This window comes from Vipera berus (genome assembly GCF_964194415.1).
Source record: "Vipera berus genome assembly, contig: HAP1_SCAFFOLD_148, whole genome shotgun sequence".
Lineage (NCBI taxonomy): Eukaryota > Metazoa > Chordata > Lepidosauria > Squamata > Viperidae > Vipera > Vipera berus.
In genome coordinates this window covers 5,288-76,843 of record NW_027673564.1, presented here as the reverse complement: position 1 = coordinate 76,843, position 71,556 = coordinate 5,288, and the positions used below count along the sequence as shown (strand labels likewise).

The window sequence follows — 71,556 nt, the reverse complement described above, 5'->3', positions numbered from 1 at the left end:
TACTTCGCATGATTTTGATTCTATGCCTCTGTTTATACAACCCAGGATTGTAGTAGCTTTTTTTTTTTTTTTTTGCTTTTTTGGGTTCCACAGAGAGTGGCTTCAACCGATCGAGGTTGAAACCAGTAAAAAGAGTGGGAGATTTCCGTTTGATGCTGGGAGAATGCACGGGACCCTGGATTCTTTTAACGTTGCTGATGTCCTTTCCATTCTGTGGGAAAACCTCTCTCCATGGAACCCGTCCCTGGTGCCCAAAGGTTGGGGGGCTACTGCATTAGAAGCCATGTACCACGTTTTCCCCAAAATAAGATTGGGTCTTATATTAATTTTTGCTCCAAAAGACGCATTTAAAAGGTAAAGGTTCCCCCGCACATGCGTGCTAGTCGTTTCCGACTCTAGGGGCCAGTGTTCATCTCCGTTTCAAAGCCGAAGAGCCAGCGCTTGTCCAAGGACGTCTCCGTGGTCATGTGGCCGGCATGACTAGACGCCAAAGGCGCACGGAACGCTATCACCTTCCCACCGGAGCAGTCCCTATTTTTCTACTTGCATTTTTTACGTGCTTTCGAACTGCTAGGTTGGCAGAAGCTGGGACGAGTAACAGGCGCTCACTCTGCTACGCGGCACTCGGGATTCGACCCGCCAAACTGCTGACCTTCTGATCGACAAGCTCAGTGTCCTAACCCACTGAGCCACCGCGTCCCTTTCAAACACACATTAGGTAGGACTTATTTTCCGGTTAGGGCTTCTATTCAGGGAAATACGGTATTAAATGCATCCGCCTGGCTGACAATCTTCACTGGGGCTTATTTTTGTGGTGGGGCTTATATTACAAGCATCCTGAAAAATCATGCTAGGGCTTATTTTTTTATTTTTTTATTTTTTTAATCCCATTTATATCCCGCCCTTCTCCAAAGACTCAGGGCGGCTTACAATTTAAAGCACAAATCAATGTGCTTAGCAAATTTTCCGGTTAGGTCTTATTTTTGAGAAAATACAGTACTTAAATTCGTCCATCTGGCTGAGGATTTTAACTGGGGCTTATTTTTGGGGGGTGGTAGGGCTTATATTACGAGCGTCCTGAAAAATCACGGTAGGGTCTCTTTTCCAGTTAAGTCTTATTCTGGGGAAAACACGGTAATATCGCCGGAGTCCTGACTTAAATGCACAAATGACACTTGTGTCTTTTGTGCGATGGGATGGGATGAAAACCGATTCCCACCTGCTTATACACCATAACACCCCAGGTGGAGGTGGTGCCCTTTGGTTTTTCCCCCCCCCACATCCTGTTGTGGTGCCTTGTCAGCAGAAAAGCCAGAAGGTTTTCTGAAAACCTAGGAGCCTTCTAGATTATTCCAGCCTTGCTCAACATCCTATGTAGAGAGAGTTTCCTCCTTTAGATTTCTGGGAGTCTACTACCTCTGTGAAGATCTGACCTGGAAAGTTAACACAAATCAGGTGGCTAGAAAGGCCCAACAGAGGCTTCACTTTCTTAGGGTCTTGCGGAAGAACAGGGTAGAACAGACATGTCAAACACAAGGCCCGGGGGCCAGATCCGGCCCGCAAAGTGGTTTCATGTGGCCCCCGAAGCCATCCTGGAAACAGAACAGTCCCCGCTGCCTTGGCCCTGGCCTAGAGACCCTCCTTCTGCAAGAGACCCCCAGATCTGCCCCACTCCTGCCCAGGCCCCCATAGGCACCCTTGATGCCAATGATGTAGAGCTGGCCATGCCCACCCAGTAGGCCATACACACCCCAGCTGCGCCCACCCAGTAGGCCGCGCCCACCCTGGCCATACCCACCCGGCCCTCCGAGGGCAACCACAATGCTGATGTGGCCCTCAATGAAATTGAGGTTGACACCCCGGGGGTAGAACAACGGCTTGTGACCCTCTTTTACCGGTCTACTCTAGAGAGCGTCCTCTCGTATGGTATTGTGGTTTGGTATGCTGGTCTGACAGCCGCGGATAGGAAGGCATTACAGAGGGTGGTGAGCACAACACAAGACATTGTGGGCTGTCCCCTGACACCGCTGGATGACCTCGCCAGGGCTCGTTGCCTTGGAAGAGCGAGGAAGATTCTCAGGGATGATTCACACCCTGGACGGTATCTCTTTACTCTCCTACCATCCGGTAGGAGATATAGGAATATAGCCAGCTGTACCAACAGGCTGAAAAATAGCTTTTATCCGTGGGCTGTTAGGCTTTTAAATGGGATATAATCTCTGTGAACTTATGCAGAATTGACTTGGGAGGCCGGTGTGTGGTGTAGTTGGTTCACATGGTGTGGTGGGATGGAGGGTTTGTTGTCACTGTGTGTTGGGGGGAGAGAGCAGGGGGGGAGGCTCAGCTAATCTCAATGTACACATGTTGTACTTTGACAATAAAGGTTTATTATTATTATTATTATTATTATTATTATTATTATTATTATTATTATTATTATTATTATTATTATTATTATTATTATGAAGCATCTGGGCCGTTGGGTGCCAGTTGCCCACGTGCGGTGCCAAGGCTTCATCCACAAGCTCTTTTGAAATTATATCATGTTTAATAACATTCCCCAAACTTCTTCCCTCTGAAAAAGTAGGAATTTCCCATCCTAAAACCCGGTTCTGAAAATAATGAAAACAGCCAAAGTTAATTCTCACTTTACTCTGATGGTGACAGATGTTAGCATCCCCGGTTGTGAAACGACATATCAAAACTTCTAGCGGGCAAAACATAATCAAAGATGGAAAACTGCCTCTTTGGACCAACTGTGAACAGGAAATTTTGGGAAGGGAAGAATCAGGCAGACTGAACGTCTTCCAATGCCATCAACTGGATTCACACAGCCCACGATGTAAGCTTTGGTTTAACCCTAGTTTTTTTGAAGAAGCCTTAATGGGCTGGTTCCACACAACCCACTGTGCAGCAAGTCAAATCCACACAACACCAGACCGTGTCTTAAACCATGGGTTGGATTTACAATGTAAGCATAAACATGCCTCACGAAAGAGGTGTCTTGATGGGTCCCGTAGACCAACTCCTTGGATGTGAGTCAACAGGTCATCTAGAATGTGGTTTTTATTGCTAATATGAAAGCTGTCTTGTGTTTCTATTTACCCCAGCACTCAAGGTGACTTACAACAGGCAAAAGAACACAGGTTAAGCTGGGGAATTAACCACGTTAAGCCTGTTGGGCAAATGAAAACTGTCTGAAGGAATTTCAAATGCCACCTCCAACTCCTAAATAAAACTTAAAGGTAAATCCAAAGGCACATCCAAAAGTTTTTGTCTTACTGTGAATAAAGTTAATAAAGAGTGCAGAGAAGAGCAACAAAGATGATCAGGGGACTGGAGGCTAAAACATAAAAAACAGTTGCTGGAATTGGGTATGTCTAGTTTAGTGAAGAGAAGGACGAGGGGTGACATGATAGCTGCGTTCCAATATGTCAGGGGCTGCCCCAAAGAAGAGGGAGTCAAGCTATTCTCCAAAGCGCCCGAAGGCAGGACAAGAAGCAACGGATGGAAACTAATCCAGGAGAGAAGCAACCTAGAACTAAGGAGAAACTTCCTGACAGTGAGAACAATTAACCAGTGGAACAACCTGCCTCCAGAGGTGGTGAATGCTCCAACACTGGAGGTTTTTAAGAAGAGACTGGACAGCCATTTGTCTAAAATGGTACAGGGTTTCCTGCCTGAGCAGGGGGTTGGACTAGATGACCTCCACGGTCCCTTCCGACTTTGTTATTCTATTCTAAAGTTCTGCAGCTCAGTCTTAATACGAGCTCAAAGCTGGTGCGTTTGTCCATCCATCCAAAAGTACTCAAAGGAGTAGAGAATTAAGTCCTTGGCCAAATTCAACCTCTAACTCTCCTCTAGGCACTTGGTCTCTCTTTCAGACACAACTCACAAACCCACTCTGAACGGGTGTGTGTGTGTGTGTGTGTCCTGCGTTGATATTTAAACAATTCCCTTGGTGGCAAGAGAGAGACTTCATTGGGGTCTGTCTGTAACTTAAGCCTGCACTACAAGCCGGTCAGAAATTGAGGGATGAGAAGGTCACCCCACAAAAAGGTTTTGATTTTCCGATTCGGAGCCCCTGCAGTGAACAACTCCCTGGGGAATTGTTTGTGTGCAACAAATCTCCGAGTAGAGCCAAGAAGAAGAAGAAGAAGAAGAAGAAGAAGAAGAAGAAGAAGAAGAAGAAGAAGAAGAAGAAGAAGAAGAAGAAGAAGAAGAAGAAGAAGAAGAAGAAGAAGAAGAAGAAGAAGAAGAAGAAGAAGAAGAAGAGAACAGAGCTGGAAGGGACCTTGGAGGTCTTCTAGTCCATCCCCCTGCTCAAGCAGAAGAACCTATACCATTTCAGATAAGTGACTGTCCAGCCTCTTCTTAAAAACCTCCAGTGATGGAGCACCCACGATTTCTGGTGGCAAGCTGTTCCCCTGGTTGATTGTCCTCACCGTCAGGAAGTTTCTCCTTAATTCCAGGTTGCTTCTCTCTTTGATCCGTTTCCATCCATTGCTTCCTGTCCTGCCTTCTGGTGCTTTGGTGAATAACGTGGCCCCCTCCTCTTCTTTGTGGCAGCCCCTCAAATACTGGAAGACTGCTATCATGTCTCCCCTATTTCTTCTTTTCTTTATGGCTGTGACACACGAGGGGGGGGGGAAAGCAGATTTCTAAGCAAGCCCCACAAGTTGTGATTCTTTTACGCAAGCACTTGCTCTCCGGAGGTGTAATGATGGTGACTCCCGGAGCTCGAATGGCATTTTTAAAAGGGTGGGTGGGCAAAAGGGACCTTTTGAATGTGTCTGTTGGGTTCAACGGAGCCTCCTAGACCCGTGGCAATCACAGGAGAGATTTTGATCTTATGCTTCACTGGGGGGGGCGGGTTTCCTCCAAAGAGGAGGAGGAGGAGGAACCAGGCACATCTCCGGCTCAATCCAGGTAGGGCTTTTCCTGCACCCACGTAGGCTAGCTCAGCAGAGCCTCCGTGCTGGGAGCAGTCTATCTCAGAAGCCGGATGGGCCAAGGTGACTGAACTCAGCTTGCCTCCAGAGGTGGTGTGTGCTCCGTGACCGGAGGGTTTTCAAGAAGCCATCTGTCCCAGAACGGCAGAGGAACTCCTGCCTGAGCAAGGGGTGGACTAGATGATCTCTTACTCTGTTAATTCGGTAAGGCCCTGCGCCCTGATCACTAGGGCCTCGGGGAGAAGAAGAGGCTGGAATCTCTGCCAGCCGGCACCTCCTGTTGTGATTCTGGGTCAGCCTGTGGGTTCGGCAGTTGGGTCGGATGACTCAGAGGAGGAGGAGGAGGGGGGTGTTGAAGACCTTGCTGAGGGGGTTGAAGACCTTGCTGATGAGAGCCCTCAGCCAGGCCCCTCCCACTTGGTCACCACGGAGACCCAGCTGTGTGAGCCTGACAGCGTGGATGAAGATGACCCACAGCTGGCCCTGTTCAAGGACGCCCGACGCAGGAGGCAGTCAATTAGGAGTAAACAGAGGAAGGCAATGGGGCTTCTCGGAAGGAGGCAGAGAGAAGCCACGCCCTGAACTCTATATAAGGGGAATGTGTGGGGAGGGCTGGTTTGCTGAAGGCAACCGCTTGGATAGTTCGTGTTTCTTAAAGCTCCGGTTTCTTGGTTCGTGTCTTGTTTGTTTTTGTAGTAATAAAATTGGCAGGCGTAATTCCAGCCTCTTGCCTTATTGTAAAAGGGGTTGTCCCTGCCTTTTCTGCAGGGCTGGTAGCAGGCTGGTACAGAACACCTCCATCCCACGTGCCTTCAATTAAACAAGCATCGGCTGGGTGTCGCAACACGGGAAGGATAAACTAGGGAAGTGACTCTGCCTTCTGCAAGGTATCAACAATATTGCTGACACTGATCTGTAGCCGGGACTGTCTTTTTTTTTGAATAAACATGATGTCACTCACGTTCCATTCATCCACTTTTGGACAGCTGCTGTCAGCGCAGCCAGAGATAAATGCCACCTTCCCAGTGACAGCTGCCACTGGAACTACTTTGTGGTGCAGCTTTCCTCGCAGACGAGAGGAAGGAAGGAAGGACTGGGGAGGGGAGGGGGCTATGGCGTTGCTATTTAAAGGACGCTGCGCCACTGGGCTGAGGCTTATGGGAACCCAGCCTCTGCCAGGCTTCCAAGGCATCCGGCCAGATCGGGCACCGTGGCAATGCAAAGCCATCTTTTTTCCTCCAAGCTGTGATCCTAAAACTAGGAAGCCATAAAAGAGCACGTCTGAATCGGGCCCCGTTTCAATTTCAAACAGAACAGAGCGGGAAGGGACCTTGGAGGTCTTCCAGTCCAGCCCCCTGCTCAGGCAGGAGGCCCTATACCATCTTAGACAAGTGGCTGTCCAGTCTCTTCTTAAAAACTTCCAGTGTTGGAGCATTCACCGCCTCTGGAGGCAGGTTGTTCCACTGGTTAATTGTTCTCGCTGTCAGGAAGTTTCTCCTTAATTCCAGGTTGCTTCCCTCCTTGACTAGTTTCCATCCGTTGCTTCTTGTCCTGCTTTCAGGTGCTTTGGAAAAGAAGTTGAACACACACACACACCCCTTCTTTGGGACTGGAATACTGGAACGCTGCTATCCTGTCTCCCCTCTTTCTTCTTTTCTTTAGACTAGCCCAACCCAAGTCCCGCAGCCGTTCTTTGTATGTTTTAGTCTCCAGGCCTCTGATCATCTTAGTTGCTCTTCTTTGCACTCTCAAAGGTGCTTTTTTCCAAGAGGCAAAACTGGACTGGGTGTTTTTGTTTTGGAGGAGGAGGAGAAAAAGAAAAAGGAGGAGGAGGAGGAGGAGGAGGAGGAGGAGGAGGAGGAGGAAAGGAAGGAAGGAAGGAAGGAAGGAAGGAAGGAAGGAAGGAAGGAAGGAAGGAAGGAAGGGAAAGAAAGAAAGAAAGAAAGAAAGAAAGAAAGAAAGAAAGAAAGAAAGAAAGAAAGAAAGAAAGAAAGAAAGAAAGAAAGAAAGAAAGAAAAGGAAGGAAGAAGGAAAAAGAAAGAAAGAAAGAAAGAAAGAAAGAAAGAAAGAAAGAAAGGGAAGGAAGAAGGAAGAAGGAAGAAGGAAAAAGAAAGAAAGAAAGAAAGAAAGAAAGAAAGAAAGAAAGAAAGAAAGAAAGAAAGAAAGAGAAGGAAAAAGGAAAAAGAAAGAAAGAAAGAAAGAAAGAAAGAAAGAAAGAAAGAAAGAAAGAAAGAAAGAAAGAAAGAAAGAGAAGGAAGAAGGAAAAAGAAAGAAAGAAAGAAAGAAAGAAAGAAAGAAAGAAAGAAAGAAAGAAAGAAAGAAAGAAAGAAAGAAAGAAAGAAAGAATCTCCAGGCCTTTGGTCATGTTAGTTTGCTTTTTTTTCCTGAATTTTCCCCAAACTCTCCACATCTTTTTTTGTGACACGGTGACCAAAACTGGCTGCCGTATTCCAGGTGTGGCCTCACTAGGGCTTTGTAAAATGGGTAGGAGCTTGCTCCCCTTTGGGTCTTCCCCCCCCCGCCCTCCCCCCCCCCCCCCCCGCTTGCCTTTGCTAATTATCTCTTGCCTCATTGTCTAAAAAGCCACCTGCTTTCCTTTCCGATCTCTTCCCTTAATTCTGATTGTCTCCTTTCTCTCCTTGGAGAACCCAGGGCTCCAGGGATAAAGCGTCTAATGCCTCCCCCGCCTGCAGCCCCCAAGGCTTTTGTAGCCAGCCAACTCTGTTGAAACAACAGCTTCGGGTTGCATCAGTGACCCCCCCCCCCTCTCTCTCTCTCTCTCTCTCTCTCTCTCTCTTTTTGCACTGGCAACTCTTAAAACAAGCCCCCAGAGGAAGAGAAATCACACACACACACACACACACACACACACACCGCCGCTTCCAGGAATGGGGATGAACCTGGCCACCTTGCACCCTTCCAGACGCCTGGGTTAGAATCAGCCAGCAAGGAATCAGTTGGGGAATTTGATTCGGAAGGGAGGGCCAAGCTTTTTTAAATAATAATAATAATAATAACCCCTTCATGGATTACTGCCTTGTCGTGGCGAAGGGGCTTGCGTAATTCAATGAAGCTATGAGCTATGCCGTGCAGGGCCACCCAAGACGGAAAGGTCATAGCTGAGAGTTCTGACAAAACGTGATCCACTGGAGAAGGAAATGGCAACCCACTCCAGTATCTTTGCCATGAAAACCCTATGGACAGTACCAAAAGGCAAAACGATATGACGCTGGAAGATGAGCCCCTCAGGTCGGAAGGCGTCCAATATGCTACTGGGGAAGAGCAGAGGGCTAGTACTAGTAGCGCCAGAAAGAATGAAGCGACTGGGCCAAAGCCGAAAGGACGCTCAGCTGTGGATATGTCTGGTGGTGAAAGGAAAGTCCGATGCTGTAAAGATTTTTTCTCCATAGGAACCTGGAATGTAAGATCCATGAATCAAGGCAAGCTGGACGTGGTCAAACAAGAAATGACAAGACTGAACATCGACATCTTAGGTATCAGCGAACTAAAATGGACAGGAATGGGTGAATTTAATTCAGATGACCATCAGGTATACTACTGCGGGCAAGAATCCCTCAGAAGAAATGGAGTAGCCTTCATAGTCAATAAAAGAGTAGGAAAATCAATACTGGGATACAATCCTCAAAATGACAGAATGATCTCAGTTCGAATCCAAGGCAAACCATTCAATATCACAGTAGTCCAAGTCTATGCCCCAACCACCAGTGCTGAAGAGGATGAAATTGACCGGTTCTATGAAGCCCTACAGCACCTTATAGAAGTAACACCAAAAAATGATGTCCTTATCATCATGGGGGATTGGAATGCTAAAGTAGGAAGCCAAAAGATAACTGGAATAACAGGCAAGTTTGGCCTTGGAGTACAAAATGAAGCAGGGCACAGGCTGATAGAATTTTGTCAAGAGAATACGATGGTCATAGCAAACACTCTTTTCCAACAACCCAAGAGACGGCTCTACACATGGACATCACCAGACGGTCAACACAGAAATCAGATTGACTATATGCTCTGCAGCCAAAGATGGAGAAGCTCTATACAGTCGGTAAAAACAAGACCAGGAGCTGACTGTGGCTCAGACCATGAGCTTCTCCTTGCAAAGTTTAGGCTTAAACTGAAGAAAGTAGGGAAAAGCACTAGGCCACTCAGGTATGAATTAAATCATATCCCTGTTGAATATACAGTAGAGGTGACAAATAGATTTAAGGAATTAGATCTGATAGACAGAGTGCCTGAAGAACTATGGACAGAGGTTCGCGACATTGTACAACAGGTAGCAACCAAAACCATCCCAAAGAAAAAGAAATGCAAGAAAGCAAAATGGCTGTCTGAGGAAGCTTTGCAAATAGCTGAGGAAAGGAGGGAAGCGAAAGGCAAGGGAGAAAAACATAGATATGCCCAATTGAATGCAGAATTCCAGAGAATAGCTAGAAGAGATAAGAATGCCTTCTTAAATGAACAGTGCAAAGAAATAGAAGAAAACAATAGAATAGGGAGGACCAGAGATCTTTTCAAGAAAATTGGAGAGATGAAGGGAACGTTTCATGCAAAAATGGGCATGATAAAGGACCAAAATGGCAGGGACCTAACAGAGGCAGAAGAGATTAAGAAGAGGTGGCAAAATTACACAGAAGAACTATACAAGAATGAGCTTAACGTCCCAGATAATCACAATGAGGTGGTCACTGACCTCGAGCCAGACATCATAGAATGTGAGGTGAAGTGGGCCTTAGAAAAGCTGAGCAACAACAAAGCTAGTGGAGGTGACAGTATTCCAGCTGAGCTATTCAAAATCTTAAAAGACAGTGCAGTAAAAGTGCTACACTCAATTTGCCAGCAAATTTGGAAAACTCAACAGTGGCCACAGGATTGGAAAAGATCAGTTTACATTCCAATTCCAAAGAAAGGCAGTGCCAAAGAATGTTCAAACTATCGCACCATTGCACTCATTTCTCATGCTAGTAAAGTCATGCTTAAAATCCTACAAGCTAGACTTCAGCAGTATGTGGATCGAGAACTACCAGAAGTACAGGCAGGATTTCGAAGAGGCAGAGGAACTAGAGATCAAATTGCCAACATACGCTGGATCATGGAGAAAGCTAGGGAGTTCCAGAAAAACATCTACTTCTGCTTCATTGACTATGCTAAAGCCTTTGATTGTGTGGATCATAACAAACTGTGGCAAGTTCTTAAAGAGATGGGAGTACCAGACCATCTTATTTGTCTCTTGAGAAACCTATATGCGGGTCAAGAAGCAACAGTGAGAACTGGACACGGAACCACTGATTGGTTCAAAATTGGGAAAGGAGTCCGGCAAGGCTGTATACTGTCGCCCTGCCTATTTAACTTATATGCAGAGCACATCATGAGAAAGGCAGGGCTAGATGAATCAAAAGTTGGAATTAAGATTGCCGGAAGAAATATCAACAACCTAAGATACGCAGATGATACCACTCTAATGGCAGAAAGTGAAGAAGAACTAAAGAGCCTCTTGTTGCGGGTGAAGAAGGAGAGTGCAAAACTTGGGTTGAAACTTAACATTAAGAAAACCAAGATCATGGCATCTGGCCCTCTCAATTCTTGGCAAATAGATGGGGAAGAAATGGAGGTAGTGACAGATTTTGTTTTCCTGGGCTCCAAGATCACTGCAGATGGGGACTGTAGCCAAGAAATTAAAAGACGCTTGCTCCTGGGGAGGAAAGCCATGGCAAATCTAGACAGCACACTAAAAAGCAGAGACATCACCCTGTCAACAAAAGTGCGTATAGTCAAGGCTATGGTCTTCCCAGTTGCAATGTATGGAAGTGAAAGTTGGACCATAAGAAAGGCTGAGCGCCAAAGAATTGAGGCCTTTGAACTATGGTGCTGGAGAAGACTCCTGCGAGTCCCTTGGACTGCAAGGCGATCAAACCGGTCAGTCCTAGAGGAGATCAATCCTGACTGCTCTTTAGAAGGCCAGATCCTGAAGCTAAAACTCAAATACTTTGGCCACCTAATGAGAAGGAAGGACTCACTGGAGAAGAGCCTAATGCTGGGAAAGATCGAGGGCAATAGAAGAAGGGGACGACAGAGAATGAGGTGGCTGGATGGAGTCACTGAAGCAGTAGGCGTGAGCTTAAATGGACTCCAGAAGATGGTAGAAGACAGGAAGGCCTGGAGGAATGTTGTCCATAGGGTCGCGATGGGTCGGACACGACTTCGCAGCTAACAACAACAACAACAACAATAATAATAATAATAATAATAATAATAATAATAATAATAATAATAATAATAATAATAATAATAGTAGTAGTAGTAGTAGTAGTAGTAGTAGTAATAGTAATAGTAATAAGAAGAAGAAGAAGAAAAAGAAGAAGAAGAAGAAGTTGGAAGGGACCTTGGAGGTCATCTAGTCCAACCCCCCTGCTCAGGCAGGAAACCCTCTATCATTTCCCCACATTCTTCCTCACCTAGAAACAGGGCTGGGCTGGCAGGGCCAAGACCTTCCTCGCAGCTGTTCCCAGAATTGTCAGGTCAAGCCACACACATCTGGCCGGACTCCAGCTTCGCCCCCCCCCTGTCCCCACTGGAAAGGGGAGCGTGTTTTTTTTGAGCCGACGGTTTGGCAAGGAAACGTTCCGGGTGAAGAAATTTGGGGTGCTGGAGTTGCTTTTCCTGCCTCTGTGCCTGCTTAGCTCAGCCCTACTCTGAGAGAAAGCCTTCCTTTCACACGTATCCCCCCCCCCCCCGTATCCACACGTACGCTGAAGCTCTTCGGCAGGGATGGGGGAGTTTAAAGAGGCTCCTTTGAACCGAGGCAAGCTGGCATGGACTCATCTCCTGTTTGGGGGAGGGGGGGTCCCTTCACTCCCCCGGAAGGTTTGCGCGGAGGCGGGAAGGCTGAGGAAAAGCATGAAAAGTGAGGGAAACAGGTCCGTTGGGAATCGTGCAAAGCAATTAGCGGAAGGGCCCTGCTGGATTGCAAATCCTCCTGTGGTGAGGTCAAGTCCCCGAGTGGCAACTAGCAGCCCTTGGGCTAGATCTGGCCTGCTGGATTCATCATAATGTTTCCAAGCCCTTGATTGTGGACCAAAAATGGAAAAGACAGAAGAATAGAATAGAATAGAATAGAATAGAATAGAATAGAATAGAATAGAATAGAATAGAATAGAATAGAATAGAATAGAATAGAATAGAATAGAATAGAATAGAATAGAATAGAATGGAATGGAATGGAATGGAATGGAATAGAAAATAGAATGGAATGGAATGGAATGGAATAGAATAGAATAGAATAGAATAGAATAGAATAGAATAGAATAGAATAGAATAGAATAGAATAGAATAGAATAGAATAGAATAGAATGGAATGGAATGGAATGGAATGGAATGGAATGGAATGGAATGGAATGGAATGGAATAATAGAATAGAATAGAATAGAATAGAATAGAATAGAATAGAATAGAATAGAATAGAATAGAATAGAATAGAATAGAATAGAATAGAATAGAATAGAATAGAATAGAATAGATGGAATGGAATGGAATGGAATAGAAAATAGAATAGAATAGAATAGAATAGAATAGAATAGAATAGAATAGAATAGAATAGAATAGAATAGAATAGAATAGAATAGAATAGAATGGAATGGAATGGAATGGAATGGAATGGAATGGAATGGAATGGAATGGAATAATAGAATAGAATAGAATAGAATAGAATAGAATGGAATGGAATGGAATGGAATGGAATGGAATGGAATGGAATGGAATGGAATAGAAAATAGAATAGAATAGAATAGAATAGAATAGAATAGAATAGAATAGAATAGAATAGAATAGAATAGAATAGAATAGAATAGAATAGAATGGAATGGAATGGAATGGAATGGAATGGAATGGAATGGAATGGAATGGAATGGAATAATAGAATAGAATAGAATAGAATAGAATAGAATAGAATAGAATAGAATAGAATAGAATAGAATAGAATAGAATAGAATAGAATAGAATAGAATAGAATAGATGGAATGGAATGGAATAGAAAATAGAATAGAATAGAATAGAATAGAATAGAATAGAATAGAATAGAATAGAATAGAATAGAATAGAATAGAATAGAATAGAATAGAATAGAATAGAATAGAATAGAATAGAAAACAGAAGAGGAGAGGAGAGGAGAGAAGAGAAGAGAAGAGGAGAATAGGTTAGAACAGAACAGAACAGAACAGAATAACACAGTTGGAAGGGACCTTGGAGATCTTTCAATCCAGCCCCCTGCTTAAGTAGGAGACCCTGTATCATTTCAGACAAATGGCTGTCTAGTCTCTTCTTCAAAACCTCCAGTGTTGGAGCATTCACAACTTCTGGAGGCAAACCTTTCCACTGATTAATTAATCTCACTATCAAGCTCCGATATCTCAGGGGCTGCCCCAAAGAAGAGGGAGTCAGCCTATTCTCCAAGGCGGCAGAAGGCAGGACAAGAAGCAACGGATGGAAACTCATCAAGGAGAGAAGCAACCTAGAACTAAGGAGAAACTTCCTGACGGTGAGAACAATTAGCCAGTGGAACAACCTGCCTCCAGAAGTTGTGGGTGCTCCAACACTGGAAGTTTTTAAGAAGAGACTGGACAGTCACTTGTCTGAAATGGTATAGGGTTTCCTGCCTGAGCAGGGGGTTGGACTAGATGACCTCCAAGGTCCCTTCCAACTCTGTTATTCTATTCTATTCTATTCTATTCTATTCTATTCTATTCTATTCTATTCTATTCTATTCTATTCTATTCTATTCTATTCTATTCTATTCTATTCTATTCCATATTCTATTTTATTTCATATTCTATTCTATTTTATTCTACTCTACTCTACTCTACTCTACTCTACTCTACTCTAGCCTAGCCCAGCCTATTCCTATTCCTATTCCTATTCCTATTCCTATTCCAATTCCATATCCTATCCTATCCTATCCTATCCTATCCTATCCTATCCTATCCTATCCTATCCTATCCTATTCCCTATTAATAAAGACCATCAGATAGATTCCTCAACCTTAAAATAGCCCTTGCATTTCAGAATATGATCAGCTACATTGGTCAATCTCCAGCTTGGTGGCAGTTTTTCAACCTTCACCCAATCTTCACTTGAGGACGGAGCTACTCAGAGTCTCAAAGGTGCTTTTTTAAAAGGCAACTGGATTTTCTTTGTTTTTGCTTGAAGACGTTTTGCTTCTCATCCAAGAAGCTTCCTCAGTTCTGACTGAAGAAGCTTCTTGGATGAGAACTGAAGAAGAACTAAAATATACCCTTGTACCAAAGTCGTTATTCAATCCATTCATCAAGGTAGAGATTCAGGGCCAGAACAAGTAAAATGAAGCTGGAAATATCAGGAATTAGCTGGGAGAAAAGCCTTGAGGAATGTCTTCCTGCCACCTTTTTCCACCAGCAGAGAAACGTAAGGACACCAGTTATAATAATAATAAAGTTGGAAGGGACCTTGGAGGTCATCTAGCCCAACCCCCTGCTCAGGCAGGAAACCCTATACCCGTAGTGGCGAACCTATGGCACGCGTACCACAGGTGGCACACAGAGCCCTGCTCTCTGTGGGCAGGCACGCCGTTGCCCCAGTCCTAGGGCTTCAGCTGGGTTTTATAAAACCTTTTTGCTTTAGGCCTCCCCCGCCATGTGCAAAAAAAAAAAGGTTCAATCAATCAATCAATCAATCAATTTCAACTTCTCGCAGGGAAAAAAAAAGATTCTGCAAAGTTGGAATTGATTGATTGAACTTTTTAGTCCCACTCACTCTGTCGTTACCACCGCAGCCATGCCCACCCAATGGGCCACGCCCACCCAATTGGCTACACTCACCCAATGGGCCATACCCACCCAATGGGCCATGCCCACCCAGCACCCGATAATACATAAGTGGGTTTTGGGTTGCAGTGTGGGCACTCGGTCTCTAAAAGGTTCGCCATCACTGCCCTATACCATTTCGGACAAATGGCTGTCCAGTTTCTTCTTAAACACTTCCAGTGTTGGAGCGTTCACAACTTCTGGAGGCAGGTTGTTCCACTGGTGAATTGTCCTCACTGTCAGGTTGCGGTGTGGAAGATTCATAGATTCTGTCCACCACCCTTGCTTTTTGGACAGTCACTTGTCTGAGACGGTATAGGTTCTCCTGCTTGAGCAGGGGGCTGGACTAGAAGACCTCCAAGGTCCCTTCCAGATTCTATTCTATTCTATTCTATTCTATTCTATTCTATTCTATTCTATTCTATTCTATTCTATTCTATTCTATTCTATTCTAGTATTTTTCAATGGGGCAGGGAGAATGTGATGGGGATAATAATAACATCCCAGGTCAGAATAAGAGACTAACAGAGTTGGAAGGGACCTTGGAGGTCTTCTAGACAAACCCTCTGCTCAAGCAGATGACCTACACAATCCAAGTGAGGTGGTGGTCCAGTCTCTTCTTAAAAACCTCCATTGTTCGAGCATCCACAGCTTCTGGAGGCAGGTTGTTCCACTGATTAATTGTCCTCACTGTCAGGAAATTTCTCCTTAGTTCCAGGTTGCTTCTCTCCTGGATTAGTTTCCATCTGCTGCTTCTTGTCCTGCCTTCAGGCGCTTTGGAGAATAGCTTGACTCCCTCTTCTTTGGGGCAGCCCCTGAGATATTGGAAGACGGCTGTCATGTCACCCCTCGTCCAGTGGTGGGATTCAAATAGGTGAGCAACTGGTTCTCTGTGTGGATGCCGCTTCTGGTAGTCCATTCTGGGCCTGGGCAACAAAAATTTAGCTACCGGTTCTGCCAAACCGGTGTGAATCGGCTGAATCCCACTGCTGAATCCCTCATCCTTCTCTTCATTAAACTAGACCAGGGGTCTTGAAACGTGGCCCGTTTGATGACTTGTGGACTTCAACTCCCAGAATTCCGCAAGCAGGGGTCTTCAAACGTGGCCCTTTGAAGACTTGTGGACTTCAACTCCCAGAATTCCACAAGCAGGGGTCTTCAAACGTGGCCCTTTGAAGACTTGTGGACTTCAACTCCCAGAATTCCACAAGCAGGGGTCTTCAAACGTGGCCCTTTGAAGACTTGTGGACTTCAACTCCCAGAATTCCACAAGCAGGGGTCTTCAAACGTGGCCCTTTGAAGACTTGTGGACTTCAACTCCCAGAATTCCACAAGCAGGGGGTCTTCAAACGTGGCCCTTTGAAGACTTGTGGACTTCAATTCCCAGAATTCCACAAGCTGGGGTCTTCAAACGTGGCCCTTTGAAGACTTGTGGACTTCAACTCCCAGAATTCCACAAGCAGGGGTCTTCAAACGTGGCCCTTTGAAGACTTGTGGACTTCAACTCCCAGAATTCCGCAAGCAGGGGTCTTGAAACCTGGCCCTTTGAAGACTTGTGGACTTCAATTCCCAGAATTCCGCAAGCAGGGGTCTTCAAACGTGGCCCTTTGAAGACTTGTGGACTTCAACTCCCAGAATTCCTCAGCCAGGCACGTGTGCCTGGCTGAGGAATTCTGGGAGTTGAAGTCCACAAGTCATCAAAGGGCCACGTTTCAAGACCCCTGAACTAGACATACCCAATTCCAGCGACCGTTCTCTTCCCAAAAAGTCATAAAAGGCCCCAAATTACCTTCTCATCTTTGACATTATCCTGGAATTACAGCAAGAACACAAAGAAGTCCTCTGAATTCAGAAGGGGGCCAACAGTGACGCTTCCAATAATGGAGGCTAAACAGAGCTGAGGTCTTCTCAGAAGCTTGCCCAAACTGGGGGGAAGGAGGTGGAAACCAACCAATGGGAGGCCTTCTGTAACAGGAAGCAGTTGTAGCCTGTTTAGCCACTGTCTCCCAAGGTGTCTCAGCTGAGTCTTCGTCAACTGCTCCACCTGTGGAGGTCAGCAAACCCAACTTGGCCCATGGCTAAGTCAAGGCAAAGCCATCCTAAGTCAACCACAGCCATGAACCCCATTCAGATCTGTGTCTCCTCCCCAACCAAACCTTTGCAGCTAGAAGTTCACAATTCAGTCTTCCCCAACACTGAGACGATCTCCATTTTTAGAGGGTTTTAAAATACCTTTTAGGGCGTTGGTTTGATTTGTAGCTCAGCTGAGTTGAAAGTCTTTCTTCCAGACCTCCGGAGAAAGATAACAGGACTTCCGTAGTAAAAGTTCCCAAGTCTTATTGTCTTGCACTTTCCATCTGAAAGGAACCGTCAACCTTTCCCCACCCTTCCTGTGGCCGCAATGCTAGGTCTACTCACTGGTGTGCTTCAGAGTCAGCCTGCTATGGTTTGTTCAACAAGCCGGGGATAAGCCCTCCGCAGCTTAACATAGCTAGGGGTAGCCCAGCTGTGGTCGGCGAATCTTTTATTGGCCAAATCGGCACAACCCAATTCAGTGCCCTCACCCTTTTAATTCTGTAATTGCAAGAAGAGTTAAAGGCCTGAGGAAAAAAGGTGGGTGCTTGGCTTTGGGCGTGACAACAGTTCTGGCTGCCTAGCCTGATGGGAGTTGTAGTCCGGTGACCTGAAGCGGATAAGGGTGTTGAAGAAGGGTTATCGTTTCATCAGCGTTAATACCTCTTTCTTTGGGAAGTGAAAAAGGAAGGAAGTCTCTTCTCAGTTTTATGGTGGGGACAGGGCCAAAAAAGGTTTTTGAGAATCTCTCCATCTTTCCTTGTCCTCCTCAACCTCCCTTTCCACCATTATTCCTTCCTCTCCTCCTCCTCCTCCTCCTCCTTTTCCACCATTCCTTCCTCTTCTCCTTCTCCTTCCCTTTCTCCTTCTCCTTCTCCTTCTCCTCTTCCTTGCCTAAATCTCTCATGGCAAGGGCAACTAACGTGGAGGTCATTTCCGTTAAGTGGCTTTATTATTGGTTAGATTTTATTTTATTTTTGTTTATTTATTTTTTTTACAAATTTTGATAGCGGAACAGACGTGTCACTTCTTCTGAGTTTCAGTTCTAAGACGTCAGAACGACCAGTGAAAGGTTTAGGACTTAATTTAAAGTAGCAAAACTCATATTAACATTTTCGCTTCTCTCCCCTGCCCCCTGGCGCCCCCCTTTTTTTGTAGTTTGCGTGGTCTCGGACGTGGTCATAAATATACAGAGAGGGGGGGAGGAAAAGAGGCCGGGGTTTGGAGAAAAAAGAAATGGACAGTAAATAAGGCACGTGGCAGTCTCTGGGGGAAAAAAAATCACACAAGCTTTAGCCAACTTAAATTAATTGCCATTTCCCTGGCCCAGTCCATAAAACTGTACACTGACACAAATGTTGTGTGGGCAGTTGCCATTCCAAGTCACCCCCTCCAATCCACGGGAGCTTTCAGACCTCGCCGGACTTGTGGAGCTGCAGCCCAGTGGCGTCCCGAGTTTAAATTTTTATTTTTATTTTTAAATCCGTTTGGAATTTGAACTAAGAATCGTTTCTTTCCTTAAAGAAAGTAAGACACACAGAGACGTACGCCCCTGGAGCCGCGGGAGGGGTCATCAGAAAAGGTTGGTCAGCGTGGTCTGTGAAGGGCTGCGGGATTCGTGGACGTCCAAGCTGCCGGATACGGAGCCCAAGACCGAAGTCACGGAGGGCATGCTAGGGTTCGTCAAGTCTGTGAGAGTGGTGGGGGTTCGGGAAGGGCTTAAGGAGGTGTTGGAGATGTCCGAAGCCGGTCCGGATGGGGTGCCGGCCTGGAGGGCCGAATCGGACGCCTTGTCCACTCCCGTGTTCTCCTGGCGCAAGAGGTTCCGTCGGAATTTGGCTCGGGCGTTCTGGAACCATACCTAGAGCCGTCCCAGGTGAAGGAGAGGAAGGAAGGAAGGAAAAAGAGAGAGAAAGAGAAAGAATGAACTCAAGGTAGGTGTCAACGCTGCCAACATCAGATGTTTTGTTTTTTTTGCAGAAGAACTGTGCTTCGATTCCTTAAGCTAAACAAGGCCTCGACGTTCTTTGAGGAGTTTCATCTGTCAGAACCAGGACATTATATAGGATCATATAGGAGCCGTGACTAGAGGGGCCTTCGCCCAGGTTCGTCTGGTGCGCCAGTTGCGACCCTATCTGGACCTGGATGCCTTGCGTACAGTCACTCATGCACTTGTGACCTCTCGTTTAGACTACTGCAATGCTCTCTGCATGGGGCTGCCCTTGAGGACCACTCAGAAGCTTCAGCTGGTACAAAATGCAGCCGCGCGAGTTCTTTTGGGGGTCTCCCGATACTCCCATGTTACACCTCTGCTCCGTGAGCTGCATTGGCTTCCAGTTGCCTTCCGGGTGAGATTCAAGGTGCTGGTGATGACATATAAAGCCCTACGTGGCATGGGTCCGGATTACCTACGGGAGCACCTACTGCCGGCGTCAACTTCCCTCCGTCCTGTACGCTCCCACAGAGAGGGCCTCCTCAGGGTACCACCGGTCAGAGAATGTCGACTGGTGACCCCCAGGGGGAGAGCATTCTCGGTGAGCGCACCAGTCCTTTGGAACCACTTACCGGCTGAACTACGGATGGCCCCCGACCTTCGCTCCTTCCGGCGTGATCTAAAAACTTATCTATTCGAACAAGCCGGCCTGGCCTGATGGGTTTGGGGTTTTAACATTGTTTTTAACTAACTTACTACATTGGGCACAATCATTTAACTTTAAATCTTGTATCCTGTATTCTTATTTTTATTGCCCTGTACACCGCCCTGAGTCCTTCGGGAGAAGGGCGGTATATAAATCAAATAATTAAATAAATAAATTAGGTGGGAATGTGCAGCCAAGAATACACTAAGGCACAAGCTTGTCCACCCCAAGAATACAATGCCCAGACGCAAATTGAGCGACGTGGTAGATGCAGTTACAGAGCAGGGAGCCATGTGCAGATCTGGACCTTGGAGAAACACGACAACCGCTTCACACACGCATGGCACAATGTAGGAGAACAACCCCCCCTCCCGAGGACAAGATTCAGCCCTCCATCTGCATTTAAAAGGCAAAGGCCACTTTTTGGGTTGGTTTGAAAGAGGAGTCAAAGAGGCCATCTAGGTCAAAAGTGAACAGCCCCTCCCTCAACAGAGGGGGGAGGGATAGGACATCATCTATCTCCAGTCTACAACATGGTCCTTTCAGCAGTTCCAAGAAGGCTCCACATCCATTTGAACCCCTCAGGTGACAGATAAACCTCCAAGAGGCCTCAACCGTTCTCAGAAAGAGTGCAAATGACCAGCTGTCTACAAGGAGTATAAATCCTTCCATTTGCCACCATTCAGTCAGAACCTGAGGAAGCTTCCTGAAGTGAAACCTCTACAAAGGAAAAACAAGAAAGTCCAGTTGCCTCGTGAAAAAAGCACCTTTGGGTCAAGGCAGGTGGGTGGGGGGATTCTTTAAAACATCTCCCATTCCCAATACGGATCGATTGGCACTGGGGCCGTCCAGGTGATCGTCTTGATTTATTTAGCGTATGGCATCTCAGATGTACAGGTAGTCTTCAACTCACCACAATTCGTTTAATGACCGTTCAAAATTACAGCAGCACTAAAAATGTGACCTACGGCTGTTTTTCACAGTTATGACCATTGCTGCATCCCAGTGATCATGTGATCAAAATTCAGAGGTTGGGCAATTGATTTATATTTATGACCGTTGCAGCATCCCGGGGTCATGTGATCTTCTTTTGCGACCTTCTGACAAGCAAAGTCCATGGGGGGGAGCCAGATTCACTTAACAACCGGGTTACTGACGTATCAACTGCAGGTGATTCACTTAACAACTGAGGCAAAGAAGGTGGTAAAATGGGGCCAAATTCACTTCACAAGTCTCTGGACCAGCATCTGCCCTCAGCTTAGAACCGGTCACAATTTGATCTGCAGTTTTGACCTGGGACCTGGAATGGAATGGAATGGAATGGAATGGAATAGAGTAGAGTAGAGTAGAGTAGAGTAGAGTAGAGTAGAGTAGAGTAGAGTAGAGTGGAGTGGAGTGGAGTGGAGTGGAGTGGAGTGGAGTGGAGTGGAATGGAATGGAATGGAATGGAATGGAATGGAATGGAATGGAATGGAATGGAATAGAATAGAATAGAATAGAAATTGGAATGGAATGGAATGGAATGGAATGGAATGGAATAGAATAGAATAGAATGGAATGGAATGGAATGGAATGGAATGGAATGGAATGGAATGGAATGGAATGGAATGGAATGGAATAGAATAGAATAGAATAGAATAGAATAGAATAGAATAGAATAGAATAGAATAGAATAGAATAGAATAGAATAGAATAATAGAATGGAATGGAATGGAATGGAATGGAATGGAATGGAATGGAATAGAATAGAATAGAATAGAATAGAATAGAATAGAATAGAATAGAATAGAATAGAATAGAATAGAATAGAATAGAATAGAATAGAATAGAATAGAATAACAGAATTGGAAGGGACCTTGGAGGTCATCTAATCCAATCCCCTGCTCAGGCAGGAAATCCTATACCATTTCAGACAAATGTTTGTCCAGTCTCTTCTTAAAAGCTTCCAGTGTTGAAGCATTCACAGCTTCTGGAGGCAAGTCGTTCCAATAATTAATTGTTCTAACTGTCAGGAAACAGTACCATTGTAATTTTGAATGGTCACTAAGTGAAGTGTCATAAGTCAAGGACTACCTGTACGGAGACTCCCTCCCAACTGATGACAGATGGTCTTGAACCCCAAGCTCTTCATCATTAAAAGCAAAGTACAGACTGGTTAATGTGGTCCACATACAGATTAATGTGTTACTTATTTGTCTTTCAAGTCTTAACCTCTTGAACAACCCCATAACTACCAACACACCCTAAATAATTGTGGTCTCATTGGTACCCTTCAAAAGCCTTCTTTAGCCTGCTGGACCTCCATAGACCTCTCGCTGTCTCTGGGACTATCATGGTTGGAAACAGTTGAGTAAGTTGGTAGGGTTTTATTGACTAGCTCTCTGGAGAATTTCACCAGATTTATTATTATTTTTTTTGGACTTCCTTAAAGGAATACCTCAGGGGCTGCCCCAAAGAAGAGGGAGTCAAGCTATTCTCCAAGGCGCCTGAAAGCAGGAGAAGAAGCAACGGATGGAAACTCATTAAGGAGAGAAGCAACCTGGAACTAAGGAGAAACTTCCTGACAGTTAGAACAACTAACCAGTGGAACAACCTGCCTCCAGAAGCTGTGAATGCTCCAACACTGGAGGTTTTTAAGAAGAGACTGGACAGCCATTTGTCTGAAATGGGATAGGGTTTCCTGCCTGAGCAGGGGGTTGGACTAGATGACCTCCAAGGTCCCTTCCAACTTTATTATTATTATTATTATTATTATTATTATTATTATTATTATTATTATTATTATTATTATTATTATTATTATTATTATCAGATGTCATCCAAGCGAAATGTTTTCTACCCTTCTGCTGTTTGTTGATATTTAAATATTAATATTTGTGGGGTATTTTATGATCGGGCATCAGATCGTTTTAAAAGGACTGCCAGCCTTACGTGCAAAGATAAATTATTAATACTTCTAAAATAATAACACGGGGGGGGAGAGGGGGGGAAGAATCATATTTAACATCTGGAGCAGCTCGGAGGAATGTGAGGATATGGATCCAATTTTATGTGGTTATTAATAATAGAAGCCCTGCGAGTTACATCCTTGATGCCTCTCTGCCAGGCACTTACCTGCTCCAGAATAAGGATTTTTTAAAAATAAATACAGTAAGTCCTTCACTTACAACCCAAAACTTCTGTTGCTAAGCGAGACACTTGCTAAGCGAGCGTGCCCTATTTTATGACCTTTCCTCCCAGAGTGGTTGCATCGTTGCAATTGTTGCAAATGAGTAACGCGGTTACTCATTTAACAGCTTTTGACTTTGCTTGCCAGAACGTCGCATCACGTGACTTTCCCCCCCCCCCCGGGACGCTGCGACCGTCATAAATACGAGTCAGTGGCTGAGTGTCTGAATTTGGATCACATGACCGTGGGGGAGGGGGATGCTGCAATGTCCGTCAGTGTGAAGAATGACTTTTTTTCCGCAGTGCCATCATAACTTTGAGCGGTCACTAAATGAATCGTTGTAAATTGAGGACTGGGTGTGCATGGCACAGGCAGGAAGGAATGAAACAGAAGGAGGGGAGGGGTGGGGGGAGGAAACCTCCGCTTTGACTTCTGATGTCTACACGGAGATTGCAACAGGTTTTCTCCTTTCCGGTCCACCAGCCAAGGTGGAATAAAACAATTTCAGGGATGAATGAATCCTCGGCTTCAGAAATGAAAATTCCACTTTTTTTTTCTTCCCAAGCAGGAAGACACGGTAGGTCAGTAGGGAATTTTGTTCGACTAGGACGGTGGAGAAACCAGAACAAAAATTTATGACTTTCATTCTTTTTTTTAAAAAAAAATATCAAAAAAGGGGCTGCCAGAGATTCTGGATTTTCTTTGCAGCAGAAAAGGGAATTTGGAAGTTAGTTACAGGGAAGGAAGGAAGGAGAGAATCAGTCCTATAATCTATCTTGTTTTTTAGTTGCATATCTTTCCAGCAACAATGCAAACTTTAGTTGCACATCATTCCAGCAACGATGCAAACTTTAGTTGCACATCTTTCCAGCAACAATGCAAACTTTAGTTGCACATCTTTCCAGCAATGATACAAACTTTAGTTGCACATCTTTCCAGCAACAATGCAAACCTTAGTTGCATATCTCTCCAGCAACAATGCAGTTTAGTTGCACATCTTTCCAGCAACGATGCAAACTTTAATTGCATATCTCTCCAGCAACGATGAAAACCTTAGTTGCACATCTTTCCAGCAACGATGCAAACTTTAATTGCATATCTCTCCAGCAACGATGAAAACCTTAGTTGCACGTCTTTCCAGCAACGATGCAAACTTTAATTGCATATCTCTCCAGCAACGATGAAAACCTTAGTTGCACATCTTTCCAGCAACGATGCAAACTTTAGTTGCGTATCTTTCCAGCAATGATGCAAACTTTAGTTGCATATCTCTCCAGCAACAATGCAAAGTTTAGTTGCACATCTTTCCAGCAACAATGCAAACTTTAGCTGCATACCTTTCCAGCGCAATGCAAGCTTTTCATGTCTGTTGGAGGGGGAAGCATAATCGTGCATTTGTTCCTAAAGAACCAATAGTCCTCTCTCTTTTTTTGTAAGGGGGAACAAAATCTCATGCACTATTCCTCAAGGAGAAACTGAGGCAAGGAAACAAAAAAAGGGGGAGAGCAGCAACAGGGCAGGGAGGAGTTAAATGCAGAAGTCTGAATTTGCAAACAGCTTTTGCATAGTTAAATCATGTTTTGCCAGGCACCCCTTTATAAAATTAGCGGCCAGATCTGGAATGATTTTTTAAAAAAATAAGGAAACCATGAGATCCGCCTGACACACATATATATCGTCCTCGTATGTCCACTGTTGCACACAAACATCCCCTACAAAACACACGCTGAAAAGAGTTTGCACCAGATTATAGCAACTGGATTTACTGATAGATCATCCAGATGCTATTGGCTTAACTGAAGCCCTTAAAAAATATCTCAGTGTGGAAAGAATAATCTCCTAAATGTAATATTTCAGGGTTACCAGCTCCCCGCCGTCCAGTTACGCATGACAGAACTCAGCGTGACAGACAAGTGTTTAGCAACTGCAGTTCTTCCACCGTAGATATGTTGAACTGATCACTGGAGACCCAATCAAAGACCTGAGAACGTGGAAGCAGAGGAGGAGAACCAACCGTGACGACAACTCCCAAGGCATCTCCTGAACAATGGACGGGGATGTTAAAGAGACATATGGAGACTGGCAGGGACACCTGGTCCATTTTACTTAGAAGTGCACACATTGATCACTGGAGGCTTTTAAGAGGAGACCGGACAATCACTTGTCTGAAATGGTATAGGGTCTCCTGCCTGAGCAGGGGGCTGGATTATATGACCTCCAAGGTCCCTTCCAGGTCCATTCTGATTCTGATTCATTATGCCTTCAATTCTGGAGGAGATCAGTAGCTGTGACACAGCTGTCCTCTTCTTGCAGTTGCCAGCCAGCCTGCCTTCCTGCCTATCTATCTATCTATCTATCTATCTATCTATCTATCTATCTATCTATCCATCCATCCATCCATCCATCCATCTATCACTATCTCTATTTCTCTCTCTCTCTCTCTCCATACATCTCTCTTATCTATCTATATCTATCTATCCATATATCTATATCTATATCTATCTCTTTATCTCTCCATCCATCCTATCTATCTATCTATCTATCTATCTATCTATCTATCTATCTATCTATCTATCTATCTATCTAATCTATCTATCTATCCAATTTATTCGCCCCCCTCCCCATCTTACCACAGGGTAACTCTGGGCAGCTTACAGTTACATATAAGCTACAACACAAGTAGTTAAAAGCTGGTGTTAAAACCAAGGACGCATGGGGAGGGCAGGGGGGGGGCAGAGTGGGGGGGGGAAGCTGAGATCTGTTATCACTCAATCCACCACCTCCATTGCACTGATCCCCCACTGGGACCCCAAGCCGATTGGCCCAGCCCGGTCTTTAGGCCCTTACGAAAAGATAGGAGGGTTGGGGGCCAACCCCACATTGGGGGGGCAGGATGTTCCAGAGGGTGGGGCCAGAGCAGAGAAGGCCCTCCTCCTCCTGGACCCCCCCCACCAGGGTAAGCGGGCTGATGGGACCCACAGCAGGCCTCCTCTGCCGGCACGGGTGGGAGGGTCCGATCCCAGTGGGGTGGGGCAGTCCCTCGGGTAACCTGGACCCCTCCCACGAAGGGCTTTAAAAGGGACCACCGACAGCTTGAATTGCACCCGGAAGCAGACTGGTACCCAAAGTAGCTCGCGAAGCAGTGATGCCACAGGAGCCACTCTTGGGGACCCCAAAACTGGCACTCTGCACCAGCTGTGGCTTCTGAATGGTCTTCAAGGGCAGCCCCATGGAGAGCGCATTACAGCAGTCCAGTCGTGAGAAGATTAGGGACTTGAACGACCGAGGGCAGAGGATCCTCATCCAGGAAATATTGCTTTCTAAAGCCACTGGATCAATGAGCGAAGCCGCCTCCTTCAGCAACGCACCATACAGAGAAAGCCAGGATTTCCCAGTATCCAGGTTCCTGGAAGATCCCAGATTCCAGTATTACAAAAGAGGAAGTTCTAAACCACAAACTTTGTCTGGTTGACATATGAGGGGAACCCAGCCCGCAACAACCCATCAGTGTGCAAAGATGATTCATAAACGAGAAAGAGTGCAGAGAAGAGCAACAAAGATGATCAGGGGACTGGAGGCTAAAACATACGAAGAACGGCTGCGGGACTTGGGTTTGGCTCGTCTAAAGGAAACAAGAAATAGGGGAAACATGATAGCAGCCTTCCAATATCTCAGGGGCTGCCCCAAAGAAGTGGGGGGAGGGTGTCAAGCTATTCTCCGAAGCGCCTGAAGGCAGGACAAGAAGCAATGGATGGAAACTCATCAAGGAGAGAAGCAACCTAGAACTAAGGAGAAACTTCCTGACAGTGAGGACAATTAACCAGTGGAACTACCTGCCTCCAGAAGCTGTGAATGCTCCCAACACTGGAAGCTTTTAAGAAGTGACTGGACAGCCATTTGTCTGAAATGGGATAGGCTTTCCTGCCTTAGAAGGGGGTTGGACTAGAAGACCTCCAAGGTCCCTTCCAACTCTGTTATTCTATTCTATTCTATTCTATTCTATTCTATTCTATTCTATTCTATTCTATTCTATTCTATCCTACTCTACCCTACTCTACTCTACTCTACTCTACTCTACTCTACTCTACTCTACTCTACTCTACTCTACTCTGTTCTGTTCTGTTCTGTTCTGTTCCAAACTATAGCTCAGTGCAAAGTGGGGGACGAGCTTCCTTTGAAGAAGGATTGCAGATTAATTCAGGCTGATTTAGAGGCGCACCCCGATTAAACAACTTCATTTGTACAATGCAAAGGGGAAATTACGTTTTAAGCACCCAAACTCTGTAAGATTTCTTGAACCCCATGTAGGTTAAAGCTGATGGAAGTCAGAATGGATTTGAAAACCTTTGCCTTTGAGTGACTTGTCGGTCAAATATTTGTAAACCTTTCCCCAAAATTAGCAGTTGCAGAAGCCACGGGGCGAAAGCTTTCAGTTCACGTTTTGTGGATCTCAGCTTTCCGGGGATTCATCATCGTTGGTCGGAGGATCGTCAAAACTTTTCAGAATTCAACAGACTTTATGCTTTTTTATTTTTATTTATTTTATTTTAATCCCATTTATATCCCGCCCTTCTCCGAAGACTCAGGGCGGCTTACAAGCTTAGCAGTAGCCTTCATTCTATGTATATGCCTGCTTGTTAGGGCTTTCACACACACACACCCCAAGCGGCATTATTACAAAGTCAGCTTATTGCCCCCAACAATCTGGGTCCTCATTTTACCTACCTGGGAAGGATGGAAGGCTGAGTCAACCTGGAGCCTGGTGGGACTCGAACCTGCACTAATTGCAGGCAGCTGGTGTTACTTAGGGAGGCATTAGCCCACTGCTCCACCAAGGCTATTCTATTCTATTCTATTCTATTCTATTCTATTCTATTCTATTCTATTCTATTCTATTCTATTCTATTCTATTCTATTCTCTTTTGTTTAATTCCATTTATATCCCGCCCTTCTCCGAAGACTCAGGGCGGCTTACAAGCTTAGCAGTAGCCTTCATTCTATGTATATGCCTGCTTATTAGGGCTTTCACACACACCCCAAGCGGCATTATTACAAAGTCAGCTTAATTGCCCCCAACAATCTGGGTCCTCATTTTACCTACCTGGGAAGGATGGAAGGCTGAGTCAACCTTGAGCCTGGTGGGACGCGAACCTGCACTAATTGCAGGCAGCTGGTGTTACTTAAGGAGGCATTAGCCCACTGCTCCACCAAGGCTATTCTATTCTATTCTATTCTATTCTATTCTATTCTATTCTATTCTATTCTATTCTATTCTATTCTATTCTATTCTATTCTATTCTATTCTATTCTATTCTATTCTATTCTATTCTATTCTCTTTTGTTTAATTCCATTTATATCCCGCCCTTCTCCGAAGACTCAGGGCGGCTTACAAGCTTAGCAGTAGCCTTCATTCTATGTATATGCCTGCTTATTAGGGCTTTCACACACACCCCAAGCGGCATTATTACAAAGTCAGCTTAATTGCCCCCAACAATCTGGGTCCTCATTTTACCTACCTCGGAAGGATGGAAGGCTGAGTCAACCTGGAGCCTGGTGGGACTCGAACCTGCGCTAATTGCAGGCAGCTGGTGTTACTTAAGGAGGCATCAGCCCACTGCTCCACCAAGGCTCTTTTTTGACGAGAGTCCGGTCTAAAGTCCAGTGATCCCTTGATCCTGAACAATGTCATCATTTCCATCAACATAGCTGCTAGCCAAAAATGAAAAAAAATGTGTTTCCTCAGCAAAACAGGCACACTTGGCTTTTGAGCATATGCTGAGGGTCCTCCATCCTCCCCAAAATACCCGAAAAACTGGACAAAACCAGCCAAAGGACCTCACAAAACAGCTCCACTTTCCACCTCTCCAGCAACGCTCTCTTCTCGCTTCTCCGGCTCCTTTACTTCATTGCTGAACAGTTTTTCACCGCTGAAAGGTCTTCCTGATGCCCAACCAAAGTTACCCTACTTGAAATCTGTTGTTTTCTGCCATGTTATATAGAATAGAATAGAATAGAATAGAATAGAATAGAATAGAATAGAATAGAATAGAATAGAATAGAATAGAATAGAATAGAATAGAATAGAATAGAATAGAATAGAATAGAATAGAATAGAATAGAATAATAGAATAGAATAGAATAGAATAGAATAGAATAGAATAGAATAGAATAGAATAGAATAGAATAGAAAATATGGAATAGAATAGAATAGAATAGAATAGAATAGAATAGAATAGAATAGAATAGAATAGAATAGAATAGAATAGAATAGAATAGAATAGAATAGAATAGAATAGAATAGAATAGAATAGAATAGAATAGAATACGGAATGGATATAGAGTAGAGTAGAAAATAAGAATAGAGCAGAAAATAGAATAGAATAAGTAGAATAATAATTAGAACAGAGTAGAGTAGAGTAGAGTAGAATAACAATAGAATAGAATAATAATAGAATAATAATAATAGAAGAGAAGAGAAGAGAAAATTTCTATTTCTATAGAATAGATGATACAGAAGAGAAGAGAAAAATAGAAGAGAATAGATGATAGAGAATAGAATAGAATAGAATAATGAGAAATAAGAATAGAATAGAATAGAATAGAATAGAATAGAATAGAATAGAATAGAATAGAATAGAATAGAATAGAATAGAATAGAATAGAATAGAATATATCGAATGGAATAGAATAGAATAGAATAGAATAATAAGAAATAAGAATAGAATAGAATAGAATAGAATAGAATAGAATAGAATAGAATAGAATAGAATAGAATAGAATAGAATAGAATAGAATAATAAGAAATAAGAATAGAATAGAATAGAATAGAATAGAATAGAATAGAATAGAATAGAATAGAATAGAATAGAATAGAATAGAATAGAATAGAATAGAATAGAATAGAATAGAATAGAATATATCGAATGGAATAGAATAGAATAGAATGTGGAAGGGACTTTGGAGGTCTTCTAGTCCAGCCCCCTGCTCGAACAGGAGAAGCTATATCATTTCAGATAAATGTCTAGTCGCTTCTTAAAAACCTCCAGTGATGGAGCGCCCACAACTTCTGGTGGCCAGCTGTTCCACTGGTTAATTGTCCTCGCTGTCAGGAAGTTTCTCCTTAATTCCAGGTTGCTTCTCTCCTTGATTAATTTCCATCCGTTTTTTCTTGTCCTGCCTTCCGGTGCTTTGGAGAATAACTTGGCCCACCCCTCTTCTTTGTGGCAGCCCCTCAAATACTGGAATGCTGCTATCATGTCCCCCTTAGCCCTTCTTTTCCTTAGACTAGCCAAGCCCAAGTCCTGCAGCCGTCCTTCAACTCGGAACCATTCTACAAGTCTTGTGAGTGTCATCCCTGCTTCTTTTTGAAGAGCAGTAACAAAACAGCCAGGTCAGCTGGTTATTTCATGACCAGGTTCACGTTCAACTGAAATTGGTTTACCTATAGTTTGTCCAGCAAGCCACATCCGCTTGCATTCACATAACACCCAATCCTGGTTTCTCAACCGCGATGCCTAGGTTCAGGGAATCTGCTAAGACCATATGAAACAAACTGCCGTCTCACTTATAAACCAGGCGTGAACCATCAACCAGGGGAATTCAGCCATGAAAGGGCATTCAGCAAATTGCAGTTTAATGAATCAGAATCAGTGCAAAGGGCAGATGTAGCCAGTTTAATCCTGGTTCTGAAAAATATGTGCAACATAAATACACACCCCCTCCACCCAACATGTTTGTCGGAGGCCGAGGCTGTTGGCGTTCATCAGAAGAGGAGATGATGGTCTACTGGAGTTCATTGTCCAGTCAAGGTCAAAGTGGATCAACAGTAATAGGGTTTCCTGCCTGAGCAGGGGGTTGGACTAGAATAGTATAGAGTTGGAAGGGACCTTGGAGGTCTTCTAGTCCAGCCCCCTGCTCAAGCAGGAGAACCTATACCATCTCAAGACAGGTGAATGTCTAGTCTCTTCATAAAAACCTCCAGTGATGGAGCGCCCACGATTTCTGGTGGCAAGCTGTTCCACTGGCTAATTGTCCACACTGTCAGGAAGTTTCTCCTTAATTCCAGGTTGCTCCTCTCCTTGACCAGTTTCCAACCATTGTTTCTCGTCTTTCCCTCTGGTGCTTTGGTGAACAACCTGGCCCCCTCTGCCTTGTGGCATCTCCTCACATACTGGAATAACTGCTATCCTGTCTCCCCTATTTCTTCTTTTCTCTAGACTAGCCAAATCCAAATCCCGCAGCCGTTCTTCGTATGTTTTAGTCTCCAGACCTGGGATCATCTTAGTTGCTCTTCTCTGAAATTTTTCCAAACTCTCAACATCTTTTTTTTTTTGGGTGATATGGTGACCAAAATTGGCTACAGTATTCCAGGTGTGGCCTCACTAAGGCTTTATAAAGCGGTAATAATACTTCTCCAATTCTGTTATGCTGTTCACATCGCATTAATGAATTCCTAGCTTTGCAACAGTTGGTTCTTCAAAAGCAAAATTCTTTTGCAAAGCACAGCATTCGAGACCACAACGAGGAGAGTCAAGCAAGGTAAATTCCTCAGGAAGGACATCCCATTGCTGGTCACATCAGTGATCTATCAGTGAGAACAAGGGCTGTTTTCTCCTCCAACATTTGATAGGTGACTGTGGAGGCTCTCCGTCATCCAAGTCCTGGTTGTCCCAAAGGTGCTTTTTCATGAGGCAACTGGACTTTCTTGTTTTTCCTTGAAGACGTTTCGCTTCTCCTCCCAGAAGCTTCTTCAGCTCTGACTGGATGGTGGAAGATGGAAGGATTTATCCTCCTTGCAGACCGCTGGTCCTTTGCCTTCTTTTAGGGGGACCCTGAGGACACAGTTAATCTCCAGGTGGCCTCAAGGACCCTCTAAAAGAAGGCAAAGGACCAGCGGTCTGCAAGGAGGATAAATCCTTCCATTACTCCACCAACCAGCCAGAGCTGAAGAAGCTCCTGGGATGAGAAGCGAAAGGTCTTCAAAGAAAAAACAAGAAACTCCAGTTGCCTCGTGAAAAAGCATCTTTGGGACCTTTGAAGGGTGAGACAGAGAGAACGCAAGGCCGGTATTTCCATCATATGCCCCTGCCCATCCTCCCTGTCTCAGGGAAGTAGCCAAATTTGGTTGGAGTTCTCAGGATCTTCAACTCCTAGAATTCTCCAGCCAGAATGGAATTCTGGGCGTTGAGGTTCGCCCACTTTCACCCTTCAGGGTTGAGAAACACGGCTGTAGCTTGCTGGGCATCATAGGCACCAGCGTGGAGACCTCTGTCTCTCTGGCCAGAGACCCCCCGCTCCACTTTGAGACCCGAAAAGATCACTTACCTGGAGCACCCTTTTGGTTAAACCCGTTTTTTGCGCGAGCTGCTTCAAGTCCTTGGCATCTGGGTTGTGATTAATAGCAAAATAGGATTTCATTGTCCGCAGCTGGTGGTGTTTGAAGGAGGTCCTCATGCGTTTGGTCTTCTGGTTGCTGGGGTAATGTTGGTCCCGATCCAGGGGGCTGCCGTCGTTCTCGTTGCAACTCAGGGCTAGGGGCACAAAGGTGAGGAAGAGACGGTCAGCACCAGGTCCAGGAGAAAGAGCCCTGTCTGCTCTCCTCCTCAACCATCAAAGAAGGCATCGTTTGGGCACCACCATCCATGGCACCGCTGAGCGGACAGCCGGGAAGGGACCTAGCAGTTTGGTCGAATGGAGAAGGAACTAGGCCAGAAACCAGGTGATGGTGAGTTCTAGACCCACCTTAGGCATGAAAGACAGCTGGGTGACTTTGAGCCAATCACCAGTGGACGGTGAGTTCTAGACCCATTTTAAGCATGACAGCCAGCTGGGTGACTTTGGGCCAATCACCAGGAGACGGTGAGTTCTAGTCCCACCTTAGGCATGACAGCCTGCTGGGTGACTTTGGGCCAGTCACCAGGAGATGGTGAGTTCTAGCATGACAGCCAGTTGGCTGACTTTGGGACAATCACCAGGAGACAGTGAGTTCTAGTCCCGCCTTAGGCATGACAGCCAGCTGGGTGACTTTGGGCCAATCACCAGGAGATGGTGAGTTCTAGCATGACAGCCAGTTGGGTGACTTTGGGCCAATCACCAGGAGACGGTGAGTTCCAGCATGACAGCCAGTTGGGTGACTTTGGGCCAATCATCAGGAGACGGTGAGTTCTAGCATGAAAGCCAGTTGGGTGACTTTGGGACAATCACCAGGAGACGGTGTGTTCTAGTCCCGCCTTAGGCATGAAAGCCAGCTGGGTGACTTTGGGCCAATCACCAGGAGACAGCGAGTTCTAGTCCCGCCTTAGGCATGACAGGCAGCTGGGTGACTCTGAGCCAGTCCCTTTCTCTCTCTCTCTCTCAGCTGAACCCACCTCAAAGGATTGTTGTTGTAGGGAAAACGGGAGGAGGAAGGAGGGTTACATATATTCGCCCCCTTGAATTACAGGCCATCCTTGACTTACAACAGCTCACTTAGTGACCGTTCAAAGTTACAGCGGCACAGAAAAAAGGGACATGACCATTTTTCTCACTTACGACCTTGGTCGCATCCCCCGTGACCGTGTGATCAAAACCGAGACGCTTGGCCACTGCTTCGTACTTACGACCGTCGCTGTGTCCTGAGGTCACGTGATTCCCCTTTTGCCACCTTCGGACAAGCAAAGTCATAATGGGGAATTCAGACCCACTTAACAACCGCGCCACAACGTAGCAGCCGCAGCGTTTTCACTCCACAGCTATGGCCAAGAAAGGTCGTAAAAGCTAAAGCTCCCTTAACAACCGTCTCACTTAACGAGAGAAATTTGGGGCCGGATCGGGGGTCATAGGTCAAGGGCGATCTGCGTTTGTAAAAATAAGGCGAACGCCAAATAAATATTGCAAAAGAAATAAATAAGGAAGGGTCTGGCGCCTTTAGAAATCCATGAGGGTAATACTTGTCACTTTCTCCCAAGTTCCCGTTCCTTCCCCCATCCAGGCCTGTTGTCGCATCACAGGGCATTGAAACCCAGATGCTCACACTCACACAGGATCTCAGCTTGCGAGACCGCCCCCCCCATCTTCACCTTCGCTTCCTTTACAAAGTGAGCTGGGAAGGGGTGGGGGCGGTGGGGGGGGGGCGAAGGGAAAGAGGCCTCTTGCATTTGCATCTTCAGTTGCTCTCTCTCTCTCACACACACACACACACACATACATACACACACACACACACCAAAACACAACACAGAGCCTCATGCCAATCTTCCACTCGGGTCTCTCCCCTTTCCAGACCGGGAGAAGAAAAGAAACGCTTTGCAAAAAAGAAAAAGGGAAAAAAAGAAAGAAAGAAATGTTTTAACGCACTTCAGATGGTTCGCTGGCATGGCACAGCTGCAAACTCCCCAAGTCCACTCCAGCCTCAATAGGGGAGGAAAAAAAACAACAAAAAAAGCCTCATTCAAAATCTTTCCTTCCAGTTCCCCCTTGCAGAATGAGAAAGCAACTTAAAAGACTGCTAAAAAGGAGGGAGGGGGGAGAGGGGGGAGCCCTGGCCAGGGTAGCGGGGGGGGGGGGGGCGGCGTAGGAGGATGTCCCCACCTGACGGAAAAGCTCACCTACCATTTGAGAGAAGAACAGAGCAGAAGGTTGAAGCTGCGTCAGAGACCAGGACAAAAACTTTACAAGGAACTCTCTGTCTTTGCAGCCCATTTTTTTTTTTAAAAAAAATCCAAAGCGCTTTTTAAAAAATACTGGTAAATAAATAATAATAATAATAATAATAATAATAATAATAATAATAATAATAATAATAATAATAATAATATAATATAATATAATAATATAATATAATATAATATAATATAATATAATATAATATAATATAATATAATATAATATAATATAATATAATATAATATAATATAATATAATAATATAATAATATAATATAATATAATGTTTTAACGCACTTCAGAGTCCTTTGGGAATAGGGCGGTATATAAACCGAATTAATAATAATAATAATAATAATAATAATAATAATAATAATAATAATAATAATAATATATAATATAATGTTTTAACGCACTTCAGAGTCCTTTGGGAATAGGGCGGTATATAAACCGAATAAATAAATATAATAATAATAATAATAATAATAATAATAATAATAATAATAATAATAATAATAATCTGGGCTCGAGTTTATTTTCCCTCTCCATCCCCCTCCACTAACTAAATGCAATTTAATCCCACCCGCCCTGAAGAAACAAAATGAAAGCCTTGGAAAGAATTATTAAAGGCCCCTGTCGGGTCCGTTAACTAAAAAAAAACCCTTCAGTTTGCAAAGCAAGTTTTCAATTAACCTATAGAGTAACTATTGATCCCGCCCACCCCAAAGCTGTAGCTATAGCTTGTAAAGTACTTGCAACATCTTTTGGGGTAGCAAAACAGGAAGGAAAGCTGTTCTTCTTGGGTGTGACGGCTGACAACTCAATTAGATTTCTGAAACAACTGGGTGGGTGGGTGGGTGGGTGGGGGAGGAAAAAAAAACCCTTGATAATTTACTCGTTCTATCAAAATGACTAAAAACGCAGAAAAGAGAGAGAGGGGGAGAGAGAGAGAGAGAGAAATATCTCTCGCGGTGTTGCTAATGTGTGAATTATCGATCCAGCTGTCTCGACATATCTGCACAGGCTTTTAAAACACAATTATCAAATCTACTTTTGACAGGGACCTGCAGGCTGGTACAGTTAAGTCAGGTGCAAATCCTAAAGCCTTTTTCATTGTTTTTATTATGATTATTCCTGGGAAATTCCAAATTAAATCCGGCTCCCAAATTCACACATCGGGTAATCGGCGATTGCCCCTCAGTGGCTCAAGCACTCCCAAATCAGCAGAATGCTTCCAGAACGGGTAGAGGTCAAAATTGTCCACTCCGGCGGCTTGCTGAAAGTAACCCATAATGCACAGCACATCGCTTTTGGATAGGCTGCGTCTTTGCCTGAAGAGGCCCCGTGTGCTCAAAAGTAGCGGAGTAACACCGATAAACAGAGCGATGAATTAGGCCGTGATTCTGAGCCGTCGCAGAGAGGGATCGTGGCTAATACAAGAGGCAAACCCTAGATTTCTTGCAAGCTTAGGGGGATAAGGGACCCCCAAAACATTCGGAGCCGTGGTGTGAAAAGAACGGGGCGACTCTGGACGGCCGCAGATGCGGTGAAGCGATCCATCTAAAGTCAGACCAGCCGTCCTGCCACACGTAACCAGAAGTCCCTTGCAAGTGGTTTGTGGGTTCTACGCAACCCCTGAGACACCTCAAAAACTTTTAACCGGTTCTCAGGATCCTCGGTGCCAAACGCTGGCCCTCCGGATTGAGGTGGAGCAGTGGGCTAATGCCTCCTTAAGTAACACCAGCTGCCTGCAATTAGTGCAGGTTCGAGTCCCACCAGGCTCAAGGTTGACTCAGCCTTCCGTCCTTCCAAGGTAGGTAAAATGAGGACCCAGATTGTTGGGGGCAATAAGCTGACTTTGTAATAATGCCGCTTGGGGGTGTGTGTGAAAGCCCTAACAAGCAGGCATATACATAGAATGAAGGCCACTGCTAAGCTTGTAAGCCGCCCTGAGTCTTCGGAGAAGGGCGGGATATAAATGGAATTAAATAATAAATAAATAAATAAATAAATAAATAAATAAATAAATAAATAAATAAATAAATAAATAAATGAAATGAATTCTCTTTCCTGTTCCTCTGCCAAGACGCCTTTCAGAAAACCCCAGCCCACAGCGATTGTCAACAGCCGCATGCAAACTTTCGGCCATCTAGAGGAACATCCGCTGAGCGTCCCCATTTATGTTGTGGTTGCGTGGAAGGAATAGGCTTTGTTTGGCGTCAGGCCTGAGCTGGGGGGGGACGAGGCAGCCCACTTCCAGCGCAGGGGCTGCGTGCACGGCCGGATTAGTTACAATGATAATTTTTTTCTCGGTGGCTGAAACCAAGGCTTTTCTCTGGCCCGCAGGCAGCTGATGCCGCTGTGTCGCACAATGTTCACAAACACTCCCTGGGGATGGTGGGTCTAGAGAGGAGCCGTGTTTTTCCTGCGAGTGTGCCCGCACACCAAACGAAGTGGGGAAACTTCATGCGCATCTCAAGGATGAAGGTCTCGGCGCTGCCCAGTCAGGTTTTTTTTTCACAAATCCAGGAAGATTGGTTAAACTAGTAGCTGGACTAGAAGTATTTAATTAAAATGTTTGGGTAGCAGGAGAAGAACAACCAACCGATGGGAACAGAAGCTGCCTTCAGACGTTGTGGGAGCTTCACCACTGGAGGCTTTCAAGAAGAGACTGGACAGCCATCTGTCAGAAATGGTGGAGGGTCTCCTGCTTGGATGGGGAAGGGTGGACTGGATGACCTCCAAGGTCCCTTCCAACTCTGTTATTCTATTCCATCCTATTTTCTATTCTTTTTCTATTCTATTCTATTCTGTTCTATTCTCTATTCTATTTTTTCCTATTCTATTCTATATTCTATTCCATTCTATTTTCTATTCTTTTTCTATTCTATTCTATTCCTTATTTTCTATTCTATTCTATTCTATTCTATTCTATTCTATTCTATTTTCTATTCTATTCTTTTTCTATTCTATTCTATTCTATATTCTGTATTCTATTCTATTCTATTCTATTCTATTCTATTCTATTCTATTCTATTCTATTCTATTCTATTCCATATTTTCTATTCATTCTATTCTATTCTATTCTATTCTATTCTATTCTATTCTATTCTATTCTATTCTATTTTCTGTATTCTATTCTATTCTATTCTATTCTATTCTATTCTATTCTATTCTATTCCATATTTTCTATTCATTCTATTCTATTCTATTCTATTCTATTCTATTCTATTCTATTCTATTCTATTCTATTCTATTCTATTCTATTCAACTTTTCCCTCAAATCCGGCCACTATGATAAACCCGAAAGTTGCCTCTCCACCAACCCCATGTCCTGCATTTGCTGTTCAATTCTTAGGCAAGCATAGTAGACGTGGAATGAACACTGCAACACACACAAACCTATTTCGTGCCTATTCACACAGTCCTTCTGGAAGGAAGCCCCCCCCCCATGTGGGAGGAGACACAATCAGCACTGATCCAGCATGATGGGCCACCCAGCTCTTGCTGCACCTGGTGAACATCGGGGGGGACGTTGCAATCAAATATGGCTTCCCTTCCCCCGCCCACATGTAGAGGGCCAGGTAGCCTACAAGGGCAGCCCTACGTATTTGCCCCATCACTGTGTCGTTCTCCAGCCTTAGGTCCTGAATCCAAAGAAACCACAGGTCAAGGGAATGGGCTACGGCAGGGAGACCTCAACAGATAATCACAACTAGGACATAAATTTCCGTTCCGTTACGCAAGCCATGCCCAATTTTGCAAGTTTTTGGGGGGCCACGGTTGTCAAGAAAACCACTGCAGTCTTTAAGTGAGTCACACCGTCATTAAGCGAATCTGATTCCTCCCCCCCACTGACTTTGCTTGTCAAAAGCTGGCTTGGAAGGCTGCAAATGACAATCGGATGAGCCCCCAGGATTCCGCAAGGGTTGTAAATGCACGCCAGCCGCCAGGGCCCGATCACGTGACCACGGGGAGGCTGTAACCGCGGCCGTAAGTCTGAGGACTGGTCCTTAGTCACTTTCTGAACGGTCGCCAGGTGACCGGTTCGCGGCCAAGAGGAGCCCACGGGCGCCTCTTCGTGCGGGAGGTACCCAGAGAAGAAAAATCTCCTTGGAGGATCCCAGAAAAATGGGACCACGAAGAAGACGGCCAAAAGAATGTGGGGGACAGCAAGGCCACAGAAGGGGGGGGGAAACACAGAATGTCACATGCATGTTAACAATTGCGCAGTCAGCTACTGTAAGTTAGAGGTTTGCAGAGCGCCTGGATATCAGTAAAGGAGACTATGTGTAGCCAGGTGTTGAACTGTGAGCTTGGCGGTTTTCTTGCAGACGTTTCATGACCCAACTAGGTAACGTCATCAGTGGGAGGAGGAAGATGAGGAGGAGGAGGATTGTGGGGTCCTTGGAGCTCTCTGAGCTTGGTGGCTTTCTTGCAGACATTTCATGACCCAACTAGGTAACATCATCAGTGCTAGAAGGGAGTGGGGTTGGACGAGGAGGAGGAGGAGGAGGAGGAGGAGGAGGAGGAGGAGGAGGAGGAGGAATAGGGAAATGACTGTGGCGTCCTTAGTGCTCTCTGAGCTTGGTGGTTTTCCTGCAGACATTTCATCACCCTACTAGGTAACATAATCAGTGGGAGGAGGAGGAGGAGGAAGAGGAGGAGGAGGAGGAGGAGGATGGCAGCAAGACTTTTGGTTTCGCAATACTGGAAGAAGGAGGAGCTGCCTACTATAGAAGAGTGGACTTTAAAAGTTTCAAACTTGGCAGAAATGGCAAAAACAAATTCAGCATATTTGAAAGAACCATCGCAAGAGAGATATATTTCGGAATGGAGAAGATGGATCGATTATATTCAGAATAAATATGGGACTAAAATTTTTTATTTAGCATATGGATGAATATTAGAATTATAAGATGTATTATTACTTACTTATGTTTAAGGGGAGATAAAGTGCGATAGGATTTAAAGTGTATTGATAGTTGGTTAGCATATTTTAGCTTAAGTTTGTTTGAAGCAATACCCTGTATTCAGCTCTGGGAAGTCGGGGCGGGGGGGGGGGAGGAGGAGGAGGAGGAGGAGACTGGACAGCTATTTGTCCGGAATGGCATAAGGTCTCCTGCTTGAGAAGAGGGTTGGACTAGAAGACCGCCAGGGTCCCTTCCGACCCTGTCTCTTCCATTAAGTTTTCTATTTTGTTATGAATCTTCACCCTGTGAGACGTGACGTCCCCTGTGGGTTTATACGGCCTGCTACAACAACTCCTTGCAGAATCTCTCCTCAAGAGAGGGCCGGAGCTATGGAGCGAATCCGAATTGTGCCACCACAAACTAATCTGTTCTGAGTTCGAACTGGGACAAATCCAATGAGGAATAATAGTTTGCACTGCAGGAACTCAATAAATGAAACCATACATTTGGGGGGCCGTTTTTTCTCCACCTTGTCCTTTCTGGATAAATGGGGAGGGGGCTGTTTCTGAACAGGCAGGAATGGCTCTTCTACCCTTCCCCCACCAGGAAGAACTGAAGGAGGGGGGAAATTCTAGGGGTTCCAAAAGTGGGGGAGGGCAAGAAAGGCCACTTTCCACTGGACAAAGAATAGAGGGGAGGGCCCCCCCCTGAAAAATAAGTTATCACCGTTTAGGTTCTCCTTCTTCCAGCGGGGGGTGGGGTGGTGTGTGTGTGTGGTGGTTTGCTGCGATGTGAGAAAGGGGTTTTTGAGGATTTTTTTAAAAAATAAAATAAAATAAAACGATGGGAAAGAAGAGAGGGCTTTGAATTTGGTTTTACGTGGCACCCTCCAAGCTCTGCCATCTCCCTCCGAGGAGAGAGAGAGAGAGAGAGAGAAAGAAAGAAAGGGGAGGGAGGGAGGGAAGACAACCTATCTCTCTCTTGGCAAAGACAGAGAGAGAAAGAGAGAAAGAGAAAGAAAGAAAGAAAGAAAGAAAGAAAGAAAGAAAGAAAGAAAGAAAGAAAGAAAGAAAGAAAGAAGAAAGAAATTGAGGAGGGAGGGAAGACAACCTCTCTGTGTGTGTGTGTGTGTGTGTGTGTGTGTGTGTGTGTGTGTGTGTGTTTGGAAAAAAAGAAAAAGAAAGAAAGAAAGAAAGAAAGAAAGAAAGAAAGAAAGAAAGAAAGAAAGAAATTGAGGAGGGAGGGAAGACAACCTCTGTGTGTGTGTGTGTGTGTGTGTGTGTGTGTGTGTGTGTGTTTGGAAAAAAGAAAGCAAGAAAGCAAGAAAGCAAGAAAGCAAGAAAGCAAGAAAGAAAGCAAGGAAGGAAGGAAGGAAGGAAGGAAGGAAGGAAGGAAGGAAGGAAGGAAGGAAGGAAGGAAGGAAGGAAGGAAGGAAGCAAGAAAGCAAGCAAGAAAGAAAGAAAGAAAGAAAGAAAGAAAGAAAGAGAAAGAAAGAGAAAGAAAGAAAGAAAGAAAGAAAGAAAGAGAAAAAAAGAGAAAGAAAGAGAAAGAAAGAAAGAAAGAAAGAAAGAGAAAGAAAGAAAGAGAAAGAAAGAAAGAAAGAAAGAAAGAAAGAAAGAAAGAAAGAAAGAAAGAAAGAAAGAAAGAAAGAAAGAAAGAAAGAAAGAAAGAAAGAAAGAAAGATTAAAAGTTGCCGAATGGGGGGAGAGGGAGGGAGCACCCGCTCAAATCGTTTGGGGCAACCAGGAGGCGGCGGGGGGGGGGGAAATCTCTTTGAAATCCCGGCCCCCTCCGAGGCCGTTTTCCGCTTGTCAGACCCGATTCGCCTCCAGGAAAACGGCTCCCGCGCGCGATTCAACTCGCCAACAAAACGGGCCCGGTTAGTCGCCCGTTCTTCAAGGGCGGCGGCGGCGGCGGACCCGCATTCAGACAACCTCTCCTCTTCCTCCTCCTCCTCCTCTCCGCCCCTCCCCCCCCAAACATTTCCCCCAGTTCGGGGTCCAACGTTATACGTGGAAATGTAACCAAGATGCGAGTCGCGTTCGGATCCAGGCGTAACCAAAAAAAGAGGGTTTTTTAAAAAATTATTATTACTGCTAAGTTTGTAAAGCCGCCCTGAGTCTTCGGAGAAGGGCGGGATATAAATGGAATTAAAATAATAAATAAATAAATAAATTATTCCTTCCCGGGTTTGCAACTCAGGGGGCTTTCAGTTAACCAGCACGCGGCTCTCTCTGCTCCTCAAACCCCCCCCCCCCACGACTTTACTACAGCAACTACGTCCTTGGGGAGGGGGGCGCCCGGTTGCAGAAGAATAAACTTTCCCAGCTGCGAGGCGGGGGGGGGAGGGAGAAAGTGCTTATTAAAGGGCTGATTTCGAGGGAACGAAGGGGGAAAAAATATATGTTTTCTTACTCCGCGCGCTGTTCGGCACCAAACCCGCCCCGTCCATTCCCTCTGCCAGAAGACACGAATTCTCGCCGACGTCGGGACGCCGAGCTAAAGCGGGCCCGACCCGCAATAAAACAACAACCTGGGTCCTTTCTTAGCTCGCCGGCAGCAACGCAAAACTGTTCGCGCACGCAAGAGACAAACACACACACACACACACACACCAGTTGCAACCCCCCCAGATCCCTTTTACGGCGAGCCCCCGCCGGGAAAACAGAGGAAACCGCTCTGCTCGGGCTTGCAATAGCGCGGCCAAGGTGAACCTGATCGCGGCCGGCAGGAAAGGCGACGTTGCCCGCGATCCTGAAACCCGGGACACCCTCCCCCGCCCCCGCCCAGCCCGTCTCTTAGGGTCAGGGCAGCGAAAACGGCGCAGCTCCAGCGCCAATGCTTTCCCCCCCCCCGAAATCCTCGCTTATCTGCAGGCGGCGACCCGCTTTTCGGAACGTGGGAACGTCCCAAGGTCGCCTAACTTGTGGGCGAGCTCAGGCTCCAGGCGCTGGGGGACGGGGGGGGGTGTCCGAGGAGGTGCGCGGGTTCCCCCTACAAAAAACAACAACCCTCCAACAGGCCCGCTCTCTGGAAACAAGCCAAGCCGACAAATTAAGGGGTCTGACACGCATTTCCTCGCCAAATCCAGCGCGGAACAGAGGAGCCGACAAATTAGGGGCTCTGACACGCATTTCCTCGCCAAATCAAGCGCGGAAAAGCCGAGCCGACAAATTAGGGGGTCTGACACGCATTTCCTCGCCAAATCAAGCGCGGAACAGCCGAGCCGACAAATTAAGGGGTCTGACACGCATTTCCTCGCCGAATCAAGCGCGGAACAGCCGAGCCGACAAATTAGGGGGTCTGACACGCATTTCCTCGCCAAATCAAGCGCGGAACAGCCGAGCCGACAAATTAAGGGGTCTGACACGCATTTCCTCGCCGAATCAAGCGCGGAACAGCCGAGCCGACAAATTAGGGGGTCTGACACGCATTTCCTCGCCAAATCAAGCGCGGAACAGCCGAGCCGACAAATTAGGGGGTCTGACACGCATTTCCTCGCCAAATCAAGCGCGGAACAGCCGAGCCGACAAATTAGGGGGTCTGACACGCATTTCCTCGCCAAATCAAGCGCGGCGCAAATATCAGGCCGCGATCCTTTTTGCAAAACCGGGAAGGGCGCAACGCCGGTGGGTTGTTTTTTTTTCCCCGTTTGTTTTTCTCCTCGTCCTTTACCTGCGTTGTAGGCGGCCAGCTCGGCGCCGGGCCCCGGACTCTTCCGCTTCCTGGGCCGCCCCTTCTGCACGGTGCCCACGCCGTTGTAGTAGGGCAGGCCCAGCGGGGCGGCGGCCCCCAGCGCGGAGCCCTTGCCGGCCACCCCCTCGGCGTGGTTGAAGTGGAGCTGGTACTCATCGCGCAGCAGCGCCTCGAAGTGCAGGCGGCAGTAAACCAGCCCGTCCTTCATGCCGAAGTGGTCGCCGGTGGTCAACATCTTGGCGCAGGTCGAGCAGGTGAAACAGTTCAGGTGGTATACCGAGTCCCGGGCGCGCATCACCATCTCCGAAGCGGAGATGCCCAGGTGGCAGCGGGCGCAGCGCTGCACCGAGAACCTCCTGCCAGCCGGAGAGAGAGAGAGGGGGGGGAAAGAGAGAGAGAGAGAGAGAGAGAGAGCCTTTTGAGATCTTCACCTGAGCAGGTGCAGAGTTCCTCCGGTGGCTTTCTTCGCGGGGACCGTGGGGGGGGGGGTCGGTTAAGAAAACGGAGCGCCTTCCACCAGGCGGGAAAGGACTCTGCCCCTCGCTCTTTTCCAGCCCACCCGGGAGCGTCAGGCCTTTCGGCGGGGGGGGAGGGGAAGGGGTGCCCCGGACAACCTGCTGGGACAGGTGATCTGGCAGGTAAGTCCTAAAGAAGACGCCGAGGGAGATTCATCCAGGTGCTGGCTGTCCCAAAGAGGCTTTTTCCGAGAGGCAACTGGATTTCCTTGTTTTTCTTTGAAGCTATCATGTCCCCCATCCAACCCCCACCCCCCTTTCCCTTCTCGGTCCAAGAAGCTTCTGCAGTTCTCACACACACACACACACACACACACACACCCCGGAGTCTGTGTTGCACCACCCAGGTGACCTTGAGAACACAGGTAAACCTCCAAATGGCCTCCAGGACTCTCTAAGAGAAGGCAAACGACCAGCCGTCTGCAAGGAGTATAAATCCTTCCATTTTCCTCCACCATCCAGTCAGAGCCGAAGAAGCTTCTGGGATGAGAAGCGAAACGTCTTCAAAGAAGGAAAACCAGAAAGTCCAGTTGCCTGGGGAGGGGGCGGGGGGGGGGAACCCTCTTTGGGATCCTTCCGAGGTAGGTAAAATGAGGACCCAGATTGTTGGGGGCAATAAAAGCTGACTTTGTAATAATGCCGCTTGGGGGGGAGGGGGCGAAAGCCCTAATAAGCAGGCATATACATAGAATGAAGGCTACTGCTAAGCACATTGGTTTGTGCTTAAATTGTAAGCCGCCCTGAGTCTTCGGAGAAGGGCGGGATATAAATATGGGATTAAAATAAATAAATAAAAATAAGAAGAGCGAGCCGGGGAGTTTCCACCAGCCCCTCGCCACCCACCCACCCCCACTTGCCCGCCACCAGCCAGACCTGCCCTGTCCCCTTTCCCCTCACCTTCCACCACAGACACACACACACACACACACACACAGAGACACACACAGAGACAGACACACACACAGAGAGAGACACACAGACACAGACACACACACACACACACAGACACACACAGAGACAGATAGACACACACACACACACAGAGAGAGAGACCGACAGACAGACACAGACACAGACACACAGAGAGAGAGAGAGACAGACAGACAGAGACACAGACATACACACAGAGAGAGACACACACACACACACACACACACACACAGACAGAGACACAGACACACACACACAGAGACAGATAGACAGACAGAGACACAGACACACACAGAGAGAGAGACAGACACACACACAGACAGACAGACAGACACAGACACGCACACACCGCTCCTTACCGGTAATAGTCTTCCTTGCAGTAAATGCTGCCGTCTTTGCTAAAACAGGTCAGCTCGGATTCCAGGTTGAGTTTACACTCGCAGCACTTCAGACAACGCATGTGCCACTGCTTGTCCACCGCCAGGAGGTAGTAGCGGTCCGAGATCTTCCCGCCGCAGCCGGCGCACAGGGCGGCCCGCTCGCTGCTCACCGACGGCATGGCGTGCTGCGGGAAGGGAAGGGAAAAGAGCGGCGCTTGTAGCGAGGGACCACCGGCTCTCTCGCCTGCCCGGCCGGCCGGGCGGGAACGGAGGGGAGCCTTGTCGGGAAATGCCTAAATCCGGCAAGGGAGGCCCTTTTCGCCTCCCTCCCCCACCCCGCCCGAACCGGTTGCAGGATTTGGGTTTGGCTAGTCTAGAGAGAGAGAGAGAGAGAAAGGACTAAGGGGGGTGGGGGTGGGGTGGGGGACATAGTATTTATTTATTTATTTATTTATTTGATTGATATACTGCCCTTCTCCCGAAGGACTCAGGGCGGTGTACAGGGCAATAAAAATAAGAATACAGGATACAAGATTTAAAGTTAAATGATTGTGCCCAATGTGGTAAGTTAGTTAAAATAATGTTAAAACCCCAAACCCATCAGGCCAGGCCGGCTTGTTCGAATAGATAAGTTTTTAGATCACGCCCCGGAAGGCTAGAAAAGCAGGATTCCAGTCTTTGAGGGGCTGCCAAAAAAAAGAGGAGGGGGTCAATTTATTTCCCAAAGCACCAGAAGGCAGGACGAAGAAGCAACGGATGGAAACTGATCGAGGAGAGAAGCAACCTGGAATTAAGGAGAAACTTCCTAACAGGGAGGACCATTAGCCAGTGGCACAGAAGTTGCTTTCAGACGTTGTGGGTGCTTCACCGCTGGGGGTGGGGGTTTCAAGGAGAGACTGGGCTGCCACTTGTCTGAAACGGCGTGGGGTCTCTCCTGCTTGAGCAGGGGGGCTGGACTAGAAGACCTCCAAGGTCCCTTTCCAGCTCTATTCTGATTGATTGAGTGACGGATTGGTTGGTTGAATCCAAGCGCTTCTCCCCCCCCCACTCCGGAGAAGGGATGGGCCAGCGAGCCCCCCACCCCGCAAGACCCTTTCTCCATCTCCCTGGCTGCCTTCCCACAACCCACGGCGCCGGGTCAGAGCTTAGAGGGGGAAATTCAGCCCTCTGCGAGCGGGGGTTTAATTCGGAACTCGAGCTAGCCGCGTCGTCGGAACCCGCCCAGCCTCCTGTTTTTCTCTTGCGTGTCTCGCAGTATGGATTGTGGCACGGGGGAAAGCGTGGGGGGGGGGGAAAGTGTGTGTGTGGGGGGGGGGGAAGGACGGGAAAAGCAAAGCGGAGGCCTGCGCGGGCGGGAGAAGCTCCGTAAAATAAATACGGATGGGAAATCCTAAAGAAACAAGTGTTTAGGTGCCCCCCGCCGCCGCCGCCGCCGCCCCCCAGGAACGAAAGCTTAGTTTCTCTTCTCAGCTCTTTGCAAGAAAGCAAAATTAATATTTTATTTTTTTTAAAAAAAAGAAAACACGAGTCTAATAGTATTCTTCCGCTAACGAAATAACGGCCGCTCGCGTTACTCTTCCGATACTCCCACGGTGTGTTTTTTTTGTTTTAAAAAAGGGGGGTGCGAATGAAGGAAATTTAAGCGGGCAGAAGGAGAGGAGAGAAGGCGCTTCGTACAGGGTCACCAAGCCCGTGCGTTTCCACGACCAGGCCACAGAGGACTAGCCAGGGCAAGCCGCTTCGGGAGGAAGCGCAAAGTAAGCATCTGGCGGCGATCAGCTCTGCTTGCGATCCTAACGGGCATCACGCGGAAATTCGCCCCGGGCGAGCTGGCTGGAACTCCTGCCAGACTGGGCGCCTCCTCGGAATCTAAGTTTGAATTTATCCGAGCTGGGTTTTTTTTCCTTTTTTTTTTTGCCCCTTCCCCTTCTGCCTAAATAACCAGGCTGGTCGGAAGATCTTTTTTTTTTCCTCTTTCCTTCTTATAAAAATATTTTTAAAATGTTCGTGTTAATTTATTCAACCCTGGTATCGGAAGAGCAAAATTTCCCTTCTTGGCTCATCTTTCTTTTTAAACAGGACAAATAATTATTGGAATTAGAAATGGACGGGCCTTTGCTTTTTCTTCCTTTTAATAGAGATCCCTAAAGCCTGTTGAAATCGGATTAATGTTATTTCTCCCGCAAAATAAAACGGGGAAAAAAAGAAAAGAAAATCTGTTCCCCTAATTTGAAATGAAAACGTGGGGAGATCGCTGGAATCCTTTGAAAATCCATTTAATATTTGGAAGTGGTCCCGTTATTTAATTCCTGCCAGAACGGCTAGAAGCCCAACCTCGAAGCTTTGCAAAATAACTGAATTGATTTTTTAAAAAATTTTTCTCTTCAAAGCGTCTCTGCAGAAAATATTTCTAAGGGCAAAAATAGAAGGCTGGTCGGGTGGAAAAAAAATCATAACAACAACAATAATAATTGTAAAAGAAAAGAAAAAAGAAAAACAGGGAAATAAAAAAATTATTGTCGTTTCTATTCTGTTTCCCGGCTCCCAAGTGCCAAGAAATCGCGAAGAAAAATATTTCCAAAGGGCCCTGTCGTTCAACTTTGAAATAATATTCCCGAGTAAATAGCATTTTGCACCACCCGTTTATAAACGGTTTATTATTCGCGATGCTATTGTTATTTTTGTCGTCGATTCTAATGTTATCTGCGGCTAGAAGGCGCTTACGGGTGTACGTTCATTTTTCTAGTTAACAGGTGAAAACAGACGGGCACAAAACCTATAAATGCTAATCCCTCCTCTATTAAAATGTTGCCGGCCGAGGCCACTTGGTTAAGCAAACACATTAAAAGCAAAGTGGGGGGGGGGGAAGAGAGAGAGGCAAAGCCAACAGATAGACAAGAGACTTCGATTTGGGGAAGGGGCAAATTGTAAATGAAACGTCTAAAGATATCATAAATAAAATAAAAGCCTCGCGAAGTGACTCCCCCCCCCGCTCGGTTTAAAAAGCTGGAGTAAACTTGGCCTTCCGTAGCGATATCCGTAGCGATAGTTCAAACCTGATTTAATTTTATTTCTTTACAACGGGGGCGGCGGCGGGGGGGGGAGGAATAACTAGAGAGAGGAAGAAGAGAAATATACTTGTTAACGGAAAACCCACTTTGGGGGCATTCTTAAAACCCAGCTTCCTCGGCTTAAAAACGGCGCAGAACTACAGCTGGCATTTGCCCGGTTCGAACCTCAGCCGGTTCCGCGGTTCGTCTTCCCGACCCAAGTCCCGCGTTTCGTCGGAGGCGGCCCTGGGGGGAGCTGGCGGAGCGCAACGGGCTGCCGAGAAGCCGAGAAGCTAAACCGGCCTCGCCTTGAATAATCCTTCCCGGCCCTTTCCTTCGGGGCCCGCCGGACCAGCCTACCGTTTCGGTCTCGCCACGGTCGATGGCAGAAGTGATGGCGGGCGCGTCTGCTTTGCTCCGCCGGTCCATCTGGTCGATGACGCCGTGCATCTCGGAACCGGCCAGGCTGTGGAAGAGCATGGCCGCGCCGGAGGCCCCGCGCCTCCCCGACCGCCGCTTCGGGCTCTCCGGTTAGCCGCGGCCAGGCGGCAGCGCCATTCCCCGGCCCGGTTGGTCGGCCGCCCCGTCTGGCCTCCGCTTCCTCCCCTTCTTGTCCCCCGGCTGGCTTCGGTCCGCCCGCCGGGGGGAGGCCGACCCGGCCAGGCCGGCGGAGACACGGAGGGCTGGGACGGGCCGGCCTTAAAGCATGGTGGGCTCCAGGCCGGGCGCGGCCCGGGCGCACGGACGGCGGGCGCGGCGAGCTCCCGGCGGCCGGCTGGCTTTCTCCGGGGCTGGAAGAGGCCCAGGCGCTGCGGCGGGCGGAGGGCACGGCCGAGCGGGCCGGATCCGCGCAAGGAGGGAGGCGGGCGGGATCAGGACCGGCCTCCGCTGCCTCCTCCTCCTCCTCCTCCTCCTCCGCTTCCTCCGGCAGGCGAGGCTGTGGCGGTGGTGGCGGCGGCGGCTGCTGAGCCCGGCTGCCGCTTCGGGGACCGAGGCAGGGGGGCGGGAAGGCGAGGCTGGAGGAGGAGGAGGAGGGGGAGGACCGGGAGGAGGAGCCGCGTTCCGGGCAGGAGCCGCCGCAGTCCCAGCCCGCGCGAGGCTCCGCGCCTTTTCTAGCGCCGCTCTGACATCACGTCGGGCCCGGCGCCCATTGGCTGCTCCCCGCCCGCCCGGCTCCGTCCACCATGTGCTCGCCGGTGTACCGGCTCGGGCCGGGAAGGGCGAAGGCTCCCCCCGCCGCCTGGGGAGCCGCCCTCGCCCTCGCCGCAGCTGGCCGGACCGCGCCGTCCAGGCGGCCGCTCTGCTACCGGCGGCTCGCTCCCTCCCTCCGCACCCGGGCATCGCCAGCGAGGGAGGAAAGGACGGGGCGGAGACGTCCTAACCCCCCCACACACACACACACACTCCAGCTCCAGCTCCGATCTTTCCCAAAGTGCCCAGGAGGGTCCCTGCCCCCCCCACGTTCCCTCTTGCTTCCTTTCTGTCCCGCAAAGAATGAGGCAGACCCCCGTCCCCGTTGGGAGGGAAAGTCTCCTTTGGAGACTAAGTCAGGGAGAAGACTCTCGGAAGGAAGGAAGGAAGGAAGGAAGGAAGGAAGGAAGGAAGGAAGGAAGGAAGGAAGGAAGGAAGGAAGGAAGGAGAGGGAAGGAAGGAAATAAAGAAAGGTGGAAGGAGGGAGGGAAAGAAAGAACGAGGAAGGAAAGAAGGAAGGAAAGAGAAAGAAAAAAGAAAGAGGAAGGAAGGAAGGAAGGAAGGAAGGAAGGAAGGAAGGAAGGAAGGAAAGAGGAATGGAGGAAAGAAGGAAGGAAAGAAAGGGAGGGAGGGAGGGAGGAAGAGGGAAGGAAGGAAAGAAAGAAAGGAGGAAGGAAGGAGGGAAATAAAGAAGGAAGGAAAGAAGGAAGGAAAGAGGAAAAGAAAGAAAGAGGAATGGAGGAAGGAAGGAAAGAAAAGAAAGAAAAGAAAAGAAAGAAAGAAAGACAGGAGGAAGGAGGGAAGAAAGAAGGGAGGGAGGGTGGGAGGGGAGAGGGAAGGAAGGAAAGGAAGGAAGGAAAGAGGGAAAGAAAGAAAGAACAAGGAAGGAAAGAAGCAAGGAAGGAAAGAAAGAAAGAAAAAAGAAAGGAATGGAAGGAAAGAAAGAAAGAAAAAGGAAAGAAAGAAAAAAGAGGGAGGGGGAAGGAAGGAAAGAAAGGAATGGAGGAAGGAAGGAAAGAAAGAAAGAAAGAGGGAGGAAGGAAGGAAGGAAGGAAGGAAGGAAGGAAGGAAGGAAGGAAGGAAGGAAGGAAGGACCCCCCCCCAGCGAAGGGGGCGTGGCCGTTGAAAGAGCAGTCTGGCTCTCCCGTTCTGAGGCTTTTCCTCCCTCCCCTCCCCCCCCCCGGGAGGGATGCGCGCACATCAACCCCTGCAGTTTAGAAAGCTGGCGCTGCATTGGCGCAGCTTTGGGGAGCGTTGGATGATCCGGGGGCCCCGAGCCATGCTCCGCTTTTCGAGGGGGGTGGGGTGGCGGCTAGGACGAGGTCAGGCTGGGGGGAGGGAGGGGGGGCCCAGTTCCGTCCTGCCTTAGTCGCCAGCTCCTACAGACGCCCACCAGCTCCAAAGGCTGCGGAGAAATGGGCATGGATCCCGACTGCCTGCGAAGGACCAGGACACCCTGCCCCCCCCCCCCGCGCCTTCCTTCCAGGATCTGAGAATATCCTGAGCACGAGGAAAAGTGTTTCACACACCCCCTCCCACACACACACACACACCCGCTTTCCCTCCCCGCCGTCGGACGTCCGTCTGAAGCCGGGTGTTCAGAGCAGCGCTCTGCTTGTCCTTGTTGCCTTTTGCGCATTTCGGGGCTCTTTCTTTAAGGGGCTGAGCCAGGACCCCCTTGTTTCCCCCCCCGCTCCGCAGGCGCAGACATTTAATGCGGAACAGCACCCCAGATACGCCCCCTCCCCTTCCCCACCCCGCTTCTTGAGGGGCGACAGGGCACGAAGGAGGCCAAGCGAGCCTTCTTTGCAATCCAAGGAGACCCACTTGCGCCGAAGAGGGAAAGCCCCCCCCTCGGCGGGAGTCCCCGCCCTCTCTTCCTACTGGGCGGAGCTTGGGCCGACTTGGATGGAGAGAAAAGAGAGGAGCCGGGAAGGAAAGAAGCAACGGCCGGCCGATAAAAAAAACATCTACCAAAACTCGGAGCCCTTTCGGGGGAAACTTCCCGGCTGGCTGGGTCTTCCGCTGGTCAGTCCAGGGAGCTTCCCTGGAAGAGTCCGGCCTGCTTCTGCTCCCTCGCCCACACACACACACACACACACACACACCCGGGGTCCCTGCCAAGCGAGGCCGTTGCGGTGCCGGAGTAACGGGGAACCCGGAGTGACGCCAGATTCTTCCCAGCGCCGCCCGCTGTTTTCTGCGCTTCTAGGGCAGGGATCCCCCAACCCCGGCTCCCTGCACCAATACCGGGCCGCGGTAAAGCCAGAAACCGGTCCGCGCAAACAAGCGAGATGCACAACCACAGCCTCTCCCGGTCCGCGGAAAAAAAACACACAAAAAACCTCTCTCCGCGTTACCGGTCCCTGCTGTAGAAAAGATGGATGGCTGCTGCTCTAAGGGGGGGGGGGGGTGGCGGCCTCTAATTTTGGGGTCGGGGTGTTGCCTGGTCAGTCCTTTGCACCTTCAGCGAATCGTGTTGGATCCGGAGCTGTCGAAGGGCAGCGGGGTGACTCCCCCTGTCTCCACCCGAGAAGAGTTCTCTTGCTCTGGGGCACAAATGGAGTGGGGCAGAGCAGGGCACCCCCCCCCCGGAAGCGTCTGGGAGGGTGGGGCGGCTGCTGTATAACCCCCCACCCCTTCCTGACCTCCCTTGGCTCCAATTTTCCATGGGGCTCTCTGGAGCAAGTGCCAGGGCTGGGCGGGGCCGGGGGGGGGGTGGAGAGGAAGAAGCCCGAACGTGTCTGGAGCTCCGGGACACCCCTCTGCTCGCCCCCCCCCCGCCGCCCATCCCGGGCTTCGGCTGGGTTAACGATCTCGCCCGGCCTGGCTGGCGTCTCTGCGGTCGTTAATTGGGCTGATTTAAAGCGCCGAGGCTATAATTTATCCCAGGCGGGCAGGATCGCGCCCGCCCCGCTCCATGAACATGGGATGCGCTGCAGGCCCACCAGCAGGGCAAAGCCCCTCCCCACATACACACACACACACACACACACACCCGCCTTGTCCGGCGCGTTGGTTGGGGAAGAAGACCGTTACAAACGAGAGGCAGAGACCTCCAAAGACCCGCCTCGGCCTGCCTCCACCTTCTGGCGCCTTCCTTCCAGGGACCGAGGGGGGGGGATGCCCCTTCCCAGAAGGAAGCGCCCCCCCCACTCCTCCCATCCACCTGTCCCTCTGGGAGGCGACAGGTGAGCGTCTTGCCGGCCGGGGCCACCACCATCTGCCGCTAACCGGGAGCCGCTCCGCCTAGCCGAGTCAGACAAAAGGAGGGCTCCGCCGGGGGGGAGACGGCCGGGCGGCTAATTGGCGGGTTTCAGATGCCCCCTCCGTCTGTCCTCTCGTTCTGGGGCGGCGAGAGAAACGGAGACCCGAGGCCGCATCCCGCCCATCCGGAGCAGGCGCTTCGAAGCCAAAGGCGGAGGAGGGGTGGGGCGGATGCTCCAGGGGGAAACCCCCCCCTCCCAATTCCCAATTTACTTTTCCCGGGGACCTGGACCCTTTTGTCTTCCGCGAATCTGTTCCAGAGAGGTCGAGATTCGGAAGGGGGTGGGGGAAATCTTTGCACCCCCCCAGACCCCGCCAGAGGGACAGGTTAGAGGCGGGGGTCTCCCCACTTCTTAACCAGGATCAGAATTGTTCCCTAATCCGTCCTAAACAACAACAATATTCACCGCAGATCATGGAGACCTTCCATTATTATTTTTTTGAAAAGAGGAAGGGGTCCTTGCCTTCGCCTCCTCTCGGCCCCCTTCCTCATTTGGTAAAGGAGAGGGGGGGGGATGAAGAGTGCCTCCCCCTTTCTCTTCACTGGACTATTAATTCGCTCTCAGGAACTCGAGATGAGCTAATAATTGGCGGCCTCTTCCCTCACCCCCAATCCCCTCCTTCTCCCCCCCCCCCAAACTGCTTTCCATTTTATTTGTGTTTTATTTGTAAATAATTAGCTAAAGCTGCCTTTGAATCACCTCTTCCCTAGCTCTGACCGGCTGGAGAACGCGACGTCGGAACCACTTAAGATCATCCTTTTAATTAGTCCACCCTTTTTTGCAGAAAACTACTAAATAATGGACCTTCCACTCGCCCACCCCCACCGCCTCTCTCCTGGATTTCCTTCTCCGGGGGTGTGTGTATGTAGGGGGGGAAACCAGCGGTGGCCGGACCAGCCACCAGCCCAGATGTGCGCAAAGCGTTAGAGGTTGGTTGGGGGCTCCACACTCAGGCCGGGAAGCTGAAAGGGAGCGGGGTGCAGGACGAGGTGCAACTATGGAACTCCTTGCCACTGGATGCCAGGGGGACTTTCCCTCCCTTGGTTTTTAGGCGGATTGAAAAAAAAAGGGAAAGGGGTGTTTCTCCCCCCCCCCACACACACACGCACCTTCTTGCTGCTTGAGGGCTCCTCAGAAGTCTCTGGCTTCAAGACGGGACCCCCGAAATGGGGGTGAATAAGCAGAGAGAGCAAATTAGTTGTTCTGCTGCCAAAGAATCCTGTTTTTCTCTAAGGGTTAGAGGATAGAGAGATAGAGAGATAGAGAGATAGATATAGATAGACAGACAGACAGATAGATAGAGATAGATATAGATAGATAGATAGATAGATAAATAGATAGATAGATAGATAGATAGATAGATAGATAGATAGATAGATAGATAGATTTAGATGTGTTAAGTGTTTGTTAAGTATTTAGAATACCTTGCTAGGACCCAAACACGGGGCAAATCTTATTTCCTGTTTCAGCCTAACCCAAGGCCATCAACAGGCTGTAGTCACAACAGTGACAGCTCATATTTGTGTAAAAAAAAATTTCTCCCTTTAATTCTTTGTTAGCAATCCAAAAAATTTACATAGATATAGATATCCCTCCGTCTGGATTTCCGGAGGACAATTCTTTCCGCCGCTCCCCCTCACTCTTCCTTCCCCGCCCCACCCCCACCCCAAAATCCTGTGTGGAAGCCCTCCTCTTAAACAGGACCAAATAAACGCCTGGAAGAGAATTCTTTTTGTTTGGAAAAGCTATTTTCACTCGGTATGAAATGCCTCTGGAAGAGCAGGCCAGCGGGCTAAGGGAAAAGTGGTGGTGTGTGTGTGTTGGAGGGGGGGGTGTAACTTGGCTCCGGACCCAAAAGGTTTCTCCAGCTCTGGGATGGGTTCCAGTCCGCCCCCCCTTCCCCCTCCCCGCTTTAACGAAAGGGGGGGGACAACCTGTGCAGTTCTCCCTTTTGTTCTGTTTGGGAAAGGGGGTCGGGGAAGGAATGCCGCCACGGAAGGCAAGAACGCTGCCTTTTTGGTCCACCAGCCCCATCCCTTTTCGGCGACTGGTGTGTGTGTGTGTGTGTGTGTGCGCGGTCTTGCGGGGGAGGGGGTTTCAGTGCTTAGGATCCCGGGCAAACGGCAGTGCAGGGAAGCAAAGCAGAGGCGCCCCCTCCCGTGGTGAGTTGCCTTTAGTGAGTGGTGGATTCAGAGTCCACGCAGGAAGGGCAAAGGCCGATCCGGGGAGAGGAAGAAAGAGAGAAAGGGGGAGACGGGACGCTTTCCGAGGCAGGGAGGACAAAGACGGCTGGCCTTTAGAACTGCCTCCCCCCCCTACACACACACACACAAACTCCCGGGCCTTTCCTGGCGGCTAGGGGGAAAACGGGGCCTTTTCAACCCGCCTGGACAGCGCGGGAGTCCGGCTAAGGCTTCTGGCGGGGGTGGGGTGGGGGTAGGGTCTTGGCAGGGAGGGTGGGACGGAGTGAGTCCGCTTGTGACCCCCACCCCCCCAGCGCAGAGAACAGACGCAGCTCTTTCTCTGCCCTAAGTGGTTTCTCCAACTTTCGGGGGGGGGGGTTGCTAACCCTCCGCGCGAGAAAGCGACCGGCCTCTGATTCCCTGCACGGCCCCCCTCCCCTGTTTTCCCCACTGGGGAAGTTTCCCACTGCTTCTGCCCCCCCCCTCCCCGCTCTCGAGGCCGCAGCCTCGCACCACGGTTTAAGGTTTTTCCATTTCTAATCCCGGGGGGGGGGGGTGGCGCGTGGATATTTTCTGCGCCCCAAAAGGGTTACCGCGGGGGAGAGGAAGAGAAAACTCCACGTCTTACGAAGAAGAAGGAGAGCGTGAGATCGACACCCCCCTCCCGCTTTGCCCCCCCCAAACCAATGTTTGAACTCCACTTTCTGTCGCCAAAGCCCGGACGGTCGGCTTTCGCCCCGCGGTCGGATCTCCACGTCTGCAGCGCCGCTCTAGACGCGGAAAAACCGCTGCCCTTGCCTGTAAACCCCCCCCCCCGCCGCCGCCGCCCCCCCCCGCCGGTTTTAGTGAAGCTGCTGGTCGGGCGGAAAGAAAATCTGCACTGCGCGTAAAAGCGCTGACAAACACCCACCAAGGTCCGGGTGAGAGAGCGCATAGCCCTAGCCTATAGAACCGGGTTGGACTAGATGACCTCCAAGGTCCCTTCCAGCTCCGTTCTGACTGATTTGATTGAGAGGTTAGTGAGCTGCCAGCCTCCTCCGCCGCCCCCCGCCCGAGCTTTGTAACTTCCCAGCACAATTCCTAGAGATTCCACAGCGCCCCAGTTTCTAACAAGGGGGCAGCCAGACTAAGTCCGGGACCCCTCCCCCCCCAAAAAGGGTCTTTCTTTCATGCTGAAAAGACCCCCCTCCCGCCCTCCATCTTTGTCTTTCCCTCACCCGCCCCCTTTCTCCGGCGAGATGCCTCCATAGGAAACGTCTATGTGGGGATTCTCAGCCGTCATCCAGGCTTAGTTATCTCAAAGATGCTTATTTATTTTTTTCCCCCACGTGGCAACTGGACTTTCTTGTTTCTTGTCTTTCCTGTTTTCCCCAACATCCAGTCAGAGCCGAAGAAGCTCCTTGGGTGAGAAGCCAAACGTCTTCAGAGAAAAAAAAAAGAGCCTTGGTGGAGCAGTGGGCTAATGCCTCCTTAAGTCACACCGGCTGCCTGCAATTAGTGCAGGTTCGAGTCCCACCAGGCTCAAGGTTGACTCAGCCTTCCATCCTTCCGAGGTAGGTAAAATGAGGACCCAGATTGTTGGGGGGCAATAAGCTGACTTTGTCATAATGCCGCTTGGGGTGTGTGTGTGAAAGCCCTAATAAGCAGGCATATACATAGAATGAAGGCTACTGCTAAGCTTGTAAGCCGCCCTGAGTCTTCGGAGAAGGGCGGGATAGAAATGGAATTAAACAAAAGAGAATAGAATAGAATAGAATAGAATAGAATAGAATAGAATAGAATAGAATAGAATAGAATAGAATAGAATAGAATAGAATAGAATAGAATAGAATAGAATAGCCTTGGTGGAGCAGTGGGCTAATGCCTCCTTAAGTAACACCAGCTGCCTGCAATTAGTGCAGGTTCGAGTCCCACCAGGCTCAAGGTTGACTCAGCCTTCCATCCTTCCCAGGTAGGTAAAATGAGGACCCAGATTGTTGGGGGCAATAAGCTGACTTTGTAAAAATGCTGCTTGGGGGTGTGTGAAAGCCCTAATAAGCAGGCATATACATAGAATGAAGGCTACTGCTAAGCTTGTAAGCCGCCCTGAGTCTTCGGAGAAGGGCGGGATATAAATGGAATAAAAATAAAAAAAAACAAGAAAAATCCAGTTGCCTCGTGGGGGGAAAAACTCAAAAAACAAAAAAAAGCATCCTGAGGACCTCTCCTTAGGAAAAAGTGGCTTTCTGCCAAGCCGAGGACAAAGCCGGAGGGAGACCGGGAGGGGCCCCAAACTCTTCTGAAACCCCCCCCCAAAGGGCAACCGGCGGATCAGTGGCTCCCTCCCTCACGCCACACAAACACACACACACACACACACACACACACACACAAGGGAGCAAAACGCCCGCGGAGCTCCGAAGCCAAGTCTTGCGCCTCCGCGGAGACCGAGCGGGACCCTGGAGAACGACGCGCGGCGATGGTTACGGTTCTCTCTCCTTTCCGAAGCGAAAAGGACGTCGTTGAGTGGATGGTTCCGGGGAGGGGGAGGAGGTTTGGCCGAAGAAAGCGGGGGGGGGGAGGAAACAGGGGAGGGAGGGGGGCGATCGATCCGAATTCGCGGGCACGGCCCCCGCTGAAAGGGAGACTTACTTAGGTCTTCGCTGAGGGCAGGAAGACGCGCCCTCCCTCCAATATTAGGGACTGGACTGGGGGGGGAACCCTTCTCGGACCCCTCCCCGCTCTTCCGGAGAAATAATCCGAGGGAGAAGAGGGGGGAGGGTGTTTTTTTTTTAAAAAAAATTAAAATAACAGGTTTCGCAGCCCTAATAAGCAGGCATATGCATAGAATGAAGGCTACTGCTAAGCTTGTAAGCCGCCCTGAGTCTTCGGAGAAGGGCGGGATATAAATGGAATTAAAATAAAATAAAAATAAAAATATACATAGAATGAAGGCTACTGCTAAGCTTGTAAGCCGCCCTGAGTCTTCGGAGAAGGGCGGGATATAAATGGAATTAAAATAAAATAAAAATAAAAATATACATAGAATGAAGGCTACTGCTAAGCTTGTAAGCCGCCCTGAGTCTTCGGAGAAGGGCGGGATATAAATGGAATTAAAATAAAATAAAAATAAAAATATACATAGAATGAAGGCTACTGCTAAGCTTGTAAGCCGCCCTGAGTCTTCGGAGAAGGGCGGGATATAAATGGAATTAAAATAATAATAAAAAAACTAGAATTTAATACAGCTCCAAAGCAAAGGACGGAATCAAACGCAGGAACGCCGCGGGCGCAGAGAAGACCCCCCCCCAGGACCCTTCCCCGCTCACCAAGCCCCTCTTCCTGGGGGATCGGAGGGCGCGGGGTGGGGTGGGTTGGGGGTCTGCTTCCCCCCCCCCAACCTTCCGAGAGCGGCCCCGAGAGACGCGGAGCCAGCAAAGCAAAAGAGGAGAGCAGAGGAGGAAAGAGGGCGGAATCCGAATCGTCGCGCGCCGAAACTCCGGAGAAGCGGAGCTAATTTCCCCTGGACATCCCGGAATCCGGTGGAGCGACGCAAATGCGCGCAGCCAGGGCGCAGCCCGCAAATGATGACAATGGAGGAACGGAGACTCCGCCGCCCGGCTTGCCAAACCACAACGTCCCCACAAACAAACACACACACACACACACACCGCCCCGCCGCCAGGAGGAGAGGAAAGGAGGCGGAGGAGCCAAAAAGATCGAACGGAGGAGAGAAAGCGGAGGAGGAGGAGGAAGAGAGGAGGAGGAAGAAGAAGGAGAAGGAGAAGAAGGAGAAGGAGAAGGAGAAGAAGAAGAAGAAGAAGAAGAAGAAGAAGAAGAAGAAGAAGAAGAAGAAGAAGAAGAAGAAGAAGAAGAAGAAGAAGAAGAAGAAGAAGAAGAAGAAGAAGAGCGGAGTTCCGCCGCTCGTCGCCTCGGCCTGGGCTCCCTGCGCGGAGGAGCCGTTGGAGGGGGGCGGCCGAGGCGCCCCTTCCCCGCTCGCATCCTAAGTCAGCGCGCACCTGGCCGACGGCCCCCCCTCCTCCTCCTCCCGCCGCCGCCTTACCTGCCTCGCGGTCCGTGGAGGCGCCCAGCTCAGCCGAGGAGGAGCGGTGGTGCCCCTGCGCCCGGGCACTGCGCGTTGGCGAGGGGATGCGCGGAGGCTCCGGACGGGGGCGCGCAAGCCTGCCCCCCGCCGGCGCTTTGGGAGACGCGCCGTTGAAGTTGCACCCGGGGGACTGCTGAGCCGGGCCGGGCCGGGACAATGCAAAAGGCCGGTCCGGAAACTGAGGTTATCAGGCGGCTTCCAATTCTCCATCATTTTTTCTGAACGGCAAGCGAAATATGGCAATAAGAGAGAATTCTTCCTTCCTTCCTTCCTTCCTTCCTTCCTTCCTTCCTTCCTTCCTTCCTTCCTTCCTTCCCTCCTTCCCTCCTTCCTTCCTCATTCCCTCCCTCCCTCCCTTTTCCTTTCTCCTCCCTCCCTCCCTCCTGCCTGCCTTCCTTCGTTCCTCCCTCCCTCCTTCCTTCCTTCCTTCCTCATTCCCTCCCTCCCTCCCTTTTCCTTTCTCCTCCCTCCCTCCTTCCTTCTTCATTCCCTCCCTCCCTCCTTCCTTCCTTCCTTCCTCATTCCCTCCCTCCCTCCCTTTTCCTTTCTCCTCCCTCCCTCCTTCCTTCCTTCCTTCCTTCCTCCCTCCCTCCTTCCTTCCTTCCTCATTCCCTCCCTCCCTCCCTCCCTTTTCCTTTCTCCTCCCTCCCTCCTTCCTTCCTTCCTTCCTCCTTCCTTCCTCATTCCCTCCCTTTCTCCTTCCTTCTTCATTCCCTCCCTCCCTTCTTCCTTCCTTCCTTCCTTCCTCATTCCCTCCCTCCCTCCCTTTTCCTTTCTCCTCCCTCCCTCCTGCCTTCCTTCCTCCTTCCTTCCTCATTCCCTCCCTTTCTCCTTCCTTCTTCATTCCCTCCCTCCCTTCTTCCTTCCTTCCTTCCTCATTCCCTCCCTCCCTCCCTTTTCCTTTCTCCTCCCTCCCTCCTGCCTTCCCTTCCTTCCTTTTTCCCCTTCTCTTCCCGCCGGCGGATCTCAACATGAAAAGCCTTTTCTTCTTCCTCCCCTCCCCCGCCCTCCCCCACAAGACAGTGGGCTTAATTAGGGTGGGCTTAAGGGCTTACATCACCCTCATCCCCCACGCTCCCATTCATGAAGGACCTACGTGGTCAGCTAATGAGCTTCCCTAATGAGCGGCAGTCTATCTCATTATCGGGATCCAGGCGCAGACAGGCAGGGGGAAAGTCCCAGCCTATTCCAGAGAGATTTTGGCGGCTGAGGTGAGACTGCTCCGGGTTTGTGGGGTTTTTTTTCCCCCTTCCCTCCCCCCTCTCCCCCCCCCCGCCTCAGTGAAGCCAAAGCAAGATCGAATTCGGGGCTCCCGTGTGAAAACGGGCGTAAAGCGAGGAGGAAGGGGCTTCCCCATTTGGGGGGCGATTCAGGGTGCTGAGTCCGGAGCATTCTCTTCTGCAGAACGTAGAGGCATGTTTGGCCCTGTTAGGAACCCCGCATTCATTCAGAGGGCAACCCCCAAATTGCAGAGAATTCTTCGGGGGTGGGGGGGGAGGGAGGGGAAGAGCCCTCTCCTTCGATTTGCGAGGAGAGATTGCTTCCCATTTGACTCTGGAGCCAAAGCTGGCCTCTGAGGTGCGGTAGCTTCCCCGGCTCTTTTATGACTCGTGGACTTCAACTCCCAGAATTCCCGAGTCAGCATCTGACTCGGGAATTCTGGGAGTTGAAGTCCACGAGTCACAAAAGAGCCGAGCTTCGCCTACCCCTGCCCTACTGCAACCTGAGGCCCGAACTTTTGCCGCAGGAGAGTCACAGCATCCTCGGATCTGAAATGTGTTTCCTGGATCCAATCATATTATTTGGGGGGAATCTGCTGTAATGCTTGAGCACTACTTGGGAATTAAAAGATGCAGAGAATGAATCCTTCCTTCCTTCCTTCCTTCCTCCATTCTTCCTCCCTCCCTCCCTCCATTATTTATTTCTTTTCCTTCCTTCCTTCTCCCTCCCTCCCTCCCTCCCTTCATTCTTCCTTCATCCCTCCCTCCATTATTTTTCTTCCTTCCTTCCATCATTCTACCTTCCTTCCTTCTTCCTTCTCTCCCTCCATTTACTTCCCTTCCTTCCTTCCTTCCTTTCCTTCTCCCTGCCTCCCTCCCTCCCTTCATTCTTCCTTCATCCCTCCCTCCATTTATTTCTTTTCCTTCCTTCCTTCCTTCCTTCCTTCCTTCCTTCCTTCCTTCCTTCCTTCCTTTCCTTCTCCCTGCCTCCCTCCCTCCCTTGATTCTTCCTTCATCCCTCCCTCCATTATTTCTTTTCTTCCTTCCTTCCTTCCTTCCTTCCTTCCTTCCTTCCTTCCTTCCTTCCTTCCTTCCTTCCATCATTCTACCTTCCTTCCTTCCTCCTTCTCTCCCTCCATTTACTTCTTTTCCTTCTTTCCTTCCTTCCTTCCTTCCACCTCCCTTCCTCCCTCCCTCCATTCACTTTTCCTTCCTTCCTTCATTCTACCTTCTTTCCTTCCTCCCTCCATTTCCTTCCTTCCTTCCACCTCCCTCCCTCCCTCCCTTCATTTACTTCTTTTCCTTCCTTCCTTCCTTCCTTCCTTCCTTCCTCCCTCCCTCCCTCCCTCCCTCCCTCCCTCCCTCCCTCCCTCCCTGACATACAGAGTCCCATCCAGTGGTGGGATTCAGATATGTGAATGCGTGGATGCCATTTCCTGAAGTCCATTCTTGGCCTGGGCAACAAAAAAAAATTAGCTACCCTGTTCTACCAAACTGTGGTGCAAACTGTGGTGAATCCCACCACTGGTCCCATCCTATCCTAGAATTAAGTTCATCACTTGCCCCGGCTTCCCCTTTTATTTCAGTTTCTTGACAAATGGTGGCGTGCAACTTTTTTTTTAAAAGAGCCCCCTTTCTCTTTTAACTTTCAGGCAAAGATAAAAAGGCCTTACGGTGTTCCTCTTAAAAACTCCAGCCAGCCCTCCACTCCCTCCATGCTTTTTGGCGGACTTCAAGTCAACAGATCGAGGCACTTAAATTAGACCTGCTCCCTCCCTCCTTCTCCCCCTCTTTCATTTATTACTAATACCCTCCTCTTAACTGTGATTTATTTGTTAAACAAAGTGCCATACCACATCACTTATTCATCTTAATTTCAACAAAATTAAAGTCATCACTGTTACACTACACCTAATTGCGCTGGCAATGAAACAAACCAAGGTGTTAATCAAAATAAATTGAAGATAAACAATAAAATCATTACATCTTTGCAGCCGTAAGTGTAACTAATCAGTTTTGACTTGAAGCAACCAAACACAAATAATGAATCTGTCAGCAAAACGGTACTCATTAAATAAAGGCACACTCAGCTGGAGCCCCTGAGGCTGACTACACCAGCCTGCCCTCCAAGGCGGCCTGTTTCCCACCCCAAAAATGCCCACATGGTTCTGGGCACCACAGCCCGGGTGGTAATTGAGAGAAGGCACCAAGAAAGCCAAAGGTGCTTTAACCAGCATTAAAGAACAGAACAGAGCATGGAATATGGAATATGGAATAGAATAGAATACAGAATAGGGAAAGAATAGAACAGAACAGAACAGAACAGAATAGAATAGAACACAACAGAATAGGGAATAAATAATGGAATGGAAGAATAGAATAGAATAGAATAGAATAGAATAGAATAGAATAGAATAGAATAGAATAGAATAGAATAGAATAGAATAGAATAATAGAATAGAACAGAACAGAATAGAACACAACAGAATAGGGAATAAATAATGGAATGGAAGAATAGAATAGAATAGAATAGAATAGAATAGAATAGAATAGAATAGAATAGAATAGAATAGAATAGAATAGAATAGAATAGAATAGAATCTGGAAGGGACCTTAGAGGTCTTCTAGTCCAGCCCCCCACTCAAGCAGAAGCTATACCATTTCAGATAAATGTCTAGTCTCTTCTTAAAAATTTCCACTGATACACCATTCACAACTTCTGGTGACAAGCTGTTCCACTGGTCAACTGTCCTCACTGTCAGGAAGTTCCTCCTTAATTCCAGGTTGCTTCTCTCCTTGATTAATTTCCAATCATTGTTTCTTGTTCTGCCCTCAGGCGCTTTGGAAAATAAATGGACCCCCTCCTCTTCTTTGTGGCAGCCCCTCAAATACTGGAATCCTGCTATCATGTCCCCCCTAGTCCTTCTTTTCTCTAGACTGGCCATCCTGAAGTCCCGCAGCCGTTCTTCTCTACTCTGTTCTACACTACTCTACTCTATATTCTATATTCTATTCTATTCTATATTCTACTCTATGCTGTATTCTGTTCTATTCTGTTCTGTTCTGTTGTTCTATTCTACTCTATTCTACACTACTTGACTCTATATTCTACTCTACTCTACTCTACTCTACATTCTATTCTATTCTATTCTATTCTATTCTATTCTATTCTATTCTATTCTATTCTATTCTATTCTATTCTATTCTATTCTATTCTATTATTGTTTTTTCTACTCTTTTCTACTCTATTCTGTTATTCTGGGAGGGCCCAGTTGGAGGGCAGCCAGTCTGCAGTTACTACACCTTTGGTTAAAAGCTTCCCGCAGTGTCAGAACAGCCTGGACTGGAGGACCCAAAGCTGCTCCTCCATCCGACTCCTCAGCCTTTCTCCCACCCACCTTTACCTCCTGCCAGCCTCTTAGGGACCCCTCTGGTTCAACGTTGCCCGGCTAACTGGGTGCCCTGAAGCCCAGGATATGGGTGTGACTTCGGATACCAGCATTTCTTCACCAACCTCAGCATGTCGTTGCCTGGCAACTCCAGGCTTGTGCCCGCTTCCCAAAAGCTCTTCCCAGGAGCATGTTGCCTACTGGTGCACAATTAAGCGAGACCTTTTGGGCATCGAATGACTTTGCCTTGCTTGCCTTTCCTTACCTGGAAGCATTTTTTCTCCTCGCTTATTAACTGGGATTAAATTACGACCGTGATGAAAGTGCCGTGATGAGTGTTAATGAAATACGCCAGCCATCTATCTATCTATCTATCTATCTATCTATCTATCTATCTATCTATCTATCTATCTATCTATCTAATTTCTATCTATTATCTATGTCTCTGTATCTCTCTCTCATCTACATCTTTCTTTTTCTTTCATCTATTTATATCTATCTATTTCTATATTTTTATCTGTCTGTCTCTGTCTCTATCTCTCTCTGTGTGTCTCTCATATCTTCCATCTTTCTTTCTTTCTTTCTTTCTTTCTTTCTTTCTTTCTTTCTTTCTTTCTTTCTTTCTTTCTTTCTTTCTTTCTTTCTTCTTTCTTTCTTTCATATCTATCTATCTATCCATCTATCTAATTTCTATCTATTATCTATGTCTCTGTATCTCTCTCATCTACATCTTTCTTTTTCTTTCTATTATCTATCTATCTGTCTATCTATCTATCTATCTATCTATCTATCTATCTATCTATCTATCTATCTATCTATCACACATGACCAAAGTTCTCTATATATGTCTGCCTGCCACTCTGATGCACTGAGTCCTTGTACATTACACCAGAGAATAACACAAATATTCTTTTAATGTTTCAGAATTGTTCCTCACTAGCACTTTACATATTTCAGGAATGAATTTACTCTCAACTAAATGGCCATCCTGTTTCCACTACCTGAAGTCCGTGGATGGAGGGTGTGCTATAAATTTTAATAATGTTTTGTCGCAAGATTTGGGGGACAGGTGGGTGGGGGAAATGCTAGCCTAAATTATGTATTTCCTTCCTATAGCTGGGATTTTAATACCTGCCCTCGCCTGTAATTGCTGGCAGGGAGGGGAGAGGCTCAATTCACCCATGATTTATGAGAACACTGGGATAATATTCTAAAACAAATTGGGAGGTAATGATAAAGAATATCCAGTGCTGCAAAGTTCGTGAACCCTGGGAAATGATGGCTAAGTCCTGGTTTGTGGTTAATCACAAGGCTTTGCAGATGGGCTGAAGAGCTGTGGGCAGTCACTCTTGACTGCACTTGTCCATATTTATATCTCTTTCTGGCGTAAAGTGGGGAGTTCGTTTTAGCTCAATTAGCCCCTCCTTTTTTCTTTGGAGGGGGCTAACTTTCACTGCTCCTTAATGGGGATTTTGTAGAGGTGAGTTATTGCCAACCAGACGATCACAGGCCTGAGAAAGACGAGGGGCAAAAATGGGTGGGGGGTCATTTTCTTCGTGAATTAGGCTTGCAGAGGTCATAAACAGGGCTTCAGGGGAGATATATTGAATTATGGATGTCGGGCTTGTTAGCCATAGGTCGAAAGAAACAAGCTGGATGTTTGCTCCAGTGCTGGGCCAAAGTTTTGTGTGTGTGTGTGTGTGTGTGTGTGTGTGTGTTGGGGGGCGTGGAGGTTTGGGGCTGGGGACTATTCCACACTCTTGCAAACTCAAGTGATTTTTCTGCACGTGAGAAATGAAACATGCAGAGGTTGTATAAACAGAGGCATAGAATCAAAATCACATGATGTATTAGTACCGCTCTGTAAAAGTATAATAAGGCCACACCTGGGTATCAACACAGCATCCAGTTTTGGCCACCACATCAGAAAACAGATGTGGAGATTTTGAAATAAGTGCAAAGAAGAACACCTAAGATGATTAAGGGCCTGGAGACAGAAACATACGAAGAACGGTTGCAGGATTTGGGTATGGACAGTCTAGAGAAAAGAAGTACTGGGGGGGGCATGATAGCAGTCTTCCAGTATTTGAGGGTCTGCCACAAAGAAGAGGGGCTCAAATTATTCTCCAAAGCATCAGCGGGCAGGACAAGAAAGAAAGGATGGAAATTAATCAAAGAGAGAAGCAACCTGGAATTAAGGAGAAACTTCCTAACATTGAGAACAATTAACCAGTGGAACAGCTTGCCTCCAGAAATCGTGGGCGCTCCATCACTGGAGTCTTTTAAAAAGAGACTGGACAGCCACTGGTCTGAAATGGTATGGGATCTCCTGCTTGAGCAGGGGGTTGGACTAGATGACCTCCAAGGTCCCTACCAGCTCTATTCTGATTGATTGGGGAGAGATGCCCGCAGCACGTGGAAGGGGCTGTGAGGGAGAAGAAGGGAGATGGATTTGGAGAATTTTATTTTTTATTTTTTTTTAATCCCATTTATATCCTGCCCTTCTCCGAAGACTCAGGGCGGCTTACAATCTAAGCACAAATCAATGTGCTTAGCAATAGCCTTCATTCTATGTATATGCCTGCTTATTAGGGCTTTCAGTCCCCCCCAAGCGGCATTATTACAAAGTCAGCTTATTGCCCCCAACAATCTGGGTCCTCATTTTACCTACCTGGGAAGGATGGAAGGCTGAGTCAACCTTGAGCCTGGTGGGACTCGAACCTGCACTAATTGCAGGCAGCTGGTGTTACTTAAGGATAAAAGAAAAAGTGGGTAGGAGAAAAAAAGCTGGCACCATGCACCGCGGTAAACTTGGTGAATGCCAGCTAACCTCGGCTAATTTTAATTTAATTAGTTAATTTAATTTAGCTAGTTGATTAATTTTAGATCCCACTTATTGGACCAGGAGAGTGGGTCAAGGGAGGGGTCAGGATCAGCCAGTGAAAGATAACCGGGAAAGGGAAAGGATAATCTCACCTCTGGAATAAGATGGATTTGTCTTCCAACGGAGATTGTCCAGGTTGAAGGAGAAACTGTTAGATCAAAAAGGCCTCCTTTTCTTGCAGAGAGAAAATTGCTGATTTGGCCTCAGCAAGCCAGCCTGGAGGATGGTCTCCGAAATCTCAGGGAGTCAACGATGGACCTCAGCAACCACGTCTGCATGGCCAAGGATGCACTGGGGATGACACCAGAGTCAGAAGAAGAAGAAGAAGAAGAAGAAGAAGAAGAAGAAGAAGAAGAAGAAGAAGAAGAAGAAGAAGAAGAAGAAGAAGAAGAAGAAGAAGAAGAAGAAGAAGAAGAAGACAACAAACAACAAACAACAAACAACAAACAACAACAACAACAACAACAACAACAACAACAACAATAATAATAATAATAATAATAATAATAATAATAATAATAATAATAATAATAGTACTCTGGGACTTCAGAATTCAAACAGACAAGCACCTGCAACATAACACCGTAGACTTAACAATTGTCGATAAGAAAGACAAAAACGTCTGGATAGTGGACATGGCAGTGCCTGGAGACAGCAGAATAGACGAGAAAGAACTGGAGAAGATAACAAAATACAAAGACCGACAAATAGAAATAGAAAGACTGTGGCAAAGGCAAGCAAGGGTAGTACCAATAGTAATAGGCACCTCGGGTGCAATCCCTAAACAACTGGAGCACCACTTGGACACCATCATCGGCATTGACAAATTCGCCATCAGTCAATTGCCAAAGGCGGCCTTACTAGGAACTGCTTCCATCCTGCGACGAGATCTGTAATACCCATCAAACATCCACATCTGCCTATCCCAGGTCCTTGGTAAGGACTCGATAGGTAGACAAAAATGCCGAATCCAGTCTGAACATCTGGCTGACTGTGCGATGAACGACGACGACAACTTTATTGTCACTTTGAATGTACACCAATCGGCATACATCAAAGTGAAATTGCGTTGCGTACAGCTCTCAGAGGGCCACCCCCTCCGATGAGACACTCCTTCGTGGCCAGCTCAATAATAATAATAATAAATAATAATAAACCTTTATTGTCAAAGTACAACATGTATACATTGAGATTAGCTGAGCCTCCCCCTGTGCTCTCTCCCCCCAACACACAGTGACAACAAACCCTCCATCCCACCACACTATGAACCAACTACACCACACACCGGCCTCCCAAGTCAATTCTGCATAAGATTATGTCCCATTTAAAAGCCTAACAGCCCACGGATAAAAGCTATTTTTCAGCCTGTTGGTACGGCTGGCTATATTCCTATATCTCCTACCGGATGGTAGGAGAGTAAAGAGATACCGTCCAGGGTGTGAGTCATCCCTGAGAATCTTCCTCACTCTTCCAAGGCAGAGAGCCCTGGCGATGTCATCCAGTGGTGTCAGGGGACAGCCCACAATGTCACACATCGTCCATTTTAGCCTCTAGGGAGCGAAGGATGGCAAACAGGACAGATGGAAACGCAGCTCCACGGGGATCAGCCCTCAAATTAGCTGGTATTCCTGCACCACAACCTCGCCTCCGTTCCTTTATCTCAGGGGTCTTCAAACTTGGCCCTTTTATGAATTGTGGACTTCAACTCCCAGAATTCCTGAGCCAGCATGAGGGAACTATGGCCCCTTCATGACTGGTGGACTTCAACTCCCAGAATTCCTGAGCCAGCATGGGGAAAACTATGGCCCCTTCATGACTCGTGGACTTCAACTCCCAGAATTCCTGAGCCGGCATGGGGAAAACTACGGCCCCTTCATGACTGGTGGACGTCAACTCCCAGAATTCCTGAGCCAGCATGGGGGAGATTATGGCCCCTTCTTGACTGGTGGACTTCAACTCCCAAAATTCCTCAGCCAGCATGGGGGAACTATGGCCCCTTCATGACTTGTGAACTTCAACTCCCAGAATTCCTCAGCCAGGCTGGCTGAGGAATTCTGGGAGTTGAAGTCCACAAGTCATAAAAGGGCCAAGTTTGAAGACCCCTGCTTTACCTGATCCTGTCTCTTCCACCTTTTCCTTAAAGAGGCCTAGCTTCTTTTCGCCCCTGGAGCACGCTGCCACCACCAGCAACTCCTCCAAAAGCCTCTCTCTCTCTCTTCCTCTGGGCCTTCTGACAGCCTCCTCCAGTTCCTGAGCTCCATAAGCCCCGGGACCTCTCCTCCTCTGCCTCTTTCGAAAACAGCCCTGATTTGCAATAGAATCCATCGTCGGTTGGGCCGGCAGTCAGATCTTGCTGCCGGCAGAACAATTTCAAACAGCACCAAATCTAATTAACCGCCGTGATTAAAAGAAAGAAAGGGGGGGAGAGAAAACCCCTCCTCCCAGTGGAAAAAAAAAAGCTGGGTTAATAAAGTTTTCCAGCCCTTCAGCCTTTGGCCACACTCGCTGCAAGAGGCATAGACAAGGGTGGGATTCACATGGATTAGGCCACGATTCCTTAACCAGGTCTTTCGAAAGAAACCCCAGTTGGCTGACTTTGTGCTGCACAAGCCAGCCGCAAAGCAATTTTCCAATGGCAGGTCTATCACAGACGGGCGCACATCAAAGGAGAGCCTTTGGAGGAATATTAAGATGTGAGAATAGAGGCTCTGCAGGACAAGGGCTTCTGGAAGGGGCCAGAGGCAAACATCTGGAGAAGGGAGCAAGGGCAGTGAAAACTTGGGAGGAAGAGGGAACAGGCAGGGAGACTCCCTGCTCACTTTTGACACACCTCCGTTCCTTTACTCTACTCCTTGTACCTTTACTCTACTCCTTGTACCAAGCCCATGCTCCTGATCCCTGCCCTGCTTTATTCCCTAGACTTGATCCTGCCTCGCAAAGAGCCTACCGTGGAGATCTTCTCTCTTCTGAGCTCCATGCTGGCTTCAGTGGCTGGCTGTAAATGTTAATATAGGGTCTCCTCCATGAGGAGGGGGTTGGACTGGAAGACCTCCGAGGTCCCTTCCAATGCCGTTATTCTGTGCCTTTGCTTTTCCTTCTCTGCTGCGCAAACTGAAATATAAACCATCTCAGGACTAGTGAAATTCTGTTTCTTCAATTTTGATAACAGAGTAAGAGTTGGAAGGGACTTCATGAGATAAGGGAAATCTTGGTTACCCAAGGTCTGAAAATTATGCGTATTAAAGGTTAAATTGGAATACTGATGAGAAGTTAAAAATTATTATGTAAAAATTAATAAGAGGATATGGATGGTTTATGAAGATTGAACGTAATTAAGATATGTATAAGCTAAAAATTTATTGATAAATGTAATCATGATGTCTTGATTGAGTTGATATAATTAGAAATGTACTAGTTTGAATACGAGATAGTTAAGGGGAAAAGAGAAGAAATATCTGATGTTGTACCCTGAGGTTTGCACTAAAGATTTTGTTATTGAACTAATGATTAATTGAGTCACCATGTCGCTTTTTTAAATACCCAAATGTAAAATTGGAAAATAAATTATTATATATATAGGACTTCAGAGGTCTTCTGGTCCAGCGGCCCCCAACCTTTTGAGTGTCAGGGACCAATTCCACAGAGAGAGGTTTTTCCACGGACCGGAGTTTTTCTGGCATGCTGCAACCTGGTGTCGGTCTGGGAATTTGGGACGCCCTGTTCTAGTCCAACCTCTCCTCAAGCAGGAAACCCTATCCCATTTCAGACAAATGGCTGTCCAGCCTTTTCTTAAAAACCTCCAGTGCTGGAGCACCCACAACTTCTGGAGGGAAGCCCTTCCACAGAGCTGGAAGGGGCCTAGTCCAACCCACTGCACAAGCAGGGGACCCTGTACCATTTCAGAAAAATCTTCTTAAAAGCCTCCAGTGTTGGAGCAGCCAAAGCTTCTGAAGACAAATTACTTGATGGAAATAATAGGGCCCATATGCAGTTTTACTACACCAGTGGATAAATTATAGTATTTTTCTTAATAGGAGACATAAAGACATACCCTGCTTGAAATAAATAAGCAAATGAATTCACCATGAGCCTTTTTTTTCTTCTTTTTCTTAGCACCTCAGGATTCTCTCGTCTGGCTGTCCAAAATCTGTCTCTGGACAGGCTTCCGTGCGATACTTAATCCCACGTTGCGTGTTTCTGCTTGGAAATTCCGCCTTTTGTTTGAGGCTCAGGCCCGTCAGGGGATAGATCCTTGCTAATCAGCTCCTCTCTAATAAAGGAGAATATTTGTAGCTCGGGGTTGACACGAGGGGCCCTTGGTGCTTTCTGAGCTTGGTGGTTTCCTCGCAGACGTTTCAGGACCCAACTAGGTAACATCATCAGTGCAAGAAGGGAGGAGGAGGAGGAGGAGGAGGAGGAGGAGGAGGAGGAGAATTGTGAGGCCCTTAGTACTCTCTGAGCTTGCTTGTTTTCTTCCAGACGTTTCATGACCCAACTAGGTAACATCATCAGTGCTAGAAGGGAGGAGGAGGAGGAGGAGGAGGAGGAGGAGGAGGAGGAGGAGGAGGAGGAGTAGGAGGAAGAAGAGAAGGACTGTGGGGTCCTTGGTGCTCTCTGAGCTTGGTTGTTTTCTTCCAGACGTTTCAGGACCCAACTAGGTAACATCATCAGTGCAAGAAGGGAGGAGGAGGAGGAGGAGGAGGAGGAGGAGAATTGTGAGGCCCTTAGTACTCTCTGAGCTTGGTTGTTTTCTTCCAGACGTTTCATGACCCAACTAGGTAACATCATCAGTGCTAGAAGGGAGTTGGGTTTCTGGAGAGGAGGAGGAAGAGGAGGAGGACCGTGGGATCCTTGGTGCTCTCTGAGATTAATGGTTTTCTTGCAGACGTTTCATGACTCAACTAGGTAACTTCATCAGTGCTAGAAGGGAGTTGGGTTTGTGGAGAGGAGGAGGATAACTGTGGGGTCCTTGGTGTTCTCTGAGCTTGGTGGCTTTCTTGCAGACATTTCATGACCCAACTAGGTAACATCATCAGTGCCAGATCCTGAAGCTAAAACTCAAATACTTTGGCCACCTCATGAGAAGGAAGGACTCACTGGAGAAGAGCCTAATGCTGGGAAAGGTGGAGGGCAAGAGAAGAAGAAAGGGACGACAGAGAAGGAGGTGGCTGGATGGAGTCACTGAAGCAGTAGGCGTGAGCCTAAATGGACTCCAGGAGATGGTAGAGGACAGGAAGGCCTGGAGGAACATTGTCCGTGGGGTCGCGATGGGTTGGACACGACTTCGCAACTAACAACAACAACAACAATACATAGAATGAAGGCTACTGCTAAGCTTGTAAGCCGCCCTGAGTCTTCGGAGAAGGGCGGGATATAAATGGAATTAAAATTTATTTATTTTATTTTATTTATTTTATTTAATTTTATTTATTTTATTTATTTTATTTTATTTTAATAATAATAATAAAAAAATTCGGAGTCCCACTCCTCCTTTTCCTTCCTCCCTTCTGCCTCGTTACGTTAAGACT

The 71,556-nt window shown here is 47.8% G+C and overlaps 1 protein-coding gene across 1 annotated transcript; it reads right to left on the bottom strand.

Moving 5' to 3' along the window:
• Positions 1-17,739: 17,739 nt before the first annotated feature.
• Positions 17,740-48,288, bottom strand: LHX2 (LIM homeobox 2; the record flags this gene model as incomplete). The annotated part of the gene is made up of 5 exons (XM_081346917.1): positions 17,740-18,734; positions 32,007-32,212; positions 42,913-43,289; positions 44,738-44,940; positions 48,169-48,288. 5 exons carry the CDS (start codon positions 48,286-48,288, stop codon positions 18,447-18,449), a joined length of 1,194 nt encoding a protein of 397 aa, XP_081203043.1. The 3' UTR covers positions 17,740-18,446.
• Positions 48,289-71,556: the final 23,268 nt, after the last annotated feature.